At 36.1% G+C, this 70538-nt stretch overlaps 2 protein-coding genes across 5 annotated transcripts; one reads left to right on the top strand and one right to left on the bottom strand.

Moving 5' to 3' along the window:
- Window positions 1-18920: 18920 nt before the first annotated feature.
- LOC149800047 (uncharacterized) lies at window positions 18921-23867 on the bottom strand. Its single transcript, XM_089957176.1, has 2 exons — window positions 23629-23867; window positions 18921-21038 (listed from the first exon to the last, which is right to left on the bottom strand). The coding sequence occupies exon 2, from the start codon at window positions 20994-20996 to the stop codon at window positions 18996-18998; it is 2001 nt and encodes a 666-aa protein (XP_089813302.1). The 5' UTR covers window positions 20997-21038; window positions 23629-23867; the 3' UTR covers window positions 18921-18995.
- Window positions 23868-33314: 9447 nt separating this feature from the next.
- On the top strand, window positions 33315-52672 carry LOC149800046 (beta carbonic anhydrase 1-like). 4 transcript variants are annotated; one of them, XR_016421312.1, is made up of 5 exons: window positions 33315-33462; window positions 35714-35938; window positions 38747-38977; window positions 46741-48137; window positions 48199-52672. XR_016421312.1 is itself a non-coding variant. In XM_089959581.1 (4 exons), exons 1-4 carry the CDS (start codon window positions 33361-33363, stop codon window positions 46996-46998), a joined length of 816 nt encoding a protein of 271 aa, XP_089815707.1. In that variant the 5' UTR covers window positions 33315-33360; the 3' UTR covers window positions 46999-52672. The 4 variants fall into 4 exon arrangements, 3 of the variants coding, with proteins under 3 accessions (XP_089815707.1, XP_089815709.1, XP_089815708.1); XM_089959581.1 differs by having other exon boundaries at window positions 46741-52672; XM_089959583.1 differs by lacking the exon at window positions 33315-33462 and adding an exon at window positions 33541-33839 and having other exon boundaries at window positions 46741-52672.
- The last annotated feature ends 17866 nt before the right edge of the window (window positions 52673-70538 follow it).

Below are 70538 nucleotides of genomic sequence, written 5' to 3'. Positions count from 1 at the left end.
ATAATAAATAAATAAATAAATAAATAAATAAATAAAGAAAGAAAGAAAGGATAGGAGTATATGCTTGCGTACTGTGGGTCAAATTCATTTCTGGCAATATAGCTTCTGGTGAGATAAAGGATGGATAGACAGAAGGGCAGGAATAATGGATAGATGGATAAAGAGGCAAACGAATTAAATTAATACAAATATTGAACTCATGAGTGTGAATAGCAAAAATCACATCAGGATGATTAGTCCAATGAGTGTTAAAACTGCTAAAATATATCTTAAAATGTTTCGGAGCTACGCTCTGGAAGTTAAAGTGTGAATGATGGCTGGATGGTTAGTTGATTGGTTGGTTTTTAGCGGCATTTTCAAAACATTATTGGATATATAATGCTGCATAAATGGAAGTTAGTGTCACTCCCAAGGACGTACCAAAACAGTTGCCCTAGCATGGTCAGTGCATGTATTAAACATGCAAGCCTTCAAATGTAAGTTTGACTATCTACCGTCAGCTATAGCTCTCGGATGGATGCATGGACAGATTGCTGAATAAATAGATGAAAATGATTAAAATATATATTGAAACTACAGGATCATGGATAGCAAAATGATCATATTCACTACTAGTCTCGTGTATATACAAAACCAATAGAGACATCTTAAATCGTTTCGGAGTTTTCTCTAGAAATGAAAGCATTGATAATGGACCAGTGGATGGACAAAGAATTTTTTTCCTCAAAATCTTGGAATATATATTTAATAAATAAATGAGCGTTTGTACCAGATTACATTGAGATATATTAAATAGTGTTGGATCTATACTCTGGAAAGAATAGCGTGATGCAGGGACATAATGACAGACAGATGGAAGGACAAATCCATAGATGATAAAAACGTTTTTTTCGTTTTTTATTTTACCTCGAAAAACGCGTTTTTTACGTTTTTTATTTTTCGCGTTTTTTATATTTGGTACTTCCATTTTTTTTTTTATCATTGGCCATACAGGCGGTCCTCTGTCATACTCTAGATAACAAATATCGATCAATAATGAATCTATGATGTTAGCCTGCGATACTTTACGTAAACATGCTACAACATAGTGCTGATATCTTGTAGTGTAGGCCAGGCGTAGTCAGATCAGTCAGATGGTGATAACGACATTGAGTGAAAAAAAATTCAATGTTATCTGGACTACGGTTTGAAAACTTTTGACATTTTTTCATATTTGTATCACTGAAACTTTAAAACTGGTATATAGCGTGTAAATAAGTAAAATATTGATTTTTGTGTTGCCTAAAACTACTGGAACGTTTTTTTTTTTCGTTTTTTATTTATTGAGAAAAAAATGCGTTTTTTAACGTTTTTTATTTTAATTTTAACGTTTTTAGCATCTATGGACAAATCTAATTGCATTATCTCCTACTAATTCAGACAGTCAGGGGATAAAAAATAAGACCTGCATCAAAATGATGTAAGTAAATGTAATTTCACTATCTTCCTGACGTTTAATTGGGGATTTGACTTTTATAAGGAACTCGGGTTTAGGCTCTTTTATCGCCTTAGCTGCTTCATCATAAACATTAGGGACATCCAACACCTCCTGCAGATTGTTCGTCTGATCATAAAGGTAAATATTGGAATTCTTTATCACCTTGGCACATGACTCTGTCATGCTCTGTACATGGAGGATAAAAAATGAGCATTTATTTATCTCTAAATATAATAAAATCCCATTTGATTATATTGATTGGTTAACTTCATTTTAAATATTGTGAAGCTGCTATATAAAATGGGTACTTACAGTTTACATTTTTATCTTTAAGACTGTCGTTTAAAGATTTGCAAAACTCCATGTGCTAGTTATCATGATTATTCTACATGTAGTATCTACTCATGTCTGCATCAACTCTTATTCTAACGTGGAATAATTTACACAGTGGAAGAAAAGAATTACTCAGTTTAAAGAAATTTATTAAACTATGAAATACTTCCCTAAATAATTTACATGAAAAGACATTATGAGGACTGTACTAGTGTTTTAAAAAATTGCAAATAAGGTTAGGATTTCTATTGAATTTGCAGGATGGCTATAAAGACTAATTGTCTCCTATATGCAAGGTTACAATGTAATGAAATGTCTGCTATAGGCAAGGCTACAATTTAATGAAATATCTGCTATAGGCAAGGTTACAATTTAATGAAATGTCTGCTAGTGACAAGGTTACAATTTAACGAAATGTCTGCTATTGACAAGGTCAGGGTCGTGTTTTGCATTGCATGGCATGAAATACAATTATTCTTGCTGATGTGAAACAAGAAAAACTATGCAAGTGTAAAATTAGGGTTTCGTCATGTGTATTCAGTAGGCGATTAGACAAAACTTATTTCTAGTATTCACTTGTGTATAGTTCACATTGACTGTTGTCTTGAAGTCCTAGGAAATAGAGGATACAATGGACATCAAGCCAGGTTCACGCAGATGTTTGATTTGCTCAGTATGAGACACTTGCTTGTAAGAGTATTTAGACAGTCGTAGAAGAAACTGAAGAAAATTATATAAAAAAACTAACAATAATACTTATAATAAAAGCTACAATATTTTATGACAAGTAAGCAAAGAAAATGATGAAGAAGAAGAATGTATCGATGACAAACAGCAAATGCCTCAATAACAAAAGAAACAACATCAGGGACTTAAGAACTTGCAGACAGATACAGATCAAATACAATAATTTTCATTGTGGTGCCGCAAAGTTTCTAATTTTGAGCGATCGATCGTGAAACCCCTACCACCAGAATCTAACCATGCGTTAGAAGGCGTTAGCCAAGACTCTCTGAATTGTGTTGATGGTGACTTTTTTACAGTGTGGATTCCAACAAAATGACGATTCCGTGGGTGGTAGAATACAGGTATCTAAGTCATCGCATTTGTTTTGGCCCTCGCTATTTAGGTTCCAGTTGCAAGTGCAGATGGTTGTGTGGCCCTAACAGAAGGCTGATGTTGGATTTCTACACCCCACAGGGAGACCCCATCTTGACCATCAAACGGCTCGGCTGTCGGTGTGATTGCTGCTGCTTTTTTGACTGTTGTTTGTATCTGCAGAAGATATACATACAGGACAGGCTCGGTCGGTGTCTCGAGGGTGTCAAGCTAAGGTGCGTACGCACATATAGTCTGATTCACACACGTATGCATGAGCTTAAGTATACTTTCATCCATTCATAGATACTATTGTATCAATAGATTATTCAAAATTTGCGCCGTGATCATGCATCACAGAAGAGACGTTCGATTCATGAAAAATCTCAACCACCATTACATGTAAATAACGTTTGTTTCTTATTTTCGACTTCTAAATTATTGCATTGCAATTACTGAAAAATGGCCGAGTAATGCATAATGATAAGAGCATAATGACATTTTGAAATTCAAAATTACGAATCAAAATCTTCATTAGATATGGAGTTGAGGATGTCCTCGAGTTCCAGGTGATGGTTTCAGACACCTGTGTGTCAATCATGTCGTGTATTTGCCATCTTCCCTCTTTTGGTTTCGGTCTACTTACTAGGTGGAGCTATATCTCTGCTGATGATATCATGAACATAGCTACTGCCTACACAAACTGTTTGGCTTCGCTTTAGCCTTCTTTGAAATGCTATTTATGTTTTGTTTTTGTTTTGGGGTTTGTAAAAAATATTTTTATGTGTTTTTTTTACTGATGCGATATTATCCCATACTTTTGGCAATTTCTTGCGATATGATGACGTGGCAGTATTTAATAGTACATTAACACGGGCAATTAATGCAATTCAAAGATGCAATAATCTACACATAAAACATTTTCTATTCTCTTTGAAGAAAAGAGGGGAGAAAAAATATTTTAGGTATTGGCACCAAAATTAATATACCAGAAGAAAGGCAAAGTAGTTGTTTTATGTTCGGTCTCGCAAACAAATATATACTTCCTCGAATGGAGTTATTGTGCCGATCCCAATATATGTTCAACCATCCATCATTTCCGCAGAAATAATTTCGAAACCATGTTCTAAAACTTTTCTTTTGTAACACAAATTTTGAGGAGGACTAGATCCTGACTAGAGCAAACTGACCGACAATAAGCATTCTTAGACTTCTATCCTAAAATAATGTCTAAATTTGTATTTATTTTGAGTCGATTGCACAATCAGTTCAAACTCTGTAAAGCTGTACATTCATTTCTCTATCGGGTCTGCAGGAAACCGGAGAATCCGAAAGAAACCTTCGACCTTCGATGGGTGACAACATCGTGCTGGACTCGGGATCAACTCAGTACAACAGAGTTGCAAAGAGAGCGAATTACCGCTTCACTAACCGTAACTACTGCATATAGCTAGATATAAAATATCAGGAATCACTGTAAAAACTTTAATTGTTATTTTTACAAATGTAGTATCTTCAGGGGAAAATTCGACATAGTTGACCAAGACAACATCGTTCTTTTCAAGATTTTTGGACCGACGTGTGCTCTTCGGTGCTGCACAGATCTCTCTTAGGGGTGAGAAATCGATATAAATACAACACCAATAAATAAGAGAAAAGCCACGTAAATTCGACCTTGCATGTTTTCAGCCAGAGTAAAATTAATTCCTCGATGTGTTTTGTTTACTAATTGGCCATTTAGATGCCGACCTTATGTCATGAACACAGGATATATTCGACGGAGATTTGGGGGCTTGGAGGGGCGGGTGGTGGCGATGAATGAATAAAAGCAGATAAAGTGAATGATTAAGGAGAAGTCAAATTGTTCTGCAGGCTAACAGTAATAATTGGGTAATATTTTCTTCAAACAGTGTTAATTTTAATTCTAGGATTATCCATCCCAGAATATTTCTTCCTATTTCTTTATATATATTTATTGATGTATGAAAATTATATATATATATATATATATATATATATATATATATATATATATATATATATATATATATTCGTACACCTGTATATCCTTATAAATATTCGTACACATATCTATCTTTATAAATATTCGTACACGTGTCTATCTTTATAAATATTTGTACGCATGTTAATCTTTCTAAATATTCGAACAGGCTTATCTTTCTAAATATTTGTACACATTATTATCATTTCAAATATTCGTACACATGATTGCCTTTCCAAATATTCGCATACATGATTATCTTTCCATATATCTGTATACACGTTTATCTTTCTATTCTTTCATATGATAACATTTCTAAATATTTGTATACATGTTAACCATTTGCAAACATCCGTACACATGTGTAACATTCTAAACATTTGTACATAAATGTACCTTTCTAAACATCCGTACTGATGTTTTACTTTCTAAATATTTCGTACATATTTTTATCTTTCTAAATAGTCGTACACTTGTTTATCTTTCAAAATATATGTGCACATGTTTACCTTTCTAAATATTCTTTCACATGTTTACCTTTCTAAATATTCTTTCACATGTTTACCTTTCTAAATATTCTTTCACATGTTTACCGTTCTAAATATTCGTGTACATGTTTACCTTTTGTCAACAACAGTACACATTTTCATCTTAAATATTTGTGTATGTGTTTATGAATGAAGCTAGCCAGACAAAAAAATGGTCTGAAGTCTGTGTTCGGGCAGTAGTTAGAGCTAACATTATAATGGTAGTCATAATTAAATTAAAGAACAACAGCAATGCACTATACTCCAGTCAAATATCAGTTTGATATGACAGTCCCAATGTAATTCAACATTTTTCAGTACATGCTACATAGCATCGACAGGACTACAAACGCCACAGTATTTCAATACTACACAGTATCGACAGGACAACAAACGCCACAGTATTTCAATACTACACAGTATCGACAGGACGACAAACGCCACAGTATTTCAATACTATACAGTATCGACAGGACAACAAACGCCACAGTATTTCAATACCACACAGTATCGACAGGACAACAAACGCCACAGTATTTCAGTGCTACACAGTATCGACAGGACGACAAACGCCACAGTATTTCAATACTATACAGTATCGACATGACAACAAACGCCACATTATTTCAATACTACATACAATCGAATGGATGACAAACACCACTGTATTTCAATGTATTATAAGTGCTACATACAATCGAATGGATGACAAACACCACTGTATTTCAATGTATTATAAGTGCTACATACAATCGAATGGATGACAAACACCACTGTATTTCAATGTATTATAAGTGCTACATACAATCGAATGGATGACAAACACCACTGTATTTCAATGTATTATAAGCGCTACATACAATCGAATGGTGACAAACACCACTGTATTTCAATGTATTATAAGTGCTACATACAATCGAATGGATGACAAACACCACTGTATTTCAATGTATTATAAGCGCTACATACAATCGAATGGTGACAAACACCACTGTATTTCAGTGTATTATAAGTGCTACATACAATCGAATGGATGACAAACACCACTGTATTTCAATGTATTATAAGTGCTACATACAATCGAATGGATGACAAACACCACTGTATTTCAATGTTTTATAAGTGCTACATACAATCGAATGGATGACAAACACCACTGTATTTCAATGTATTATAAGTGCTACATACAATCGAATGGATGACAAACACCACTGTATTTCAATGTATTATAAGTGCTACATACAATCGAATGGATGACAAACACCACTGTATTTCAATGTTTTATAAGTGCTACATACAATCGAATGGATGACAAACACCACTGTATTTCAATGTATTATAAGTGCTACATACAATCGAACGGATTACAAACGCCGCTACATACAATCGAACTGATGACAAACGCCACTGTATTTCAATGTATTATAAGTGCTACATACAATCGAACGGATGACAAACGCCGTTGTATTTCAATGTATTATAAGTACTAGATGCTATCGAATGAATGACAAACGCCTCTGTATTTCAATGTATTAAAGTACTACATGCAATGGAACGTATGACAAACACCACTGTATTTCAATGTATTATAAGTGCTACATACAATCGAACGGATGACAAACGCCACTGTATTTCAAGATATTATAAGTGCTACATACAGTCGAATGGATGACAAACACCACTGTATTTCAATGTATTATAAGTGCTACATACAATCGAACGGATAACAAACGCCACTGTATTTCAAGATATTATAAGTGCTACATACAATCGAATGGATGACAAACACCACTGTATTTCAATGTATTATAAGTGCTACATACAATCGTATGAATGACAAACACCGCTCCATTTCAATGTTTTCTAATACGTGCCACATTATAACAATATCGACAGGATTTTTTTGGAAAGTCTTTAATGCCAACTTAAATGATCTCTAGCTGAGATTAGGAACAGTATTCTCTTTTCTTTGTCCGTTTCTATGTATGTCGTTTTATCGGAGGATATTCTTTAATGATTTTAAGTTTTTGCATAATTGCTCTGATTTTATTTATCAGAATGATACCTTTGTAACGCAACACTTTAGTAATTTTCAGTTCCCAAAAGGCTCAAACCTGTGGACAAAGCGTGCATTTTCGCGCTGCGTCCCTTCTGGTAAGTGAAGAAAGTATGTAAATAACCAAATAACTAAATAAATATATAAATAAATAAATAAATAAATAAATAAAACTAGAAGTCTCGTAAATATTATTTGAAGTTACGTTGACTTGTTCGCAAACAATTTCTGCATGAGCGCCATCTGAGTCAGTTAATGAAACCAAACTCATCGATGTAATACTGACCGAAAACGGGAGTATATTTCAAAATTAACACACAAATCAGAACGTGCAAATTGTGTTGATCTATATCCCTGCAATTTGTTAAGAGTAAGCAGTAGACAATAAAAATAGATTATGACTTCGTGCAACCTTATGCCACGGCACATCAGGGTCTTTGTTATTTTCGTTGGACTTGTATGTATTTCATTTTTTAATCGTGTCCAAGATTTAGAAGAAAAAAAAAACAGGTGTCAATTTAAGTCATTGTCCTAATGAGAACCCTCTGACCTAGATATGTGTTTTCATTTTGTTTAGATCAAATCATCTGGCAATACAAAACTGTAGCATAACATGGACCTATATATAATTTAAATCGAGGTTTCTTATTGATACTGTGTAATTTTGAAGTTCGGTGTTATTATTTAAGTGAAAGAGTTGACGGAATAGTAGATTATATTATAATTTAAAACACTTGCTTCAGATTAAAGCAAACAAAAACAACTGAATATTTTCTCCTAATATATACTTTATTGCAAGTTCCATTTATTATGCATTAAGGTCCCTACTTAGGATTTTATCTACTGAACTCGTGTACAACACGATTTGCAGTCGGCCTACAGCGTCTTTTAGTGGTGACTGTATTATGGTTTAAACTCGGCCTACCATCACCAGTATTATATTTATACTGGTGATGGTATTATGGCTTAAAGTCGGTCTACATCGTCTTTTAGTGGTGATGGTATTATGGCTTAAAGTCGGTCTACAACGTCTTTTAGTGGTGATGGTATTATGGCTTAAAGTCGGTCTACATCGTCTTTTAGTGGTGATGGTATTAGGGTTTAAAGTCGGCCTACAACGTCTTTTAGTGGTGATGGTATTAGGATTTAAAGTCGGCCTACAACGTCTTTTAGTGGTGATGGTATTATGGCTTAAAGTCGGTCTACAACGTCTTTTAGTGGTGATGGTATTAGGGTTTAAAGTCGGCCTACAACGTCTTTTAGTGGTGATGGTATTAGGATTTAAAGTCGGCCTACAACGTCTTTTAGTGGTGATGGTATTATGGCTTAAAGTCGGTCTACATCGTCTTTTAGTGGTGATGGTATTATGGCTTAAAGTCGGTCTACAACGTCTTTTAGTGGTGATGGTATTAGGGTTTAAAGTCGGCCTACAACGTCTTTTAGTGGTGATGGTATTATGGCTTAAAGTCGGTCTACATCGTCTTTTAGTGGTGATGGTATTATGGCTTAAAGTCGGTCTATAACGTCTTTTAGTGGTGATGGTATTAGGGTTTAAAGTCGGCCTACAACGTCTTTTAGTGGTGATGGTATTATGGCTTAAAGTCGGTCTACAACGTCTTTTAGTGGTGATGGTATTAGGGTTTAAAGTCGGCCTACAACGTCTTTTAGTGGTGATGGTATTAGGATTTAAAGTCGGCCTACAACGTCTTTTAGTGGTGATGGTATTATGGCTTAAAGTCGGTCTACATCGTCTTTTAGTGGTGATGGTATTAGGGTTTAAAGTCGGTCTACAACGTCTTTTAGTGGTGATGGTATTAGGGTTTAAAGTCGGCCTACAACGTCTTTTAGTGGTGATGGTATTATGGCTTAAAGTCGGTCTACATCGTCTTTTAGTGGTGATGGTATTATGGCTTAAAGTCGGTCTATAACGTCTTTTAGTGGTGATGGTATTAGGGTTTAAAGTCGGCCTACAACGTCTTTTAGTGGTAATGTATTTTCGACGTCAAGTTGGTTACTTACTCCTTATTCCCAACTGAATAAGTAATAAGTAACCAGTTATCAATTGAATCAGGAATAAGTAACCAGTTACTTACTCCCGATTCAACTATTTATACAAACTATATTAGGGTTTGCAGCCGGCCTACAGCGTCTTATGGTGGTGAATATATTACGGTTTACATTCGGCATACTGCGTCTTATAGTGGTCAATGTATTACGGTACTGTGGTGAATTTATTAGGTTTTACAGTCGGCCTACAGCGTCGTATATTGGTGAATGTATTAAGGTTTACAGTCGACCTGCAGCGTGTGATGGTGATGAATTTATTAGGGTTTGCAGTCGGCTTACAGCGTGTGATCGTGGTGAATTTTGTAGGGTTTACTGACGTCCTACAGCGTGTGATAGTTGTGAATTTATTAGGGTTTACAGTCGGCTTACAGCGTGTGATCGTGGTGAATTTTGTAGGGTTTACTGACGTCCTACAGCATGTGATAGTTGTGAATTTATTAGGGCTTACAGAGAGCCTACAACGCCTCTTGTGTTGAATGTATTTGGGTTTACAGTCAGCCTACGGCGTTTGATACTGGTGAATGTATAAAGGCAGTGCTGTAAAACATTTTTGACACCATAGGACACTGACAAATATTTTTCTTGAAGCCGAGGGCCGCAGCAGAATACTGAAAAGCAACGACTGCTCGATCTCTGGCGGGTCATTTAAAACCAGCCCGCGGGCCTTATGCGGCCCGTGTGCCGCGGGTTGGACAGTACTGTATTAAGATATAAAGTCGGCTTTCAGTTTGTGATAGTGGTGAATTTATTAAGGTTTACAGTCGTTCTACATCATGTGAAAATGCTGAATTTATTAGAGTTTACAGTCGGCCTACAGCGTGTGATACTGGTGTATTAGGGTTTACAGTCGGCCTACAGTGTGTGATAGTGCTGAATTTATTAGAGTTCACAGAAGGCCTACGCGCACTCTTGGTGTGACTGAATCATATTGTTGATTTGAAACCACAACTAATTTCAATGAATATTTTTATATACAGTTCGATGATGATTTATTAATGCTGGTTAGATATAGATTAAATGACAAAATTAGTGAGTTAGCTTCGTGTTCTAAGAGTTATACTTGTATTCATTAAACATGACCTTTTACTTTACAGCTCTTGATACATAGACTGGTGTTGGTCACACACACACACACACACACACACACACACACGCACGCACACACACACGCACACGTACACACACACTATAAAGAATATGTACAAATATCATATTTACCAAACAAGCACGAACGATTATACCTCACGATGAAGTATTACGACTACCTAACGCACACACACAAACACACACACACACACACACACACACACATTGAAAGGAAGAGAGAGAATGTGAGTGACAGAGAGAATGAATAGAGAAAGAGAGCGTGCAAGTGTGTATATAAAGTACAACTTTCCAGATCTAGTAGTGATGCTATTAACTATTGATTTACATATGAACTTGTATTTTATACGAATCACATGGAGGAATTTATTGAACATGTTCAATGAAAATTAAAGACACGTGTCACATCAGTGTTAGCTTTTGTATGTCTTATAAATCCAAATTTGATAATTTACCTTTGCATTGCGTCTTTTCATTATATTTTCCCCCTCCCCGCTACTGTTTCTTTCTTGCATAGCTCTCCTGTGTTTCATTTAACACGGAAGCTAGGGACATATTGATTTTATTGCAAGCAAGCAGAATCCATGAGATAAATTAGAGTTTTTGCAATTTATTATAATTTGTCAGTTCTAATGAACAAATGGATGGATGAAATGGAGTCGAAATTATAAGGATACGTCAACACTATCTTTTAAACCTCTCAGGAATCCAAATGCAAGATATATTTTTATGTTACCACGACAACCATTTTATTTTAAAAAATCAATATTGGTGTCTGCACATTCGGAGAGTTGTGAGCTGGAATGAAACTATAAACTCAGGAGAACGAGAATAGAAAACAAAAATATTCATAGAAATGTAGTCGGAAACAGGGTGAGATGGAGTAGTTATTATGTATCGGTCCTTCTTCTGTGTGCCTAGACACCGAATCCATTTCGCATTTTTTATGTTATCCTTGTAATTAATATGAATATTTTAATATAACTTGTAATTTAATTGGCAAAAATATCAAAACAATTCGATACTTCAAAAGAATGTCACTCTAAGTTGCTTGGTGGGTAGTCGATCACTTCCCTAGTAAATTCTCTACCTATTATCTCAAGTTCCTGCTGGTTTGTTTTTGAAAGAAAAAATGGTAGAAAAAAAGAAAATGAATAACGAACGGATGAAAGGAAATTAGGAAGAAAGAAACAACAGTAAAACTGAAAATACAAAATAATGTCCGTGCCCCATTCTTGCAAATTACTGCAAATTATATATATTTCACCCGTGAACACAATTTACCGTAAGGATGTACGTAGTGTGGCAATGGACTTTTCAAGACATGAATCGGTTAAAACTAAATGTGACTAGATTAATAGATATTCGATTTTAAAAAAAAAAAAATAATGTGATTTTTGTTGTTGTTGTAGGGTTTAACGCCATTTTTCAGCACAAGATAGGCTATACATGGCGGCCAGTATAATTGGTGGAGGAAGAACCCTGGAAAACCCCGGGAAGAACTTCCGACCCACGAGAAGCTACTGGCAGGCTTTCTCACGTATCAACGTTAGCCGAGCCTGAGACTCGAACTCACGCAGACAGAGGTGAGATGGCAGTGATCCGTAACGGAGAGCGCTTTAGACCACTCGGCCCCCCCCCAAAAAAAAAACAAAAAACAATGTGATAAAAATCTACTCAGATCAACTATTATCCAAATAGTCTGGTTACAACAGTTAAACACTAATCTTCGACAAAATTTGAATGACGAGAGTCGAAAAAAATAAAGTCAAAATTCCTGCAACAGAATTGAATTTTGGGATCGATTTTCTCCTATTTTGAGAAGACGTAAGAATACACAGGAAGGCAAATGTTGAGAAAACAAAACGTAACTAAAGCTTTCTATTTGTTCTTATTTTCCCTCACAGATTCTAAACTCTTATTACATTTGCTACTGAAAAAAATCGTCTTTATTATGAAAGGTCACGGGCATCCCCTGTGCCTCGGAAAGAAAGTTCTTGAGCAAGGTTATTGAGAATTACCTTTGTATCTTTGACCAATTTGACTGATATATATTTAAGCAAAATTTCATCATTTAAAAATTTTGTTCAAATTCAAGTTAGTAACAGTCAGTTATTAACATTTAATAACTTTATTGATATTCAGCTTTACTTTTAGTGATATTCAGTTAGTAACATTTAATAAGATTACTGATACACAATTACTTACTTTAGTCATATTCAGTTAGTAATATTTAATAAGATTACTGATACACAACTACTTATTTTAGTGATATTCAATTAACAACATTTAATAAGATTACTGATATACAACAACTGATACACAACTACTTACTTTAGTGATATTCAGTTAGTAACATTTAATAAGATTACTGATACACAACTACTTACTTTAGTGAAATTCAGTTAGTAATATTTAATAAGAATACTGATACACAACTACTTACTTTAGTGACATTCAGTTAGTAATATTTAATAAGATTACTGATACACAACTACTTACTTTAGTGATATTCAGTTAGTAATATTTAATAAGATTACTGATACACAACTACTTATTTTAGTGATATTCAATTAACAACATTTAATAAGATTACTGATATACAACTACTTATTTTAGTGATATTCAATTAACAACATTTAATAAGATTACTGATATACAACTACTTATTTTAGTGATATTCAATTAACAACATTTAATAAGATTACTGATACACAACTACTTATTTTAGTGATATTCAATTAACAACATTTAATAAGATTACTGATATACAACAACTGATGTACAACTACTTACTTTAGTGATATTCAGTTAGTAACATTTAATAAGATTACTGATACACAACTACTTATTTTAGTGATATTCAATTAACAACATTTAATAAGATTACTGATATACAACAACTGATGTACAACTACTTACTTTAGTGATATTCAGTTAGTAACATTTAATAAGATTACTGATACACAACTACTTATTTTAGTGATATTCAATTAACAACATTTAATAAGATTACTGATATGCAACAACTGATGTACAACTACTTACTTTAGTGATATTCAGTCAGTAACATTTAATAAGATTACTGATACACAACTACTTATTTTAGTGATATTCAATTAACAACATTTAATAAGATTACTGATACACAACTACTTACTTTAGTGATATTCAATTAACAACATTTAATAAGATTACTGATACACAACTACTTACTTTAGTGAAATTCAGTTAGTAATATTTAATAAGATTACTGATACACAACTACTTATTTTAGTGATATTCAATTAACAACATTTAATAAGATTACTGATATACAACAACTGATACACAACTACTTACTTTAGTGATATTCAATTAACAACATTTAATAAGATTACTGATACACAACTACTTACTTTAGTGAAATTCAGTTAGTAATATTTAATAAGATTACTGATACACAACTACTTATTTTAGTGATATTCAATTAACAACATTTAATAAGATTACTGATACACAACTACTTATTTTAGTGATATTCAATTAACAACATTTAATAAGATTACTGATATACAACAACTGATACACAACTACTTACTTTAGTGATATTCAATTAACAACATTTAATAAGATTACTGATACACAACTACTTACTTTAGTGAAATTCAGTTAGTAATATTTAATAAGATTACTGATACACAACTACTTATTTTAGTGATATTCAATTAACAACATTTAATAAGATTACTGATATGCAACAACTGATGTACAACTACTTACTTTAGTGATATTCAGTTAGTAACATTTAATAAGATTACTGATACACAACTACTTATTTTAGTGATATTCAATTAACAACATTTAATAAGATTACTGATACACAACTACTTACTTTAGTGATATTCAATTAACAACATTTAATAAGATTACTGATACACAACTACTTACTTTAGTGAAATTCAGTTAGTAACATTTAATAAGATTACTGATACACAACTACTTATTTTAGTGATATTCAATTAACAACATTTAATAAGATTACTGATATACAACAACTGATACACAACTACTTACTTTAGTGATATTCAATTAACAACATTTAATAAGATTACTGATACACAACTACTTACTTTAGTGAAATTCAGTTAGTAATATTTAATAAGATTACTGATACACAACTACTTATTTTAGTGATATTCAATTAACAACATTTAATAAGATTACTGATACACAACTACTTATTTTAGTGATATTCAATTAACAACATTTAATAAGATTACTGATATACAACAACTGATACACAACTACTTACTTTAGTGATATTCAATTAACAACATTTAATAAGATTACTGATACACAACTACTTACTTTAGTGAAATTCAGTTAGTAATATTTAATAAGATTACTGATACACAACTACTTACTTTAGTGAAATTCAGTTAGTAATATTTAACAAGATTACTGATATACAACTACTTACTTTAGTGATATTCAATTAACAACATTTAATAAGATTACTGATACACAACTACTTACTTTAGTGAAATTCAGTTAGTAATATTTAATAAGATTACTGATACACAACTACTTATTTTAGTGATATTCAATTAACAACATTTAATAAGATTACTGATACACAACTACTTATTTTAGTGATATTCAATTAACAACATTTAATAAGATTACTGATATACAACAACTGATACACAACTACTTACTTTAGTGATATTCAATTAACAACATTTAATAAGATTACTGATACACAACTACTTACTTTAGTGAAATTCAGTTAGTAATATTTAATAAGATTACTGATACACAACTACTTACTTTAGTGAAATTCAGTTAGTAATATTTAACAAGATTACTGATACACAACTACTTACTTTAGTGAAATTCAGTTAGTAATATTTAACAAGATTACTGATATACAACTACTTACTTTAGTGATATTCAATTAACAACATTTAATAAGATTACTGATATACAGCTACGTACTTTAGTGATATTCAATTAACAACATTTAATAAGATTACTGATATACAACAACTGATACACAACTACTTACTTTAGTGATATTCAATTAACAACATTTAATAAGATTACTGATACACAACTACTTACTTTAGTGATATTCAGTTAGTAATATTTAATAAGATTACTGATACACAACTACTTACTTTAGTGATATTCACTTAGCAATATTTAATAAGATTACTGATACACAACTACTTACTCTAGTGATATTCAATTAGTAACATTTAATAAGATTACTGATGCACAACTACTTACTTTAGTGATATTCAGTTAACAACATTTAATAAGATTACTGATATACAACTATGTACTTTAGCGATATTTAATTAACAACATTTAATAAGATTACTGATATACAACAACTGATGTACAACTACTTACTTTAGTGATATTTAGTTAGTAACATTTAAAAAGATTACTGATACACAGCTACTTACTTCAGTGATATTCACTTAGCAATATTTAATAAGATTACTGATACACAACTACTTACTTTAGTGACATTAAGTTACTAATATTTAATAAGATTACTGATACACAATTACTTACTTTAGTGATATTCAATTAGTAACATTTAATAAGATTACTGATGCACAACTACTTACTTTAGTGATATTCACTTAGCAATATTTAATAAGATTACTGATACACAACTACTTACTTTAGTGATATTCAATTAGTAACATTTAATAAGATTACTGATGCACAACTACTTACTTTAGTGAAATTCAATTAGTAACATTTAATAAGATTACTGATACACAACTACTTACTTTAGTGATATTCACTTAGCAATATTTAATAAGATTACTGATATACAACTACTTACTTTAGTGATATTCAATTAACAACATTTAATAAGATTACTGATATACAACTATGTACTTTAGCGATATTTAATTAACAACATTTAATAAGATTACTGATATACAACAACTGATGTACAACTACTTACTTTAGTGATATTTAGTTAGTAACATTTAAAAAGATTACTGATACACAGCTACTTACTTCAGTGATATTCACTTAGCAATATTTAATAAGATTACTGATACACAACTACTTACTTTAGTGACATTAAGTTACTAATATTTAATAAGATTACTGATACACAATTACTTACTTTAGTGATATTCAATTAGTAACATTTAATAAGATTACTGATACACAACTACTTACTTTAGTGATATTCACTTAGCAATATTTAATAAGATTACTGATACACAACTACTTACTTTAGTGATATTCAATTAGTAACATTTAATAAGATTACTGATACACAACTACTTACTTTAGTGATATTCAATTAGTAACATTTAATAAGATTACTGATACACAACTACTTACTTTAGTGATATTCACTTAGCAATATTTAATAAGATTACTGATATACAACTACTTACTTTAGTGATATTCAATTAACAACATTTAATAAGATTACTGATATACAACTATGTACTTTAGCGATATTCAATTAACAACATTTAATAAGATTACTGATATACAACAACTGATGTACAACTACTTACTTTAGTGATATTCAGTTAGTAACATTTAAAAAGATTACTGATACACAGCTACTTACTTCAGTGATATTCACTTAGCACTATTTAATAAGATTACTGATACACAACTACTTACTTTAGTGATATTCAATTAGTAACATTTAATAAGATTACTGATACACAGCTACTTACTTCGGTGATATTCACTTAGCAATATTTAATAAGATTACTGATATACAACTACTTACTTTAGTGATATTCAATTAACAACATTTAATAAGATTACTGATATACAACAACTGATGTACAACTACTTACTTTAGTGATATTCAGTTAGTAACATTTAAAAAGATTACTGATACACAGCTACTTACTTCGGTGATATTCACTTAGCAATATTTAATAAGATTACTGATATACAACTACTTACTTTAGTGACATTAAGTTACTAATATTTAATAAGATTACTGATACACAATTACTTACTTTAGTGAAATTCAGTTGCTAATATTTAATAAAATTACTGATATACAACTACTTACTTTAGTGAAATTCAGTTACTAATATTTAACAACTTTATTGATAGTAAGATACTTTGACATTCAGTTACTTACTTTTAATAAATTTGTTGATAGTAAGATACTTACTTTTAGAGACATTCAGTTAGTAACATTTAATAACATTATTGATATACAATAAATTACCTTTATTGACAGTTATTTACTTTAAGCGGCATTAACGTAGGTAACCTTTTTTCCTATCTAAAATTATCAGTTTTTGTGCAGAATGTGTGCTTTTATTGCCGTCATTCAGCAAGGAACTTGTGATATCTCAAACAAAATCATAAAATCAGACACATAAGAAATATATATTTATCACATTCAGCTCAGTTACCACCATGCAAATAATAGATTGTTGTTGCTGTTGTTGTGAGCTTAGCGTCACATGATAGGGTATACATGGCGACCAGTATATCTAATGGGGAAGAACCCGGGAAAATAAACGCTAAGAACCACCGACCGACGGGAAGCTACTGACAGGCTTTCTCAGATACTCACTCTCGAACCCACGCGGACAGGTGGGAAAGAATACAGATACACAAGAAGAGGAAAGACAAAGAGAATATCCACCAGCTTGAAATTAAAATCATGTTTATGAAATTTTTAAAAAGCAGATTAAACCAATAATAATAATAATAATAATAATAATAATAATAATAATAATTATTATTATTATTATTATTATTATTATTATTATTTCTCTGGCCGCAATACGTTCTATGGGCCAGATATAATCTTCAGTGGTCAAATTGATATGCCGATACAAAAATTCTGAAGTAGGCTGTATCACTGGAACGAGAAAGTTCAATCGATGCAGAAATGTATAGTCAATATTAGTCAGTTTTAAAGTTACTGACTTCCATCATCCATACTGAAATCCTAAAATTAGCATTTACAATACTGCTACTTCTACAACTACTACCAGGGTCGTCGCACGTTTGCCCCCTCGGCCATCCCCCACCCACCAGCAAACCTTGTGGGAGGGGGGTGCCTGATGCCCAGGGCAGTTGCCCGTTTCGCTCTCTCATTACGGCGGTTCTGACCACCACCACCACTACAAGGATCAAATCATAATGACGTTTTATAAAGTGGGACAGTAAATGGAAGTTCAATTATCATTAGAAGCATCTTACTGAGGCTAAATTTTATTACATAATAACATACCAGCTATTTACGAGCAAGTAAACCAACAATAATAGAATAGATAATCGACGTTGAAGGTGCGTGTGAAGATTAATATCTATAATTTAGTAATAATACATATTCCTGCAAACACAATACTGTCTTAAATGCGGGGCTTGCATGAAAATACATTTGGGAGCATCGCCATATTTATTGATTCGGCTTACTTCGCTTTCACTGACATGATATGTTAGAGTTTCAGTGTTATACCGTACAGTCGCCTCAAATAGACCATTTCCTGGAGTAGTGTAAAAAGTCACCTGGTACAACATTTGCTGCGCACGCATCGTGTCGTTCAAATCAGGCTCGCGACCATCCAAATCAAGACTTTTACGGAATCGGAGAACTTCGGCACTTGTCGTGACCTTTGCTGCTTTAACGACTTTGTGTAATTGTAACTCGTAACAGGCGGACCTGAATCTTTTTGTTAGTTCATTGAAAAAATTAACTGCACTTTTTACAGCATACAAAACATGCGTATCGTTGACGTTTACTGTCACCCAGGGCATGCATGCACACCAGTGAGGTTCCACGTGCGCATCTTTACACGTTCTTGTGACTGGAATGCGCCTCAACAAAGAAATTCCTCTCTTAGATGTGTCACCATTTCCACTCCCATTTAATATATCCGTAAATGTTTCATGAATGTCAAATGGTGTGACTAACAGTTTTGTATTATGATGAAAATTATTCATTAACGTTGGATATTTTTTGTAAAATAATGGCGGAAATCGGAAGCCGAAATATGGAAGACGCTCCTCCAGTTTGCCCTGTTCTGTATTTCTGAAGGAGTGAAAACGGGAGCCATGATCGCTCATCATCACTAGAACTGTGTTTTTCAAATGTCCATTTTTATTGAGATATTTTAAGAAGTCGAGGATATCATCATCGAGTAGTCTTACACGGTTGTTATCTTCATGGGAGAGCTCGGAATTGAATACAAAGGAAAACTTAGGATAATGTTCATATATGGAAACAAACTCTTTAATCCAGTTCAACATCACCACGTGCCTTGGCTTGGATCCTAAACAGTATGGCTTAAAATGACCATAGTTTGGAATGGCGGCCAGAAAGAATGGTCGTAAGTAGTGTTGAACAGGCTGCTTTTTGAATCCCATTAATCGCAGATTAAATGTACCTATGTGAGCCATATCTTCACCCCACTGTGTAACATAACCATGTTCTTTGAATGCCTTAAATATGAATGGGAAATTATCTAACGAAACAGCATTTAATTTTCCTCTCCTGGCTTCTGGCAGTTCTATCTCTGTTCTTCCAGTGAGAATTGGGAATAAAGCTTGCGTAGTTCCATCTCCAACAATATTGTACCCTTCCAATATCCTGCCTCCTAGAACTGACGTAAAATATTTGTGTGTTTTTGGAAGCATTCGAAGCCACATATGTCTGGAAACGGAATCAAGCCCGAACATTAGAACGTTTATTTTCCCGCCTTCAATAGTGAACGTTCGCATCTTTCCGATCTGATCTTCTACTTCCGGAGTGATGGATATGGCGGCATGGATGTTGGCATACTTCTTCCCGTCGGTTGCCTTACATACGACCTTGAATGCGTCCGTCATTAAAAGAGATCCATTCAACATTGGAAAAATCTTTTTGCTTGTATAAATGGCATCGTCACTATCGTCTGCTCGAATAACAGGCATGTAAACGCACAATATACGGCCATGTCTCTTTTCTGCTTCACTAGAAATGAAAAACTTGCCACCACCTGTACTAATCCAGTCACCTTCGTTTTCTTCGTTGCAGACGATTGGTGAGACATTGTAAATATGTGGATTAATATCTGAACTGTTCAAGGAAATTATGGGATTTACACAACCTTTTCCTGTCCGAGGATTTGCAACGTAATGCAGTCCTGCAGAAGTCCCCCTTTTGCCTGATTTCCCTGTAGACTTATTCAAAATGATTACGCCATCTTCTGCACGGAAGTACAAAGACCAGTATAAAACTAAGAAAGCACAGACAAACAAAAGTAGTATTAGGCACCGTCGTTTACCAAGAGGTCTTCGACAGCAAAATCGTTGGTAAAAGGGGTATAGACACATTCTACAACAGTAGGTAAAAGGTCTGTTCGTGTAGAGAGATACCTGAAAAATAATCATGTATAAAATAGTAAGAAGGTTACATTTACTGACACCAAAAATAATAAAATTGATACATCAAGATTAATCAAGCATGACATCCACATTTTATTGAATTCTCTATTCTCTCATTTTCCTGTTTCTGTTACCTCTTACACCCTCTTGCTTCTACTTTTGAAACTGTCTGTTCTCTCTCTCTCTCTCTCTCTCTCTCTCTCTCTCTCTCTCTCTCTCTCTCTCTATATATATATATATATATATATATATATATATATATATATATATATATATGAAGAAACGAAGGTGTTGAAGTTTAAGGAACACGAACAGAGTTTGATATCTTCCCGACTGCCTTAACTGTAGCACAGAGCAATACAGATCTGGATACTTTATTCGATAATTATTTCTGTGTATAATGAACACCAACCTGAATTTGAACTACATTTTAATCAAAACCATTCATATATGCAGACAGCAGTATTAAGGATCTGAGATATTTTCTTGAATGCAAGTGTATTTAGTATTGGACTATTACTGTGCGAAACCAACCATGGAGTGATGCATATGACTTACGTGAGGAAACGTTTAACATTTTCTCAGCGTTTTATTATGTCAGGAATTTAGAAATACTTATGCCATTTATCTACACAGTATGCAAAGCCTAATATGGATAGAACATTACCAATGGGATGCATGGCTAATGATAGATACCAAACGTTCTATGAAACTCGGTGATTATCATGCCATATTTGCGACTAAACAGTCTGCCCATATGATTCCAATTCGAACGCCATGTTTCATCACTGTGCAAGACACGTTTTTCCCGCGATATAACCTTATATGTGTCGATCTGCTGTTAGAAACTACACCCACAAAAAATCCAAGCTAAACAAGCGTGTATTATGGACTAAATTTATATCTTCGATCACGTTACTAAATTTAGATAATATATCTTAGACACTAAGGGATATTTCGAAAAGATCAATCTGATATGGAAGTGAAGATCAATGACAAATGTAACTTTGGATATAATATTTCGCTTCCTTGATGGAGGCCAGCTTTCAAAACTGCTGCCATAAAAAAACCTCCGACACATGGCTAACGATTTCCACGCGATTTAAAAGCACAATCATTTGTATTTCGCAAAGTGGTTGCAAAATAATAATAAGCGTAATATAAGATTGAATAAATCAGACAAAAACATGTGCGTTTGTGTGTACGTATGCATGTGTGCGTATGTATGTATGTATGTATGTATGATGTTATTTTATCTTCAGCAGAAATTACATCAGGTTAATGAAATTCAGGATAATACAAGATCATGAAACACAACAAAGAATCAAAATGACGAAATTAAATAGTAGTAAGTCAGCTAATATATTGACAAAACGTAATATCTAATTAGATGCAATCATACAAATATGTAGTCAGAGCAAACTAAAATTTGGCTTAGAAAGACACTAATCTTATTTGAACATTAGCTTGATGATGGTAATGATACAACGAATGTCCGTACTTCTGCATAGTTACCTGGTTATCATTAACTTTGAAATATTAAAGACAAAGAAATGAAAAATGTACACAAGTGGTAACAATATGCGTATTTCTTACTATATGATAAATGCATGCATGGATATATGCTTGTTTGCGCATGTGTATATAAGTGTGACTAACTGACTTACAGACTGTATTACCTCTACATCATGTTAATCGAAATACAGATAATACAAGATAATGAAACACGACAAAAAACCGAGAAGAAATACCATAGACATACTCTGTCAACTAAGATAATAATACATACAATCATATTTTTATATCTATGAAATTTTGAAGGAAAATATTTTTTGGTTTAATATGGCCCCAACCTGCTTTACTTTACACATTTGCCTGGAAATATTAATGATACAGCGCATGTCAGGACATCAGTTATATACTGTTACTTTATTAACAAAAAATGTGGAATGGGGACGACACAACTTTGTTTGTGTGTTTGTAATATACTGGGAATTATGCTATATTTAGCTCTAAAGCTGGTGACTGATAAGTTAAATCAAATATACACATCTTGTCCGACAAAATAGAAAGAGAAACTCATATTCAAAAATATTAACCTCTTAATGCTGAGCGTCAAGCGCGGCAGCTTTTAGTACCAATGTTGTAAGTCTTAGGTATGACTAAGCCGGGGATCGAACCCAAGACCTCCCTCGCTCTAACCACTAGGCCACCGGAGCGATACGGCGTGTGTGCGTGCATGCATATATGTGTGAGTTCTGGGACAATCCGCTAATAGAGCTTTCAGAATAGTTTATCATTGATAGTGTATGATTCTGACCAACGTTTTTGCACAGCACTATAGTCCTTATTCCTACATTGAATGTTCTCCTCTTCTTTGATGGCTCTTTGAGGCTAGAAATAATACTGCAGAACACTAAAGACGTGTGGTGAGGTATTATTGATTTTGTCAAAATGCGAGCACTGTAATCAATAATGGTGTTGGCAATATGCGGATCATATTACTGTATTGAAATAATAACGATATCTGGAAAAAGTACAGTGTATAACAAATTAGACATCAAAGTAAATTAGTGCTTACCGATAAACGAGGTTGTATAACAGGCAGTCTGATTTTCAAGCTGTACAGGCAGTTTTCTCCCGAAGTGGAAAATGTCCGCACAGCAAAATTCACAGATGGCAATATTTTGCTAGCTGGTATTGATGTATGAAGAAAAGGAGATTCTGTGGGGACTACATGTGTAATTTAGGCTACTGATATTTGGCCAATTCCATTACGTTGATAGCTTCAAGACTGGCAAAGTCTCTGCGACACGTAAAGCGTTACTGTATTACACATACAAAAATGCAATGAATATTACTTTATTGATTTCGCAAATGTCTTGGCTCTAACATTAAGCTAATACAATCAGCCTTGCAATTTTAAACGCACAAGTCTAGGAGATAAATAGAACCGTATTACCCTCATAAATTATTGCAAGTACGGGATTACTCGTTGTTAGAACTTAACAACTTAGCAAATTGTCATAATCGATGATCCGATTACTTGATCCGATCTATAATCGATTAATAACTGATTAATTTGTCCACAATATATCTTGCTAAATCCTGAGATATTTTGTTTTCTCAAAGCATTATTTCCAAAACAGTGAACAAAGTACATAATTCAATTTCTCCATATTGCAAATATGTAAATTGTATTCAGATAATTGGATATTATAAGGAAGTGACCAGGACTAGACAAAATACCTTGATCGGATTAGCACTATTAGGAATACTATCAAAATAACGGTCAGAAGGAAAGTTTTTTTTGTTGTTGTTGCAATCAGCTCAATACAAAAACAACGAGTGGAGGTCCTAATTTTGTAAAGAAATTGAACACAGAAGGTTCATCAGAGGTATGTCTAAAATCGCAACCATATGTTAACCCTGCATAGGACGGTAATGTGTTTCCTACGTTCAAAAAATTGCTGCAAAGCGGATCGACAAAACCGAGTTAAGACATCTAGCAGAAAGGCAGCATAAATATCCACTGTTGTACAAAAAACAGTACGTTCGTGATACTATATACAGGTAAACAATATCCATAATTAAATCATTTGATCAATTAAGAAGCAGCAATTGGTATATAAGTTTCAAATTGGGATGAAACAGTTGCAGACAGAAGAATGTGACTGAGGTGTGGCGGGGAAACAATTGGCAGTGGTGAAAATTCCGACTGTGAAATAGGCAGGAAATTCATTTTGTATTCAAAGTCAATTAACGGCATAAGAAACGTTGCCTAATGCTTGTTTGAAGTACTACAAAGCAACAACAGTAGGGTTACCTAGAATTTGTTGGCATTATAATAAGTGGTTTCTGAAAATAGCTCGGTAGGTGGTTTCTTTCACAGAAGATTATGTCATTTTTTTAATCCTAGCATTATCTGACCCGTTATTTGCATTTTTGATATAAGGGTATAAACTAAGTAAAGAGCTGGATTATACATGTTAAGCTATTTCAATCACCAAATTAAAGCAGCTCAGAAACCGTCAATCCAGCTCCCCAAGCCCAAGGGGCTGACGATAATTTTCTGGCCAGTCTACATGGTCAGTATTATCTCGGCTATTGGTCCATGGGTTCTGATGCAAGAGACGCGAAATGATTTCTAATTTAGGTTATGATTGGTTTAATTAAGCTGACTAACAATTCATGAATTCACTGATATGTGCTGCTACCGGTTCCTTCATATGGGGGGAGGGGTCTCATTTTTGCAGAGCGTTTCGGCGCTAACCCACAACGCTCTGCAAGGAAGCGTTGATTGAGGCTATCAAAATAAATTCCCTTGTCTGCGCTCTGTAAGCCATATGAATCCCAAGGTGCGTCAAAAGGTCTGTGCTGCAAAACCACGGCATCCTATTTCTAACGACAGATTCTAGGCCTTCCATCCACTCTGCTGGCACTCACAAATGAATGGCTGATACTTGTTAAATTTTCTCTCATGGGCCTCCTCCATTTTGAGCTTCCCATGGCACTGCCAGTTCCAACAAAATTATCTGCTTGGTATCTCTTGACCACAGTATAATATCAAATAGGATGCTTGTTTTACAGAAGTTCTTTGGGAATTACGATCATCCTCTTACACTTGCATACATTTCTCAGTCATGCGCTGTTGTCAAGATGCCTCTTGTTTAAGTCTTGTGCCTTTGTATATCTCCTCTTCTAACAAAGCTAACAAAGTTCGGACCGTGTTTCGTTTGATGTTTATTTCTCCTAGATATATCCATACTGGACGCAACCTGAGCAAACACCTGGTCATGGTGCAAGATAACGACCGCCTATCAGAGCTACATTGCAGTATGACAGCACATGCAATAAATAAGTCTGCAAAGTTTACAGTTTTGGTCATCGGTTAGTCCCCGTGCATTGAACTTGGTTGGTGTATGGAGAATATCATACACTTAGCGTAAGAGAACAAGTGGATTTTTGAGCATGAACTCTCCAAATGTCGCTCTATGACAGTCGTTGGGACCTTGCACCCTCATAGCGTAGTCAATCCAAATGCTTTCCCGCGCCAACAGCGTTAACTTGCCTGTCGTCCTCTTCTGGAAGAGATACTTTGTTTCTGAACCAGGATATGCGTCCATCTCTTTGTGTTTGGTGCTTGCCTTGTAGGTCTTTTCAGATTTAACAGCATCAATTTTCGTGTTGCTACTGTACCCTTCTCATGAGTGCCTCAATATGTATTCTACCTCTTGTACTGAAGTGGTCAACTGATATGTGGTAGAATACCACGCTGTTAAGATCGGGTATTTTATTTCTCAGGTAGCCCACTCTTGTCTGCTGAATCCATCACGTATCTGGCTTATCGCTTCATGTATTCCACACTCTCACTGTAAATTCAAAGAGTTCTTAAACCCTTTGCCTAGGCCTTTAACTGGTTGCTCACTCAGTATCTATCATGGTCCTCCCTTTCTTCAGGACCAGACTCCTTGGACGTAATGACTTCTACTTCATTCTATCTCAGTCAATCAGGTCAACTTCTACATTCTGGGTTTGATTTTGATTTAATTGTCATATCATTCATGAAGGCCATGGTAGGAGGCTGCCGAATTACAGATGACATAATTTGTCCTTGGCTCATCTTCTCTGCTCATTTCACAAAGAGATTCGTTGAAGATTAACGTGCACTAGCGAAATGGTACAGCAAGTTATGATGCTAGCTTCTTATCTCTGCTACGTTGTTGTGCATTCTGAAGCGGTTCAACGAATATTGAAGTTATCTGTGTAGTGTTGAAGCATGCCCTTGAACTTCTCTGTTATATGATACTCTCGATTCAGATTGTATAATACTGCAATATGCTTTGGCGCCGTCTAACCACAACACTGTCAGATCGCCTTTTTTGTTTTTGGCATATTAGATTCCTGATGAATTATCCCCCTTCGGAATAAAGCAGCAAATGGTCTGCCTCTTATCCGTATGAACTTTATTATATTCCAAAATTTACTGGTTAGCCTTTGACAGTATTTGTAAATCTTGTAAGAAACACCTTTTGGTCCAGGAGCTGATGTTACCATTTCTCCTTGCAATCTTGGTTATGAACTCTCAGTTTGAAATGTTGTACTTCTGGATTTGTAAGTTGGGTCTAATCTCCAAGTGTCTTTCTCTCTGTTTGGATCACTGTGGGTGTCTCTCTGACCTTTTAGCTCCTAGCAGCTTTCTGATGAAGCCAAACGGACTGGTAGTGATGTGTGCTCTCTTAAGCATACACTCCATTCCGTTCTTTCTGATGTTATCTATTTACTCACTGTCTTCAACATTTTACATGGGTTATCTCCGAGGTCACTTGGCCCCTTTATCACTTCATTCACTGTATCGCGATACCTTCTTATCAGCCGCAGTTGCTCTACTCTCATGTTTGCAATCTCCCGAAGACTACTAGTTTAATTTGGCAATGTATGTATCTCCTTCTTTCTCTTATATCTCAAACCGATAGTTTTCTATAATGTACACAATGGCTATGGCTTTCACCTTTCTGTTATCACATCGTGCCCATGTTACTTCCAATACAAAAAAAAAAATACAAAAGAAAATCTAAAACAAAACTTACAGTATTGTGAATGAAATCCCCCATAACCGTAAATTTTCTATCACAAGTAAAAAACGCATAAATTATTCGGAATGAATTCCAGTAGTGTTCCGAATGAATTCCAGCCTGGAATGTGCCTGTGTCGAATAGTGCTGATGTGTGACAGTCTTCTTGTATCACAGAGATATAATCCAAAATGCCTTTGAATGAATACACAATAATTCTAAAATACGTATTTAGTCCGAAAGTATTACTGGGCACTTTTTAATTCCAGTGAATAATTTAAATAAATTCTCTCACATTCAATCATATCCAAAGACTAATCCAACTACAAAAAAAGCTAAAGTAGAAATAAGGAATTGTAGCTTTCCTCTCTTTAATACAGAAAAATAAGACTCAATAAAAGAGTCAGTATGATGGTTATTTCATTTCCAGAACATTGCAAGCTGTAAACAATGACAGGTCTCTTAGAATTTTCTTTAGTAAAGAACATGAGAAACAGCAGGTACACCAGGGATTCCCAGGGGGCATAACAATTTCTTGAACTGAAACTCAAGTAAACATGTTTACCTACAAATAATAATAATAATAATAATAATAATAATAAATATGCAATCTATATTCATAGACACATATTAGTCAGGCAATATGTCACTTCTAAAAAGGTCAGACATCAGTCAGGTTGACCCAACTCCTACCATCAGTTATTGAGAGAGGTCAATTACACAATACAAATTAAAATCATATAGCATATATCATGGACAAAGGCCACCAGACAATACAAATTAAATATTCATAACATTGGTCTATATCCTCATCAAATTGTCTCCATGCAGTTTTGTTTGAACTTAAAGCCAATTTCACTCTTATTTACTTACAGCCCTTCCCTGAGTATCCAACTCCGATTTCCCTCTCAAATTCACCGAAGCATCTCTATTCTCAACCTCCCTGCTCAACTCGTTTCATCATCATCTAGCCCTTAGAGGTGCTGGACACAATGGTGTGTATCATAGCCCATCTCCTCCTCTGGCTCGCCAGGTAGCCCTGTGCATTATACTAGTTTCTGGATTGGAGAGAGCGCATCTTGGGATTGAGAAGTTTAATGCCCTCTCATTTGTATCCATGACCTGACCGTTTGTCGCTTACATTTTCGCCCTCTAGCACGACCTCTGGGGTGTCTAATTTAACAATCTAATATATATATATATATATATATATATATATATATATATATATATATATATATATATATATATATATATATATATCGCAATAGCTCCAAGTAGATCCTCTCGGCTAGCGTGGGTACGTGGGAAAGCCTGCCAGTAGCTTCTCGTGGGTCGGTGGTTCTTCCCTGGGTTTTCCAGGGTTCTTCCTCCACCAGTTATACTGGCCGCCATGTATAGCATATCTTGTTCTGAAATATGGCGTTAAACCCTAGAACAACAACAACAACAACAACAACCATGTAGATCCTCTAAACTAAGCTGACAGAATCAACAAAATTATGCAGGTCCGCTAACGTCTTTCGAATCCACGTGGATACCTTTTTTCAGTCCGTTTTGTAGTATCATTTCACGAAGTGTGTATCGCACAATGACAATATAAGTAATATATTCCACACCAGTATAAAACTGATTGCAGCCCTCCTTCATTTCCCTTTGTCGTTGTTGGACAATGTTGACAATAGTTAAAAAAAATTCAACTACTTCAAGACATGTTGGAAGTGGCAAGGATGGGTTAAATTCAATACTTTGAAAATCCATCGTGTTAAACACAACCACTTTCATCTTAAGTCTGTAAGTCTTGCATATGGTTGTCATTATATAGATTGGGATTCATATCAATAATTGAAAACTTAATTATGTTCAGAGCCAAGAACAGCAGCAGCAATAGTCATCCTTGAATTCAATATACAGACGGGATCCAGATTACCTGTCTATTGCTCCATTTACACCACTGAATTCTGGGCTTTACTTGAATCACTACAATGGATCAAAGACAACCAAATACCTAAAGCAGTCATTATAAGCGATTCCCTAAGCGTTATCAAATCGATTCAAAATCGCAATACACACTCTAGGGAACAATTTCTCGACAGAGCATGCCAATTAATCGACGATATCACCACAGCACATAAATTAGTCGAGCTCATGTGGATACCGTCGCACATTGGAATCTCTGGCAACGAAACAGCAGACAAAGTTGCAAAAACCAAACTAGGCGATCAAAACTCTATCAATCTTAACTATAGCTCTACAGAAGCAATAGGCTTCGCACAAACATATTTAGACCAAACACGGCAAGATTTTTGGAACTCCTCCACAAAAGGTAAAAAGCACCATGAAACCCAGAAAGACGTAGATAGCAACATACAGCTACCTAAGGGTACCTATTTAGAACAGAAAACCATAAACAGGATAATAACTGGAAAAACTAAACTAGCAAGCAGTTTTGGAAGGTTTATAGGACCCAAACCAGCAACCATTAACTGCTTTAACTGCCACACCACCGAAGATCTACACCACGTATTCAATATATGCCCAAAATATCAACCCGCTCGGAAAATATTTATCAAAAACCAAAAAGAGATTGGATCACCACACACATACCCAGAGTTACTTATGGACTCTAATAAAAATAAACAATCAGCATATAAAAATATAAATCAATTCATAGACTCAGCAGGACTTAGGAACAAAATATAATTACTATCCCCACAAAACCAAAAGAACCAGTAACTAGCTAAATAAATTTAGAAGCCGCCACATAAAAACCCATATCATTCAATTTTATAAAAGTATTAATAAATAATTCACTTACGAAGCGCCTATAACAAACTAAGGAAACCGCAAAATCGGATGTCCTAACGAACCGAGTAGTCAGCTAGGATTCCGGTCCTAGATGTCCTTAACGAACCGTGTAATCAGCTAGGACTCCGGTCTCTTGCTAAATAAAGTATAAATAACATTCAGTCTCTAAAAACATTAATTAATAAATAACTTAAGTAGGCAATATCTAAAAACTGAAAAATAACATAACGTAGGAGGCACACACTAAACACCTCGACTAGTAATACCATAATAACCTTGAAAATCTCTCTTCAAACATGATTTCTACTAAGAACCTCTATAAACAGCATAGAACATCCCCCCCCCCCTTTTAGAACATTTTGAAGAAGAAAAAAAAATCGAAAAAAAAAAAAATCGCAAGAAACACCAGGCAAATGCAACAAGAAACCAGCGATGTAAAGCAAGCAGGACCGTTCCCGAGCTCTCCTTCCCACTAATGACAGCCAACCATTCAACTGTAAGGGACCTTTATGGACCCACAGATTGAGGCCAAACTATCAGGATTCCTTGAATCCATAAAAGTCTGGGGGAGGTGGCACCATTCCCTTCCCCAGGAACAACTAGCAGGCTGCGGTGCAGTCAGAAAAAAATGGCACATGCACAATTGTGCGCACGCCACTATAATTAAACTCAACAACAACAATGTTCAAAGCAATGCAAGTTAAGTTTGGTGGATTCGTACGAGTTTCCATCGCAGTTAGCGAACTCAGTACGATTTGCACAATCATATTATTCCGCTCACACCCTTATGAAATGATGAGCATATATCCATCAATATTTATGTACACATTGCCACCCTCATCACATTATTTTCCCGAAAAGTCAAGCTTATTTTCGTCCTACACAATATTCATTTTTATTCACATGTGTAATTTCCGCTAGTGACCTCCAATCTCGCGTGAATACTTCCACAAATGGCAGATAAAACCCGCAGAATATCTCTATACACGCTCGTTCAAAGGCTGTTAGTTGCCCAAACTAAAGCTTGCATACTGAGGGGTTGTATGGCTGCATCGCCCCCACCCGCATGTACGGGTGGAAAGTGGTGGGGTCAACTGTGGTGTTGTTCCAATTAGTCTTTCCAAGTAGTCACTGGTGTCTCCAGATATGGCAATATATAAATACGGTTGTGTACTGCCACCGGTTCATCAGATGGGGATGCCCTTTCCTAGAACGTTTTTGGCTGACCCACAACGCTCTAAATGGGCGCCCCGACTGAGTTGATCACAGTCAGCCCGCAACCGAGTAGTTTTACCATCGCTTTGTATCTTGACAAAGAGAATGTAAGTGCATACAATTTGTAAAAAATAATGTACATGTGTTGAGACTTTCATAAAAAGTGGGTTATTTTCACTATCATCTAATATAAATCAAAATTGAATTAAATCCCTACTCTCCATTCTGATATTTTATTTTATAATTTTAAGATGGAAATTGATAGAAACGTTTTCACTCTGTAAACCACTATGTCTACTCATATTTGGATCGTGAGTGCCAAGTGCAAATTTTCAGTTAAATGCTTTTCTAATGTGAATCACATTCTCTCCCCTTCACGACAAGCATAATTTAGAGATACAAATGATTACGTGACAGAAGTCTATTTTGCGTATCAATCAGTATTTTTCTATTTGGATGGTTGATTATTGCATATAGGTTGGTTGCATCTCGACATAGGTTACATGGATGAACTGAGACCTAGATTCGTACTAGAGTCCTGGAGATATAGATAGAAGAGAATCAACATTTATTATTATTATTCCTATTGTTTTTGTTTAATATCAGTCTCCAGATCCAATGTATTTTGATTTAATTTGAGAGGAAGAGTTTATTGAAATTATTTATTGAATGAGACAGTGCTAATATGACTGTTCGGACACAATATATTTTTGGATTATTGTGAATTCATTCAAAGGAGTTCTGGACAGTGTCATTGTGATACATTAAGACTGTTGGCACTTAAACCTGGAATTCACTCAGAACATTATTCTTTTGGACCTGTTATGGAACTATTAGGATTATCTTGGATTCAGTTTATAATATTTTATGTCCTCTTAAATGTTCATTTTAGCATTGATATAATTAGATTATTTGTTAAGGTTTTACAAAAATATTGGCTTTACATTTTATGTTGATTAGTTTAAAACCATGAAGTCGTAGCAGGTGCCTGCGAGGAAATTTAACAGTGCAGGTTATAATTTTGAAAGTTTAGATTGACAAATAACGCTATCAACGATATTGATATTGTCCATCAGTATCTACACAGAGCTGGAGAGTTGATTTATCAGACTAAGTATGATACACAATGTCCTATGTCAGAAATGATCATGGGAGTGATCTGAGGTAATTTTTTTACTCGTGATATTTTTCCTTTAGGTTATTGTTTTTTATTTAACACCTGTAATGTAGATAAGCCAACTGATTACAATGTCTGGTTTAGTTACACTACTTGCTTAATTTTTTGACACGCGCGCGCGCGCGCACGCACACACGCACACACTGCAACGTTCAAAATACCAACTAAGGCCGGTGCTTTTAAATAGAAATCATCCGAGCAATGCAAGGGAAATAACTCCAAGGTAAGAAGGAAAACAAAAGAAAAAGAATGGAACATTCCTCATACGGTTGAAAACATCTGTACGTTATCCTTGACATTTGCTGCCTTACCCTATATTACAGATTTATGAGATGACCCCCAGAATTTGCGAATGACTTTTTGCATACCTCTCAATAAAGATACGTACTTTATTTATTGTATAATAAAAGATATGTCGGGTTCTGTAGGCACAATTATAGGAACGGAAATATCTGGCAATATTATTAACTTAATGCACTGATTGGTGATGGTTACGGTTTGAAACTGAAATAGTGAATGTCAAGGCCATATAAACAATCATGCCTGGTATAGCAAAGATACTCCAAGGAATTTTAAGATACCGGTTGATTGACCGTGTACATATGGTTGAAAAGTTTCAGAGAATACGGGAAAATCCACAGGTAAATCTGTATATATGTAAGTTACATGTGTTGCGTCGCTGTAAGCCATGTGTAAAATGGATTTTAATGCACGTGTACAGTTATATGGGACCGATCATTTAATGTATAAGGGAGAAAGATGTACCTTGATCTAAAAAAGCTTGGCCTTAAAATAGCATGAAAATTATACTTCCTCTGACTTTAAGAATAGACAACTACATATATTCGTCACATTAGTCGAAAATAATACAAAATGTAATAAAATATACTAGTTAGCTTCTAACAAATGATCGGTCCCTGCAAGCAAAATAACATAATATGGTTCAAATAGATAGAGAAATGTGTTCCGTCTTCAACAGTGATTATACTTTTATCTATATTACATAATATATACAGTGGTAATTTTTAATGGATACTTTGTCTTTGCATGATGGCAAAATAATATAGAAACAGTGAGGAACAGATACATGTATCTCATTTTTTTTATATATATATTGCAACTAGTTAAGTCAGCAAATTCTGTAATCATGGAAATGATGCTCAAGTCTTCGTATTTGTTATTGTAATTATAAAGGTTTAAGATTTTATTGTTTTGAAAATTATTTTGATTTCTCACTGCCAATGACAATTGTCAACCCTTTGCCATCTCATCATGCAATATTCAAAAAGAGTGCATATGCTTTCTACATTATTCAATATATTTGTTAAGAATTTATGCGTGTGTGTGATTTGGATTTTTAACGTATCTTTAACAATTTTTCAGTCATACCACTACAATGTCTGTAGTGTGGCAGTTTATAGTGATGTCTAGCACTGGGGCATCATGCCGCAGACATGTGTCATATTATCCTGACACCAGGCCGAACAGTCCTTAGTAACACTAACCTTTTAATACTGAGTGCCAAGCAAGGCAGCAGTTAGTATCATTTTTTTAAGTTTTTGGTATGACTTGGTCGGGGATCGAACCCACGACCTCCCACATCCAAGGTAGACGCTCTAACCACTAGGCCACTGGAGCAGTTTTAAGAATTTATAACAGAGATTGAAGAAAATGTTTTCATTCTTTGATCTCTTTGTCTTCTTTTAAATTAGTAACCATCTGATCCAGGGGTCTCAATCTCAAACCACCCTGCGAACTGTGCAATTTCATTGGCCCAAGGGCTGTGCCACCTTTGTTAACTGTAATGACACTTTATCAAAGGTCAAAGGTTACAGCTTGGCAGGCTGCATGTAGCCCATGGGCTGTGTGTATGAGACACCTGCTCTGATCAATAGATGGTCCCAAATACTTGCATATGATTGTAGATACACATGCTGGTGTGATTGCTCAGTATCTAGCTACAACTTTCTCATCCTTCACATCTACCAGTATCCATCCATGACTCCTTGCAGGGGTCAGCAGCCTATTTTACATAGCGTGCCCCTTTTTTCCAGATTATTTACAAAATGAACAAGCACATGCCACCAGTAAGAGAGTAACACTGTTAAAATTGAGACTGTTGTCTAACCTTCACATGCCACACAAAACCTCTTGACATGCCACCATGTTGCACACATGCCATAGGTTGCCAACCCCTGGTATAATGCATTCATGGATTTAGTATCTTGAGGACAATATTTTGCATGCTGAAATTTCAATGTTTGTCAGGGTCATTCGTAAGGACTAAATTTTGAGAATTTGTAAAACTCATTGTAATTAATCATTTTTTTAAATACAGAATTTAGGTTTGATGTTTCTAATTGTTTATGTTCATAGAATTACAAAAATATTTTTCATTATCTATGACCTTCTTTTGTCTGTTTATCTGATTTTCATCTTTCTTGCAAGGATATGTGTCACTTTCTAACACTGTTGTTGCTGCTGGCAATGGCTTTTACATTTAACTCATTTTCTCTTACACTGTTTTATGTACAGTGATGAGACTCAGGGATACATTCATTGTGGAGGGTACTGTTTATCACAGGTAATAGAGGGTCACAATGACCTACTTTTTATATTTCCTTGTAATTCTGTTAAGATTTTGCTTAATTATTTTCATTTGTCTGACACAGTCACATGTACTGTGATGAAATTTGATGGGTATAGTTATTTTGATAGACACTTATCACCATTTTGAAAATTAAATCACAATGGTTTATTTTCATATTCTAATGTTTCTGCGAAATTTGTGGATCATGCCTTAATGGCGCAGGTATTATAAAGTAAATGTGCTGAAGTCCTGTCTTTTTTGTTTCTGTATAGTTTGTTTTGCTTACTTCATTAATTTTTCAGCCTACTTCTGTCTTCTTCACATGTATGGACAGTCGTGTACTTGCATCCCGTTTCATGTACAGCAGTGTGGGTGATAATATAATTGTCCGGAATGCAGGGAATCTCATACCAAGAGCAGAAAACTTCAGCTATGATACTGTTACAACAGAGGCAGGAGCGCTTGAGCTTGGCTGTATCAGAAATAATATTCGACATGTTGTAGTATGTGGTCATTCTGATTGCAAGGTGGGTACTGTGCTCGATCTTTATAGCACCAGCATTGTAAGTGAGTGAGATCCTCATCCTTAACAATGTTTTAACCACAAAAATAGAATCTTTAATGATTTCAAATCACAACATGAATGGGTTCCTGTTTTTTTAATGGCTCTTCTTTGCTAAGATCTAGACTGCATCAAGAATTCTATTAGTCTTGCCATTTTTGGCGGGAGGGGTGCACAGACAAGGGATTCATAGACAAGTGAGTAAGGTTATTGAGGGATGGATCCTTGGTGGGGTACCAGGGGGTTAAATCACCAGGAGTTCTTGCATTTGAAACATTTAGTTGGCATAATTTCAACCAACAAACAGTGAAGAAAAAATTACACAAGGAACTGTACTGTTGTTCAAATTAATTTGCAGGGGGATTGTATTTTGACGTTGGTAGTCTCCTCCCCAATCCGCCCAATGAAGAACTAAACTGAAATTAAAATATTAAGTAGCAATGATAAAACAAAATTTGACCACTGAAGTGGGATCTGCTGTGCAAGTAGGGATGTGCAAGTTTGATCTGTTGTACATGTAGGGATGTGCAAATTTGATCTGTTGTACCAGTAGGGATGTGCAAGTTTGATCTGTTGTACAAGTAGGGATGTGTAAGTTTGATCTGTTGTACAAGTAGGGATGTGCAAGTTTGATCTGTTGTACAAGTAGGGATGTGTAAGTTTATGAATGTTGTGAATAGAAATGGTTTATATTTCATATAATAAGGAAATTGTGGGGTAAAATTAACAATTTGGCATAAATATTTTTGCATGAAAAGATTTTGAGAGGATGAAGTTCCACAAAAAACATCAGTCCAACTCATCTCTTGCATAAGTTGCTGGCAGATCAGGGTCTATGCTGTTTACATGAAGTAAAAAATGGACTGAATATTATAGACTCTGAGCTGTCGGTGCTTCGGGTGACAACAGAGCCAATGGACTCTGATCTATCTGTGCTTCTGGTGACAACAGATCCTAGTGTGGTGCTAAACATTTCCAAGTAGTTACTAAAGTTTACAGGGAAAAATACTTCTTTAATTATCAGGTGTACTAGAAAAATGCAGCAATAAGGAAATATACCACTTCAATTTGGTTTGTTTGCTGGTGGATATCAGCACTTTTATCACATTACTGGCTACATCATGCTGAGGAAAGGGGAGCTAAATGTCTTTTCCAAGGGAGCAAACTCAGGCTGGCATGGGTGGGTATTAAAACCATGACTCTTTGATTACATGTTTGTTGCTTTATAGATTATTCAGTTCTGGATCTGTGTCCAATTCAGCTTTTGTCGTTACATATTACATATTGACTATTATTTTCATGCAAAATTGCCCTCTTTCCTTGGGATCTGTTGAATCATATCTGTTATTAAATTTTAGTATATTCTCAGAGTGATGGATGTCTATTGAATCAGATCTGTTGATCAAATACAATGTATGGCAGAAGTGATTTAGTGGAGGTCTGTTGAATCACATCTGTTTATCAAATACAGTGGATCGAACCCATGACCTCCCACATCCAAAGCAGACGTACTAACCACTAGGCCACCGAAGCAATCGCAAACATGATGGTGTTCTAACAGAAACATCATGATGTTCCAGCAGTATTATTATTTCAGTATGGCTTCCTGGCATCAAGACACTGGATATTTCCAAGGGAGCTTTAAGTAATGGAATGGTGTGCATTTAGTACAGTATGTCATTGTTGAATACGGTAATAAGAATATTACTGTCAATAATAACAAATCTGCTTGTAATATTGACATTGGAGATTGAATTATTCAAAATTGCATGTCAAATTATATACCGTCTTCCTAATATAGCATGTTTTGATATCCGAGAAACAATCGTTTCCTTAATTCATCTTTTGTTTCTGACATGACATGAATTACTAAGTGAAATTCGGTTCCATGTATTAAATGGTAAAAAAATAAATGTGAATTGTCTTTTTTGTATTGAAACACTTGGCATGAATTCCCTTTTCTGAGTGGCATCACTTTTCATGAATTTCTTTTTTTGTTTGGTAATGATTTTCATGAATTCCTTTTTTTTTTACCATAAATTTACAGACCCATTGAAGAAGTATGCATCTCTGGAAACCAAATGCTCAGGAATTTGCTCACTAAAGTGTCATTCATTTTTAGAAAAAAGCACAAAAGTTCATAATGCCCCCAAAAATGAATTTACTATGCTGTGAAAAATAACTATCTTTGGAACTGAGAACTCCAATATTGTCACAAATTATATTTGAATTGGATTATATTTATATGATACTGCATATTTATGTATATTATAATTAATAAGATATAATATTTCTTCTTATTATTAAACAATATTTATTATCATATACTCATTATTGTTCCCTTCAATCAAGCATTGTTGGAACTGTGCAGGATTCATACTTAAAGGATAAATGTATACTTGCAGCTTGTTTTGGCCCTGCTAACTCTTGGAAACTATTGAGACACCTACCAAATAACAATGTTAATACCTAAGAGGCATGAAAAACAAATGCACATTCCCATCTGACATTTGCCCTTGGGTCATTTCTTACCCTTTGGAACCTTCACAAGTGGCTAAAACACTTGGGGGCAAGTTCAAATTGTGGAATGGCATGTCTTTTTACAAACAAAGAATTATAATTTAAACATGGTTGCACAGCTCCTATAGCCTGGTCAACATTGGGAATGGAACACAAGATTTGTTGGACCCCGTTAGTCAGATTTACTTTTAATGGCACTAGTTCACCTTATTCTGTAAATTAAATAAATAATTATTCTTTATTTATTGTTTAGGCGATGAATTTACTGTTTACTTGTCGACATGAATGTCATAAACCTGAAGGAACACCTCTTCAGTTATGGGTAAAGAAACATGGCCAGAGATCGGTGGAAAAATTCAGTATGCTATCTCCAGGAAATAAGTACTTGGGGCCTGTGGTTTTTCAGGCAGAGACAACACAGAGGACATTTGAGGCATTCATTGATCCAGAAGATAAATTCAGGATTGAGGATAAATTTTCTCAGGTAATGCCAATAACAAAATAAAATATTGAATCATGTCTTTATTACCATATTATTTGCTTATAAGTTGAGTCCAACTGCAAACTGCAGAGATCTGCCATAGCATGATGTACCAGCAGATCTGGGTTGGTGCAGTTTGTTAGGAGTAATCATTAGAACAAGCAACATATACCCTGGTCTGTAGGTGCATTATACTATGGCAGATTAGGATCTTTGTTGTTTGCAGTTTGACTGGACTTATAAGTGAGTATATATGGTATTCCCAGCATTTGAAGGAAAAGTGGCAGTGTTTCTGCCCCTCCGGATGTACATGCATACGTATATAATGTCATGTAAATTATTCATATGCCATTTGCAATTTTGAGGTCAGTTCCACAGATCATACCTTGAAAATATGCCAGTACTTGTCATTTGGGCTACCTCAGCTATTTACCAAATGATTGACAGAGAATGTTAATGCATGAAACTTTTGTTTCTTGGTCGGTTTTTCAGTCAATTGAATTTTAGGAATCTCCAGGGTAGTCTGAATAATATTTTGGAAAAAAATGTGACCAGGGTACAAGTCTAATAAATTGGTTATGAAATGTGCCCAGGGTACATGTGTAATAATATAACCAATTTAAATTTTCATATATAATTTTCTTTTATAAAATGTACAGTTTTATTAAATTTGTTAGTATAAAATATTGGTATTTCTTCAATTTTAATATCTGAACCCAATGATCATTTAAAAAGAACTTCATTTGTCTGGTTGAAACATTTTTGAATATTTCATCTTTGCCTAAGATTCATCCACCAAAAGTAGTTTACAAGTTTTAGTTTCTTTCAAAAATATTAGGTCCAAATAAATATGATTTGTAACGGTACTGGTCATCGGTCTGGAGAGCATATGGGATAGTCTTTTGTCCATTGTCCATCTGTCATCTGTCTTCCATTGTTCATTGTCCATCATCTGTCTTTTAGTATTTAGTACAAGTTTATTGTTGTCACTCCCAAAACTAATTTTAGGACTAATATAAAACTTAAGAGACACCTTCCTGTGGACTAGTTGGTTCTAAATGAAAATGCTGCTGCTTGGACCACCACCACAATGATTATTTTGAAACTCTTGATATTGCTACTTCTCCTGATTAAACATGGGATTTTCACTAAAGAACTTCATGTGATGGTCCTAATGAAAATGGTTTGAATCTGAAATCCAAAATGCTGCCACAGTTTTTATCTTAAAAGTCTTATTGTTGCCACACCTACTGAGTGGATGGTCATGTCAATTTGGGGTTTTAAGTAAAAGACTTCTTATGATGTCCAGTTGGTCCGAAATGAAAATGTTGCCTCTCTAATATCCATTGTTGCCACAGCAGCCATCTTGAAGAAAATCTTGTTTTTGTTAGCCCTCCTACTGAAATGATTTACACCAAATGGCTTCTTATTATGGTAGTTGCTCCTAAATGAAATGGGTGCCACTTGCACATCTGTTGTGGCACCTACAGTGGCCATATTGAAAATCTTGCTATCAATACTGAATTGTATCAATATATTTTTTTTTTTTACTGAGAGATGTCATATGATGTCTAGTTGGTCTTATTTGAAAATGGTACTGCTTGGACATCCAGTATTATAGCTGACACAGTTGCCATTTTGAAGATCTTGTTACACAGTTGCCATCTTGAAAATCTTGTTTTCCTTACTTATTAATGAATGGTCATATCAAATTGTGTTTTTGCAAAAAGACTTCTTTTGGTGTTCAGTTGGTTGTAAATAGATATGGTCCTTATCTGCCTTCCAGGAACATAGCTGCCAACCCTCACGAATTTGGTGTGAATTTCACGACTTTTTCAGCGATTCACGGATTCACGCCACAAGCCAAAAATTCACGAATTCTCCAATCCTCAATTATTTTAAATCTTTAATAAAATAACCGATTTCCCGTTAAGCGCTAGTCGTGATATTCGCAGTTGCCGAAACGGTCCGGTACTGCTGGTCGCGATATTAGTAGATCTACAGCCGATTAGTACAGTTGGCCCGGTAGCAAGCATTTTAGCCTATTTTAATCTGTATGTATAAGAGTAGTTTTACAAATGCTTTTGAGAGAAACTGGGGCCTAACCGGAATTTTGCTCCTCGCATGCGTCACCAACACTGATTTGAGTTACGGCTCAGCATCGCATGTACGATTTTGAAAACGTCTTCACCACTTAGAGAAAAAAACTCTATTACTCAAAAAGTGAAGTTTAATTTGGAATATATAAAAAATTGGCCGTGCATTCTGACATTAAACATTGATATTCATCATGCTTTTTGCACTCAGTGCGCCATCGCAGAGACGATGGGAGGAAGCACGTCGGTTGCAGAAAACACGTAGAAGTCGGGAAAACTAAGAATTCGCAGATTTCAGCTCCGGAATATTTTAAACAATTGGCGGAAGAAATGCAGGCTACCAACGCTGAAGCATTATTTGTGAGTTTTCTTGTCGAACACAATCTACCTTTATCAGCTGGAGACCATGCTAAACATTTGTTCTGACAAATGTTGCCGGACTCGAAAGTCGATTCCAAATTTTCCTGTGGAAGGACCAAAAGTGCTTCAGCTCCTGTGCATTCCTCACAGCAACAGTGCAAGCGAAAGTGTATTTTCTCTTGTGAGGAAGAATAAGACTTTAGGGCCTCTTCAGCTGCAGAAAATTTGTCAGTAATTTTAGTCGCCAAGATCAACCAGCCGGCAAGAAGTCTGAACTGTTTAGAAAACAAATTTACGATCAAGCAGTTGAGGAAGTTCAAGTCTGCCACAGTATCATGTCTTGATAAATAAATATTTCTGCATATATGAATTTTTTTTAGTTTTATATTGCGAATTTGATATAGTGTAGTATTTACGGTCAGAGTGGATGGAGTTATTGTCATGGTATTTTTCACGAATTTTTGTCCAAATTCACGACTTTTTATCCCTATTTTCACTAATTGTGAGCCTGGAAGGTTGGCAGCTATGCAGGAAGGCCAACAACAGTGCCCATCTTGAAAATCTTTTTTATCTATTTCTTCTTGATGATTAGTCATATTTATACTGTGCTTTCACCTTTTGACTTCTTATCATGTCTATTTGGTTCCAAAAAATGGTGCCATACTGATATCCAACATAAACACCATGGCAGGCATCTCAAATATCATGTCATTGTTATTCTTCCAAAACAGAAAGTGACCCTTCAGTTGCCTTGTGGTTATAGTGTCTGCTTTGGATGCTGGAGGTTGTGGTTTTGAACCCCAGCCAAGTCATACCAAAGACTTTTTAAAATGGTACTAACAGCTGCCTCGCTAGGTGCTCAGCATTACAAGGTCAGTGTTAGGACTTGCTGGCATGGTGTCAGGATAATGTGACTTGGTGGAACATCATGCTGTATATCTGCAGCAAGATGCCTCAGTGCTAGACATCACTATAAACTGCCGCACTTCAGACATTATAGCAATATGACTGAAAAATTGTTAAAGCTACATTAAGAATCCAAATCACATACACACACCCAAAACAGAAAGTCATATCAGTATGGGGTTTTCCCCAGAAGAATTCTTTTAATGTCTTATTGGTCCTAATCTTAATTGGTGGCAATCAATTGTCCAGGATTTACACTATATTGGCCATCTTGAAAATCTTGCTATCACTCTCCTCTTAAAGGAAAGTCATTTTGACATGGAGTTTTTATCAGAAGAGTTCTTTTGTGTCTTGTTTATTGGTCCTAAATAAAATAATAATGCAATTGAACTTTAATATGCCCACCATGGTGGCCATCTTAAAAATATTGTTATCTTTAATACATCCAAATGGATGGCCTTATCAAGATGGGGTTTTCACAGATAGACTTCATATAATATCCAGTCAGTTGTACATTCAATATGTCTGCCACAATGGTCATCTTGAAAATCTTGTTGTCACTATTCCCCTTGATTTATGGTTACCAAACAAATTCTAATGATTTATAGTTGGTCCTAGTTGAAAGTGTAAGTTATCTATCATCCGTATATTGAGATATCAGATATGGTCTGTTGGCTATTATTTGGTTAATCATATGAGATGACATTTATGAGATAATGTGTAGAAGCTAATATTTGAGAGCTAATATTTAAATCTTACATAGAATGCTTACTACCAATGCATTTTTAAAGAGAATAAGCTTACTGTATATATAAGCATATAAGTCAGGTCCTTTTGCAAACAACGTAGAACCTGATCTTCCATTGCAAAATGCACCAGCAGATTGGGGTCTGTGTTGTTTGTTTTACTGATTACTCCTAGCAAACTGCACAGACCCAGATCTATCAGTGCATTATGAAATGGCAGATCTGGGTCTATGCAGTTTGCAGTTGGACTTGACTTATAAGCAGGTATATTTGGTAATAAGCACGAGAGGCTTACCATTTGTACTTGCATACAGGTGGAGGCCATGTGCAGGCAAAATTGCATAAAGTACTGGCAGATGAGGGTCTTTGTTATGTATTCTGCTGATTACTCTTGGAAACTCCATAAGACCCAGATCTGCTAGTGCATTATGTAATGGCTTATCTGGGTCTGTGCTGTTTGTAGTTGGACTCAACTTATAAATGAGTATATATGGTAATTAAAAAAATTGTTTTCTGTGCTGAGTTTCCTGAAACAATTTCGCACCTTGTGTGGAAATTTGGTTTCATTAAAACATTTTGGAATGATTTTATATTCGTTATATATAATAAAGATTTACATGTACATAGGTTTTTGATATAATTGATGATGAACAAGCAGGTGATGTCTGAAATCTTTTACTTGATGCAGAATATTTAATATACGAGTTGAAATTTGATCATTCAGTACCAAATATTGTTCACTTTAGAAAGTCATTTTATACTATAGAGAATAGAACAATGCTGGCTACTTTCAACCATTAAGCCATCATTGTTTTGCGTGGTCAGATGCAACTACTATCTGGAAGTGGTGTTAACTGAATAATGGGCTGAGTGATGTACATGGAATGTACATTTGATTCACAATCATACACTTAATTCAGGCCTATTCACTCAAACACAGCATTTTATCACATGACTTTACAAACTTTGAGGTAGGTTATCTAATCCTGAGCTGGGTGTGTCTGCTAAATGCAGCCAAAGGCAAGTTCTAAACTGCAGGTTATTTTAAAAAATTAATATTCCAAAACTAATAATACAGGAAATTAATGTAATAATGCCCCAAAATTAATAAGATGGGAATTGAATTGAATAATTACTTAATTGTTTTTCATGTATAATTGCTTCTTGGCAACTCTTCGATAATAATTAAATGAATATTTGTGAAATATACATTTTAAAGATATGTTCTTCACATTATTATAATTATTGTTGTGAACAAAATCTTTTCGGTAAACGTACATTGTACATTTATTGTTGATTATTTGTGTCTACATGTTTTCTCATTTTCAAAAATGTTAAGTACATTGGTAAGGTTTTTCAATGAGAAATACCTGCTTAACATTAGGTTAAAAATGCCTGGACTCCCACGTGAACAGAGATGTTAATCCCAACCAGCTGTTCTGGTTGAATCACTTGTTCAACTTATTACTTCATCTTGTCAATGAGATTTTGTTATGTACCTCTTGTCGCCGGTGCAGCCAGTATTGCTATAAGTTAGGTCATATGACAATGTCATGACCTATTATTGTATCACCTGGGTTTTGAACTAAACCATTATCTTTTAGCCAGGTTTCGGCTTAATGGCAGATAAAACAGAAACAAGTGATTCAGTTGAACAAGGGATTAAACCAGAATAAATTCCCTCTGATAAGTTACAATAGTAACAAAACTGGTCATTGACAAAGGCGACTTGAGCACCCAAGCAGATGGGAGGGAATGCCTCCATGTCCATTCAGTCATTGTCTATCCTCTTAGTTTTGTTCACAGAGTTTACTGCCAAACATGATAGAGTGTACACGGTGTATTCCAAACATGATGGAGTGTACACAGTGTATTGCCAAACATGAAAGAGTGTACACAGTGTATTCCAAACATGATAGAGTGTACATAGTGTATTGCCAAACATGATAGAGTGTACACAGTGTATTCCAAATATGAAGTGTACACACAATATTGCCAAACATGATAGAGTGTACACAGTGTATTCCAAACATGATAGAGTGTACACAGTGTATTACCAAACATGATAGAGTGTACACAGTGTATTCCAAACATGATGGAGTGTACACAGTGTATTGCCAAACATGATGGAGTGTACACAGTGTATTCCAAACATGATGGAGTGTGCATAGTGTATTGCCAAACATGATAGAGTGTACACAGTGTATTGCCAAACATGATAGAGTGTACACAGTGTATTGCCAAACATGATAGAGCGTGCACAGTGTATTGCCAAACATGATAGAGTGTACACAGTGTATTCCAAACATGATGGAGTGTACACAGTGTATTACCAAACATGATAGAATGTACATAGTATATTCCAAACATGATGGAGTGTACACGGTGTATTGTCAAACATGATAGAGTGTACACAGTGTATTCCAAACATGACAGAGTGTACACGGTGTATTGCCAAACATGTTGGAGTGTAGACATTGTATTGCCAAACATGAAATAGAGTTTACACAGTGTATTCGAAACATGATAGAGTGTAAACAGATTGTATTTCCAAACATGATAGAGTGTACACAGAGTGTATTTCCAAACATGCATAGTATAAGGTAAAAATTATGCAATGAGAGACATTGTTTATTGTAGCAAAGATGTTTGGAGAGTCACCTCTTCCACCTTTGCGTTGGTTTAGCTTGGGATGTTGTAGGACTTAATGACATGTGTGGCACCATGTGTTTTGGTATACAATCATCAGAACACTAATTTATGGCGCTAAAGCATATTTACCAAATAACAGACAATGCATCCAAACCAATCCTGAATCTTCATTCTTCAAACCAGATGTATAAAATTGTAAAATTTTCAGACCAAGGAAATGCAACATGGATTGGTTGATTTTGTTCACCATCTACTGCTGTTGTCTCTCTGTTTGATGGCAGCTCATGTATTGTGTTCTGCATTTTCAGTTTTTATCTATATAAAATAAATGTCTATAATTTTTTATTGTTTATTTTCCAAGCAATAAAATGGAGATGAAATCGGTTCTAAACATAAAAAGTAACAATCTGCAAAATGGTATTTAAAAAAAATAATAAAAATTATACACATTTTACTTATGTTATTCACTGCCTTTAAAAACATTTTTAGTGAAAATCTGAAGTTTTTCTTTTTTGTTTTTTGTTTCCCATTTTGTTTGTAGAAATGACAAAATTGGTAGAAAACATCATTGTTTGATTTGCCAACATGTACCCTGTGCTTGTTCTGTGTTTGTCTGACAGAGCTGCCCCATTCTCACAGTTGCGGAAAGCAACAACTTCATGAGGAGTCAAGAGTTCAAAAAAATAAGTACCTGGATAAAATATTGGGGGTGTTAATAGAAAGGTGTAAATCAGTCAAAACTAAATTCATTTATTTAAAAATTCAAGTAGTTTAACAGAAATTGGAAGAAAAACTGAATGTCTGGAAAACCTGAATATAAGATACTTAAGATGTGGGTCACTTTTGTGGTTCCTTCAAACAGTCTTAGAGAGGGATTACAGTGTTGTGAAACAATTAAACAGTATGGTACTCTCTTAGTTCTAATTTATGGTAAAGCACAAAAAAGATGACAAAATGATTAGTTTCAATGAGTTTTTCTTATGTAATTTCCTTTTTCTTTCTTCAGGTAAATTGTCTCACTCAGCTGCAGAATATTGCTGGTTATCCAATGCTCAAAGACAAGCTGGCTAACGATGAAGTCCGTTTGCATGCAATGTGGTTTGACATTTACACCGGGAATGTTTATATGTTCAGCCGAGAAAAGAAAAGGTTTATTGAGATCAATGAGGAAAATCTATACCATCTCATAACGGATGCCGAGAGCAAGGCTTCCGCGGATTTTATAGTTCATGGAGATCATGGAGTGTACTCAGAGATCAAATAATGAGTTCTATTGATTAGCTATGTATTCCACTGTGTTGTTATTCTACAGCATAGATGAAAGTTTCCTGCGATCTTTCCTAGTAACTCACAGATATAGTGCTGAGTGGTGGTACTCAAGAAGTTACTTGATATTCTATTCATAATTGTATGCTATTTAAATAAAATTAAAACCAATGAAAAATAAAATTAAATTTTCATTTCTTACTTGGAAATGATCATTATATGGTGATTTTGTGAATATGATGATTGGATTGAATAGCTTCCCTCAAAACACTACACTTTTTTAATGTTTCATGTATAGGGACAATTCATTGTTCTTTTTCTGTTTTATTTTTTAACGTAAAGAGTGTATCAATGATGTTTAAAAATTCATGCAGTTTCATAGAAGAACTGATCATGGAATGACATTTTTTTTGGACACTTTTTGTTGAAAAACAGAAACAGCATCCCAGTAGAACTCTGCAAAACATGCACTTGTTTTTCTTCTGTCCTGAATCAGATTTCAGATGGAGAAATACATCCTTTTTCATGATATTTAGAATGTGGATTCATACCAGCTTCTAACATGAGAGTCCTATAATTAAATCCATTATGCTTTAGTACTCAAGCTAATTGTCCAATCTGATGGTAAATTTTAGTTGACTTAATTGATTGACAACACAGGTATGTGTCAAGGTATTTCTCTCTCAGCTTTGGGAAGTGAGTGGGTATGTAAAACTTGCTATTTCCATCCATTCATTATTTCTCTGTCCAGACAGTAACTCAAATATTACTATGCATTGTTGAATGAAGATATGTCACATACCAATACTGGTTATTATGAATTGCTTAAAAATGGACTCATATTTCAGTACCTTTCCACCTAAGATATTAAACTTAAACTGTATCTTGGGATGTAGATGTGTAACACCAAAATGGTCAATGTGACCTATATTATAGGGTTTAAAAGTACAGTGCACAAATACTTTTACACCTATTATCACCATGCTTGTACTGAGGGAGCACATTAGATGAAGGTGATGGTCATAAAAATGGGTCATTGTGACCTTTCTCCATGGTTTATCCAACATTTTAAAAATAGCATCATGCGTCTGGCTCTGATACCACCAAAATTCTATGAAATGAGCGTCTTGTTTAAAGGTAATGATTTATACCACAGAAAGGGATGTCTTGTGATGCAAATATATAATTGTATTTAAAGGTAATGATTTATACCACAGAAAGGGACATCTTGTTTAAAGGTGATGATTTATACCACAGAAAGGGACGTCTTGTGATGCAAATATATAATTGTGTTTAAAGGTGATGATTTATACCACAGAAAGGGACCTCTTGGAATGAAAATATATAACCGTGTTTAAAGGTAATGATTTATACCACCAAAATGGGCATCATGGGACGAAAATATCTTTTAAAGGTAATGATTTATACCACCAAAATGGGCATTTTGGGATGAAAATATCTTACGTAATTAAAGGTAATGATTTATACCACCAAAATGGGCATCCTGCAATGAAAATATTCGTGTTTCAAATTACTGATTTTCATGACAGAAAGGGGAATCTTTCTGGATCCTGCTCACTTCCAGCTATAATTGTTGCTGAATTTATCTTTCTAACAACCATATCTAGTCCAAAATAAATTTGTTTTTGATGCTTTATTGTATTGATGTCAATATATTATGATTATTGATACTGTTATGGAATTAATATATCTGTTAGAAGTAGGTAATCATCAAATGAAACTAGAAATACATATGTCAGAAGAGTTGCAAATCAAATGCATTGAATTGTCTCATGCTTGATAAGTCATCCTAAATAGAAAAAACAATCACGTTTATAGCTTACACACATGTTTATAGGTTGTACACATGTTTATACCTAATACACATATTTATACCTAATACACATTTATACCTAATACACGGTGGCACATGCATAATGTGCATATATTTTTTGTTCCAGTTTTTGCATTGTTTTTGAAATTTTTATTGTGTACAATCAATATAAAGTCCATTTTGACCAAGTTATTGGTTCAGATGTAAAAGCAAATTCAAATGTTTGCATTCTGAGAAATCATTGTAAATTGTTGTTGTTGTTGTTGTTGTTGTAGTGTTTAACGCCATTTTTCAGCACACGATAGGCTATACATGGCGGCCAGTATTAATGGTGGAGGAAGAACCCTGAAAAACCCAGGGAAGAACCACCGACCCACGAGAAGCTACTGGCAGGCTTTCCCACGTACGAAATCATTGTAAAAGGAAAGCCCTAAAATACAAAGAATTTCCTAATTTAAAAGTCCATATTTAGCATTGTTTCCAGTTTCAGCATTTCAAAGACATTAATATTGTGTACAATTATTTTTCAAAGTCAGTTTGTCACCTCATTAGTTCAGATTGAAACATTCTTACAGAGAAATACAAACAACAAAGGAAAACCTTTTTATATGAAAAAGGTTCATGTTAGAAAAGTCTGTACTCGTCAGAACGTTGAGTGTTGAAAAATACATGGCATTGAATGAGAGAGTACCTCTTGTTTCCTATACAGTTAAAAAGTAACATAGTTCTATTACTATTCTCAGCATCATGAACTTACTGTACAACTACTCATTATTGTTACTTATTTGATTTTAGCTAATAGTTTATAGCTAGTTCTTAAGGAATTGTTATATTTGAACTTTGGCACATGATAATCAATCAATAGCAATCCAGGAAAGTAAAATGTTAATTATGTAGATTTGGTATGAGACACATTTATGCTGACAGATCTGGGTTTGTTAGGAGTGATCAGTAGAATAAGCAACATAGACCCTGATCTGCAGGCACAGTATGCAATGGTATATCAGAGTCTATGTTATTTGCTGTTGTATGTAACTTATAAGACTGTATACACATTACCAGAGGAGCTTTTATTTAGTCAGAGACAAAAATAGTTTTGGATATTATCTGTTAATATCATAAAAACAGAGTATAGGCTAACAGAAAATTCCATATATCCAATTAATAATTTTAAACTTTTGTTGGATTTAAATCCAGTCAGTTACATTATACTGTAAGATTTGTGATGCTTTTATGTATCTCATAGAAACAATTTTGTATCATTACAAACAGAGGAGGACTTCAGTTTAGGTTAAAAAATCTGTGTGTATCTGGTCATCTGACCATCCCTGTTTCTCATTGCTGACCCTAGTTCTCTCCCCACCACCCCCAGTGGTAAAAAATAAATTATTAAAAAAAATGAAATTATGTATAATGTTCACAAAAAAGACCTGCCTACCCAAATTTTAATACCAGTGCAATAAGAAACACATTTTTATTGTTGGCCTTTACAGGTTTATTGCGTTGGAAAATGTTCACTTCCAATTGCTGACAATCTTCTGAAACATTTCTGATGTTACAAAATAATGACTTGAAGATAGGTGTCTTTTTCAATGGATAAATACCTCTTTTGAGTGTTGCAGCTTTAAATAATCTTTGAGCACATTAGTGCATGGTGATTATAAGAAAGTCGCAACATTGAAAAGAGGTATTTCTTGCTGATTCAATATTTCTTGGAAACAAGACTGTGGTAATTGTTCTAGCAGTGGCCTCAAGGGTGTCACAGTCTTCATCAACAGCTTGTTATAGTTTTGGTTAAGTTTTCATTTACTTATATTTCTTAAACCTCTTGACAGATCCTCATCATACATGAATTATTATAAAGCTAAGACAATCATTCAGTGACATGCTGGTTCATCTCTTTTATGTTGGGGTCAAGGTCACTGTTATTGAAAGTTTTGGTTAAAGTCTTTTTATTTACCAGTATTTCTCAAACCTATAGATAGATTCTAATTATACTTGGCACAAATCATTTTGAAGCTAAGACATCATGTATTGACATGTTTGCTTGCCTTTTTGACCTTGGGGTCAAAGTCAGTTATAGAAATTTGTGTTAGGGTTTTGCTTGGTTTTTTTTTCTCCATTTGCTTCCATTTCCTAAACCCCATGATGGATGTTTCTACTTGGGTTAAATCAATATGAGTTTTAGACTGTTCATTCTGTGATATGCTTCTTAGCCCCATTGACCTTGACCTTAGGGTGAAAGTCATAACCTTCAAAATTTTTAGTTAAAGCTTGGTTGAAGTATTGTCATTTGCTTGTATGTTTTAAACCCCTTGATGGATTTCTGCAATATATTGGATGAGTTGATACGAAGGTAAGACAATTTATTCTGTGATACTTTGTCAAGGTTACATATTTTACAGCAGTGCTTGGGTCATTGGTTTTACATGCAGGCTCTGACCTTCTGAAGTCTTTATTTCAATTCTAAAATGAAAAATGAACAAAAGTGAGCCAGTTACACCAATACACTCTGACCTAGTATTGTAGCATAGAATAATTTTCAACCATTGGCGTCAAAATGTTATGTCATATTGAGTGTGAATATTTGTGACAATTTGCAAGATAATAAATTCCTCTTTTCCAAATGACTGTTCTAGTGGTCTAAGTGGTTAGAGCATCTGCCTCTTATGTGGGAGGTCATGGGCTCAAACCCTGGCTGAGGTTTACCAAAGACTTATAAAACGGTGCTAGCAGCTGCCTCACTTGGCGCTGAGCGTTAAGAGCTTAGTGTGAGGCCTGGTTGGCCTGGTGTCAGGATAATGAGACTGGGTGGGACATGACGCTACATGTCTATGGCATGGTGCACCAGTGCAAGACATCACTACGTACTGTAACAATATAACTAAAATTCATAAAGGAACACTTTAATTACCACTTATTTCTTAATTTATGTGGACTCCTTTTTTTGGAAACCTTTTCAGAGGTTACAAAATGTAGAATATGATATTCCTGTTATATCAGATATTCTGTATGTTTTCCGGCTAACAAAATTATTGTCCTCTTACCATGCATTAATGTGTGTGTGACATGCCTTGCTTTGTTAACATCACCAGGGAAGTCTAAAAACCTAGCACTTGCTTCAGATTTACAATTTCAGACTACATTTGAGATATTCTTTAGTGCAAAATAATTCATATCCTATTACGTTGCAATTCAGAATCATATTTTAATAAATGATTTCAGATTTCTCACTGACGTGGCAATCACTTACGATTTGGAACTATACATTGACATTATGTGAAAATTTGTTTGTTTCCCTAATTTGCTGAAATTTTTAAAGACTAAAATTTGGTGATGGCAGAATATAAGTAAATTATGGTTGTTTATGTATTTGTGAGGTTTTTATAATTAGAGTTGCTATTCAAGAAAATGTTTATTTTATTGTATTTAATGTGTTTAGGAATTTTTGTCATGACAGATTTGAGGATACTTAGATGCTGAGCATTACAGAAGTTGCATACATTTTTAATAAATTATTTTTATCAAAAATGTTTGTAACTCAGAGTAAAACATGTATACATGTATTACCATATATACTCACTTTTAAGTCGATTCTAACTTCAAACAATATAGACCCTGATCTGACATTGCATAACGCACTGGCAGATCAGAATCTATGTTGTTTATTCTTTTGATTACTCTGACAAACTGCATTGACCCAGATCTACCAGGTTTGAGGCAATGGTAATCTGAGTCCTTGCAGTTTGCATTTGGACTACTTATATGTCAGTATATAGAGTGTGTAGTATAACTTTATATCGATAAAGAATATTAAATCATGTTTTTGTGACTTGTTGATTGTTATTCAGTATTTCTTATACAATATTTACCAAAGAGTCCTGGTATATATTCACGATAATTTTTTTGTTTTGAGCAATCTGTAACTATTGATTTTTGAAAATATTAAAATTTTGTAAAATACACTCTTTAAGTGATGTTATATTTAGTGTTAGAGAAAGCACATCCTTTCTTTCTTTTTTATTTCATTATAATCATAAACTAGTGCCATATCTTGAAATTCATTTGTTTTGGGACTATGGCATCTATTACAGCTTTGTTCGAGGCCTATGCTAGTTTTATTGCTGTAATACATAGGGTGACTGTGTCAGGCATATTTTGTCTGGCCCAGTGGTGTGGCAATACTAGTGATAAAACCATCATGTTTGCTTTACTAACAATAAACTGATCTATCAATGGCAGTGACAATGTGCTCATACACTATCATAGTCTTGATCAGAAACTACCATATATACTCATGTATAAGCCCTTTCGCGTATAAGCCGACCCCCAAACTGAACAGGTATAAACACTAAAAAAAAGTGCATGACCCACATATAAGCCGACCTACAACTCCGAGACATCTCATGATGTATTAGGTAAGTTATAAATGCATTTATTTAGACAAACTTATATTTTAAAAAATTACCTCAATTTGTAGGATCGCTTATATCATTGAAAATGAGTAAATCGTCAGTGCTTGATTCAACATAAATGAAACAGCTATTAAGGACTAATGAAATGTTATCTGAAAGAATGCAGTTTGATTGAAACATTGAATAACGCAAAAACTACATCTATGTTTGGGAATAAGTAAGGATTTTAGTGACGCTATGCACATTTTGCACTGTGTAAATACTGTACATTATAGTTCAGCATTGTCTCCTTGGTAAACTCAGCTGGCCCACAAATTATGAAGTCTGTATTTAGCATTATTTAACTTTGTGTTGGAGAAATCAGAAAATATGCACCTGCAAAATAATACCAAAATCAATGATAGTACTTTATAACAGTTTAATAATTGTTGGGTCACTGAAAGTTCCTTTTATTTTTCACATGCCTATGCCTTAGGACACGGAAAAAATTATTGTTTCGTGTCCCAATATTTACAGCCAATAAAGTAGTCAACAAAAAGACCTAAAAACTGCCAAGGTTAGACATTGACCTGCATATAAGCTGACACTCCCCCCCTTCTTCCAGGCCTTTATTTTTTCCTAAATTATTTGGCTTATATGCGAGTATATAATAATAATAATAATAATAATAATAATAATGAGGACTTTGTATAACGCCTAATCTTTAGAAGCACTAAGCACTTTACAACATTAGACAACACCTATAACATAAAAAAACATAATAATATTATTACAGAAACAAACATCATGAAATTAGAAAAACATTTTAAAAAAATAAAAAACATGCTGAGAATATTTCAGGTAGGAAACATTATTAGGTCTTTAAGTTTGTTCTTGCAGTCGAAATAAGTGAGTTTTGAGAGCCCTCTTGAATGTGATCACTTTGTCTTTGTGTCTTAGGTCAGTGGGCATTTCATTCCACATTGCTGGGCCCTGGTATGCAAAAGAACGCTGTCCATATGACTTTGTTTTCATACTTGGAATAATGAGTATACGATTGTCAGAAGAGGAGCGTAAGTATCTTGCTGGTGTATACACATGGGTGACATCGGATAGGTATGTTGGACTAGAGTCTGACAGTGAAACGTAGCACAGAGAACAAATTTTGTGTTTGATTCTGGATCGAATGGATAGCCTGTTTAGGGTACAGAGCAGCAGGGAGGTGTGCTCTGATTGTGGTACTCTAAGTATGATCCGAGCAGCTGTGAACTTTTTGAAGTTTCTGGAGTAGATATTGAGATGAACCAGACATAACTGAGTTACAATAGTCCAGTTTTGAAAGTACTAATGAACACACAAACGTTTTAGTGGCATCAGCTGAAAGATATATGCGAATTGAGCTGATGCGTCTCAGCTCAAGGTATGCAGCCTTGCATATGTTCATGACATAATGGTGCAATGTGAGAGTACTGTCCAGAGTAACACCTAGGTTTCGTACTGATTGTGTGAATTTAATGTTGGCATTGCTGATATTTATTGTTTGAGGTAAAGGATGTGAATGAGAAGGTCTTTTTGTTGCGGTCAGAATGGCCTCAGTTTTATCATCATTCATCTGCAGCTTGTTACATGTCATCCATGATTTCACATCAGAAATGCACCTCTCTACAACTTGGATGGTAGCATCAACTTCAGTTGGGTGGCTAGATTTGTATATTTGGGTGTCATCAGCGTACAATTGGTGAGACACTGGATAATGATCTATGACACTTGAGAGCGACTGAGTGTACAGAATGAAGAGAACAGGTCCAAGAACACACCCTGTGGAACACCACAACATAGATCAACTGGGTTGGAGTGCATTCCATTTGGAGATACAATTTGTGTCCTGTTAACCAAGTAGGACTTGAACCACAGTAAGGCTGTATCATGAATGCCAAATACATGCTGGAGATGGTGAAGTAATATATCATGGTCTATTTTGTCAAATGCTGCAGACAAATCAAGGAGGGGGAGGACTGTAATCTTTCCGCTATCCAAAACAGAGAGAATGTCATTAACTACTTATAGAAGAGTAGTTTCAGTACTGTGGCAAGGGCGATATGCAGATTGTACATTGCTAAAATGACTGTTTGAATTTAGATGAGATACAAGCTGGGATAGAACAACCTTTTCTAAGATTTTTTATATGAATGGGAGATCAGAAACTGGGCCGTAGTTCTTTAAATCATTATGGTCTATAGTTGGTTTCTTCAGCAGAGGCTTTACAATGGCAGTTTTGAAAAATGATGGGAATTCCCTGGATGAGAGAGAGGTATTAATAACATCAGTTAGTGAAGGCAATACTGGATCTATGCACTCGAGTAGCAGTGATGTTGGAATTGCATCAAGTTCACATGACGCTGGTGCATTCTTCATCAGGATTGTACGTACAAAATCCAAAGAGACAGGTTCAAATGCTGCTAATGGTTGCCGCTCAAATTCTGTATCCCAACTGTATGGTGACGACGAGTCAATTGAAATTGTGGTGTCAAACTTATCTCTAATGGTTTGTACTTTGTCACGGAAGAAATTTGCAAACATGTCCGGAAGGTCGACTGGAGAGAAGGTAGTTGGAAGTGGTGTGGATTTGTTCCTTGACATTAGCTTGTTAGTAATCTTGAAGAGCTCTTTGCAGCTGGAACTTTCTCTTTTAGCAGTGCGAAGCTGGTCCCTAACACTGCTATACCACGGAGAACACTTTTGAATTGATACTCTGCACTTGGTAGCTGGGGCATATTTGTCAAGCAATGAACGTAGACAGTTATCGAGTTGTTCTGCGGTAGGAGGTAAGCAAGTTGTTAGGTTAGCTTGGATGTCGTGCATTAGTTTGGTTCTATTTATCATACGGAGGTTTCTCTTAGTAGCAGATAAAGGTGGAGGGTTATGGACTGATACGTCAAGATGGCATATAATGCAGAGGTGATCTGATGCAAGGTCATGGGATACCAGGGAGGACCGTAGAATGTTATCATCAGGTCTATGAAGAATCCAGTCTAAAATATGACCATGTTTATGGGTAGATTGGTTAACCGACTGTTTGAGGTTGAAAATATTAATGGAATCTATGAGTTTTGATGTATTTGAGTTTCGGGGACAGTCAAAGTGAAAATTGAAATCTCCAAGAATAATCACGTTGCCACCTATCGAATTTCCATACTCCAGGAGATTCGGAAACTGCTCCAAAAAGAGAGAGTCAGCCAGCTTGTTTTTTCTACTAGGAGGATGGCGGTATAGGCAGAAAAAATAGACTGACCTTTGCTCCAGTGTGAGTATGGTTTGGACTAGTTCAAACGATGTGTGGTCGAAGTCGAATGTTGTGGTGTGGTTAAGACGTTTTATCATGGAGTTCTTTGTAATGACAGCAATTCCACCGCCGATAGAATTACGGGGGAATGACTTGATGGAGTAACCAGTGGGTGTTGGATCCGCACACTTGGGTTCATCGCCAGATGTTTTTAGCCATGTTTCTGTGAGGAAAAATATGTCAACATTTTGGTCGTTGATAAAATTAACTATTTCTGTGCGCTTTTCCGGTGGTCCTAGTGACTGGGCGTTGAATAATGCAATATCCAAGAGGTATTTCTTGGATAGTTGACACAAAGGTTGACGAATTAATAAGGATTTGAATTAGGTTATCTAAATTAACGGTCGAATTTAGTTTAAATGGTTGTGCCGAAATAAGGGAAATAACTTGGATTCTTCTTCCTGTTCTGCGCCGGTCAGCTTTGAAACAACGTTTCTTTTTTTAGCTTCTGTTTACATTTAGGTAATGATGAATGTAGTCCTAGTTCGTTTAGTCTAGAGCACAATGTAGTGTGGAGAGCCAAGGAGTGATCATTTAAAGCAATTAATGAGGGTCCATTGTAGCATAAACGGGTCGACTGGCGAGTATCATGTGATGGTGGTTTGTTAAAAAATGCGACCGCCCTGTAATCATATTCTCAACCATAAAACTCCAAGTGACTTCGTTGCTTCATTTGTGCACTGTGGCACATGTGTTCTCGTCAAGAGTTGTGCTGTGTAGTCTGCAGGTCCGTTTACTTTTGGGTACAAAGCGTTGATGTGACAGTTCAGAGCATCACTTGCAGCCTGGATGGTCCACACAATAGAATATGCACCAATCTTAGCACAGTTCTTGAGAGCCTCTACAAACAAAGTTGAACACAACAGAAAATCTTTTGAATAATTCTGCGTTATGCAAAACCAGTCATTACAGGCCATTTTTATACAAGTGAGGCCTTAATTTCACAACACATAGACTCTGCACCACACAATGCGATTAAAAGGACATTAAAAAGACAGTTCCCATCTCCTGTTGTCAGTAAAGGCCGATACGTTTGGGAGTCCTTGTTGTTATTTAGTTCCAAGTAGCCAAGTGCTGCGAAGTCGACGCAGTCTTGTGCTGGTTCTGATTGATGATGATCCAGTCGTAATGGCGGCAGAAGTTGTTTCTCTCCTTTGGCCAAGACACGCACGTGATCAATGCTGAATGAAGCCGCATGCAACGAGAAAAGTCCCCGATGAGTTATGTGCACACATGTTTTTATGGTCTATAGTTATTGTTTCGCTTATTTATTCATTTATACAACAGTGCATTGTGTATGAATTACGTTTCACGATGACTACGCGCTTTTATTGGGGGGGGGGGGGCATACATCAAACCGATGAAATTATGTTCTGTTAAGCCATGTTATGCCATGTAAAATTAGTTGGGTATGTAACAAAATTATATTTGTAGTATAGGGTGATTTTACAACAACTCGTCGCTATTAATAATAATAATAATAATAATGGCAACATAGTTCATCAGTCCAATTTGCACGCGTTTATGAAAAATAAAGGTACAAAAATAACATTTCTAGGATTAATTAATGTACACAACATAGCACAATTGATTCTAATAAGAACTTAAAGCACGAATAACAGAATTTCGGGAGGACAACAAAATCAACAACAAAAATCAGTTATATGGCAAAGTAAAACGCAAAACAAAACCCCGATGAGGATCAAGAGTTAATTGTTCTAAAAGGATTTGGAATTTTTTTAGCATGAAGTGTGTGACGGAATTACGTCAACAAAGACACGAACCTGGCTGAACCAAATATACAAAAGCCGATATAGCAAGTTTTGTTTTTATAAATAAATTGAGATCATTAAGCCAATTTTCCATTATTATAAAAAAAACCACATGCATTCAATCTTCACATACCAGTATATATTTATTAACACAACATTACAAAACAACAGAAAGTATCACATACTTTCTTTATAATCGATTTCAGATTTCCATCAAATATGGCATGTCTCACCGCTACCTAAAAATGTATAAATATGTACAAAGATTATTGTTCAAAGTATTGTTAAGCACAGTTGGAAAACCTGAAATAAAGTGTATAAACATTAAAGGAGACCAGAAACCAATGGAAATACAGAATAATAATAAAAGCACTATAGAAGAAAACCTGATTCTGAAGTATCATCTGCGACCGTAATGCCAATATTTAAATATTCTTTTCCAAAGATAAAGGCAAATGCTAGGCATATACTAGGCTAGGCAATATTTAAATATTGGCATATCTTCTAGGAGCTGAATTTCCGTGACCTCGTATGTAAAATTTCCGCGCCTATTCGGTTACTTTCGGGGTGTGACGTCATAGTAGCGACTCCATCATCCCAACTGGGAGTTGCCAGAGTAAAAGACAATGCCGTTTTGCGTTGCTTACGGGTGTAATAGCACATTAAGAAAAGGCTGTGGACAACATTTTTTTCTTTTCCAAAGATAAAGGCATAAAGAAAGTATGGATACATTATTACAAGCGAGTCGATTTCAAAGCAACACCATACAGCACTCTGTGATCATTACATTTCTAAAGGGATGTTTACGAGAACGATCCTGAAAAAAAATGACAGCTCTAAGATACGCAAATGCTAGGCATATACTAAAAGTTTTCGTTGTTCCAGACATACCGTTGGATATTTTAAATCCTGGGAAAAGTGTTAAACGTGTGAGTTACGAAAATAGGCAGAAAACCGAGTAAGTTACCACAAAATGCAACAATCAATTCACAGATATGTTATCTACACCAGCAGTGCTAAAAATGTAATAGCCCGACACCCGGGGCCCCTCTAATTTTAGTTCGGGCCCATCCTGTATTCAAAGTTAGGTGCCCGTCGGGTTTGTCGGAAAAAATTGTTTTCCTGAGGAAACTTTGATCGCGCTGATGAAATGAGTAAATGTCTTTTCAAGATGTTGACATACATACCTTAACACGGCACAATCGAAATCAAATTACATCTGTCCTATGTGAAATTGAGATCTGATTTTAATCAAATGGAAGCTTTACTAAAAATAAGATTCTAAACCCCTGCCACGGTCATGTTTCGAGAAATCACAATTTTCAGTAATCTTGAACAAAAATTAAAAATTAAAAAAAAAAAAACGTTCAGTCTGTGTCTGTTACACGTAGTATGTATAAACGGTAATCTGTAATGATTGGAACTGATATAAAACTATCGCTTGGGATTCTTTAAATAGCAGCGACTAAAAGAAAAGTGGTCAGTTATAAAATCAAAGTTTCAATTTAACTGGCTGCCAATATAAATTGTGGGGAGGCTACTATTGACCCCACCCCTTGTCCCAATGTGCGAGCGCCCATGGGACGCGCCATTTCTCCCTGTGATACGCCTTATTATACCCCAGGACAAGACCCTTGTATTTTATTGTGGTCAGCTGTGGCTAAACTGCATAATAGCTAAAGGTTAGACTTGAGTACACAAGCATAAGGCCAGTGTGACTAATTAACAGTTAATCTTTATCAATTTATTTATCTAGTGAAAAGGACTGCCCTTCGGACATACTTCAAAGAAACCATGTTCTGCAATATGCATATGTAAACATCAGCATTGATTAGCAAATAAACGATGCCCTACTTTATTGTAACTTTCGATGTTTATGACTTCATTTTAACAGTTAAAATCTGTTTTTCCCACATTTAAATCCCACTTTATTTCCTTAGGTTTAAGTCTTAAAGCGTATAACACTGTTTACTGAATAAAATATTTATTTTGAACTAGTTCTTTGGGGGCACATACACTGCGTGGCATATTTTCTTTTATTCCTTCTTTTAATTTAAGCATGGTAATTAAACTTTACATGTACAGTAGAGGAATGTCAGGTGTTAACTGGCCGAGTTTCTTTGGTAGAAATGGAGATTGATTTTGTTTGCAGAGAAAAGTAGGCAACATTCAAGTGATCATTAATGGGATTTAAGCGAATTGGTGACAATTTTTTATATATAATGTTTTTATTACTACAATTCTGTTGTAGCGTTTTCAAAAATCTGAAATTTAGGTGAATAATGTTTAATCTTAACATTCTGTTTCCTGAAGAAAAAGACTCGTGTGATATTTATTATTTCGTTACTACATCATTCACAAGTGATAAAATAGAATATGGCACCTGTGGATTGTATACGTTTTATCTATTTATGTATGTTTTTGTTTTTCTTTGTCTGAGAAATGACAAATGGCAGACATAATGTAATAATAGTGAGTTTTCTGCGAAACTCGGGAGATAGTACGAGATCGGGAGGTAGGTGTAGAAATACCCCCAAAATCGGGAGGTTTTTCTCTCAGCTTGATAGTTGACAGGTATGAACTGTCCGGGCTTGTGGAATTTCAGTCAGGGCTAGTGAGTTTATTTAGGTCACCAGTCCCGGGCCTGGGCCTAAAATATTTCTTTCAGCACCGACCAGTACAGTACATAAACTATTTATACCAGACATGTATATACTATCAGATTTGTCAATACGCTATACGTAGCCTGCATGTAAAATACACTGTGACTGAATCATAAGAAGGAAGCTTCTTAATGTTTAAATTAATTACTTATGATTTCTGCTTTGCAGATTTATGTGATGGTTTTTTGTTTTGTGTGTGAAAAATTAATGCTTAAGTTTCGACCGATGAAAACCATTCTCAGTGCCTTTTACACCTCTAAAGCAGTGGCGTCGCTAGGGGGGTGCGGACCGCACCGGGAGACACCATCTCAGAGGGGTGACACCAAAATGAAAAATTGCAAATTTTACAGAGCACACACTGCTCGGTCTAGTCGGATTTCATAAGAGGATAACCGATCATAGTTAAATACATGACTAGCAGGCACAGCAGTGGCGTCGCTAGGGGGATGCGGGTGGGGGTGGGGGGGGTGGGGGGGGTGCGGACTGCACCGGGTGACACCATCAGAGGGGGTGACACCAAAATGACATTACTAAGGATTCTGTATGGTCTGTTACGGAAGGAGGACCGTGGGGGTGACACCATGAGCTACCGCACTGGGTGACACCAACCCGAGTGACGCCACTGCTCCAAAGTAATGGATATTGTTTCACAAACAAGTCTGTCCCCGTCTTAGTCTCTTCGCCCAGAATTCAGTATTATCTCTCAGCGTTTCAGTGTTGGATGTATATTTTCAACATATCATACCTTCGTTGGTGGTGGTGGTGGTGGTGTGTGTGTGTGTAATAAATATGTCATTTACATATAATACGATTGAACCTCATCTTTCTTAAATGAATTTATTGCATTGTGGTAAAAATTTTATTTTTTACATTGGGCACCATCACTTAATCCTTATCACATTTGTGCACAGCACACGATGTATAAGTATTTATTTAAAAATTACATTGCATTTTTTAAATTCCAAGATATGAAATATGAGCACCTTCTTACTGTTGTACTTTTCTGCTGTCAGGTCTTAAACACACTAACACACAATTCAACGATATTGTTATGAGTATAACTCGGAAGCATATTCAACTTTTGAATGTGCAACCTAAATCTGGTCTCCTCCCGTCTGTCTCGCTCGAGATGTATATGTTTGTATTTGTGGACTGGTTAGTATGGCGTCACGGGACCACGTGATCTGTCGTCTTATCAAAGCTCGGAAAAACTCGGCAATTTACGGAATCGTAACTGTCTACGATATTTAATTTATAAACATCACAGTCCAATTAAAATGTGTAGAGAATTACATACATCAAAGGAAATTTTTTGTTTCTGGTCTCCTTTAAACTAATGAAGTTCAACTCAATTTTATTTTTGCATATTATAACATTTATTAGAAAATTGAATTTTCTTTCCATAATCAGTCGAAATAACAATTTATAAAATCATAACAAACATTTCCAACATGATTTGGTCATATTGTATCAATACTTTATGATTGTTTGAAATTCGAACTTTGTCGCCCAATTTTCTGTCATTTAAATCTGCAATACTATGTTGAAAAGTAGTCTTTCGGCTAAGTTAATAGTTTCATCAAGATAATTTACAATATATACACTCTTTTTTATCTCACTTTGTGGCTTTGTTGGGCTTTGTCGGGCTTTGTCAGGCTTTGTTAGGCATTGTCTGGCTTTGTCAGGCTTTTGTCTGGCTTTGTCAGGATTAGCAGTATTTAGTAGGACCGCATTCACCGGGAGCTGTTCGCTAGCCGACATCATTCAGACTGTGGGATAGAGATCGGATTCCACATTCTCTTGCTTTTATCTATGAGATCTGTCATCCCAAAGGGCCCAATTCGATCTGGTAGGATCTATATCCGTAGCGCAACAGGTCACTCTGTTTGTTAAGACGCAACTTCACGACTTCCGCTGGAACTGCGGGGGGAGGGGGGGATGCGGAGATATTTTCTATTTGATGATTCGCCCCGACATATGGAGTCTCCTCCAGTCGGGTTATCTAGATGTCTCACCTGACTTAGGAGACTGGATATGGTATCTCCGGGTTGTGTGTATATACCTTTCTCCACGTCTTACCTATCATAATTGGGTAACGTATTTAAAGAAGAAACCAAGTTTTCCTAGTAAAATATGTTTCCTCGAGAATACTTACCCAACCATAATACACATACACCCTACCAGCCTCACCGCAGTTAGATCTATTGAGTGCGTGCCTTCCGCTCCAGTATTAACCGAGAGGTTCACAGACTTTGCCGCCAGGTCTTATACATAAAGGGAGATCAGTCTGTTCGACCGCCACATAGATCGGCTGACAACTCTTAGCTCCCTTTAGTTAAACGTAGTATCCGGGAGGGCTGGATTTGCGAGGTATTAGTATTTCTCCTAAGGTATTATGACTGGGTAAGTATTCTGGAAGAGACATAGTTTATCAGCAAAACTTGTTATCTACTTTTATATTGACAAAGTTAACAGAATCATGGTTTCTGAAATGAGGTGTATAAAGTACAAGATTTTTCGGGGAGGGGGTCAAAAGAGTAGGTATGTAAGCTGCATGAGATTAAAATTTACAATGGAGCACAGTACTGATCTAATCAGTTCTCTTATAACAGAAATACAAATCAAATGCAATTCCAAACTACATAAGCTGATCCAAGCCTGTTTAATATAAGAATTTACCACTCCATTCCCGGTTTACTAAGTAGTGATTGCTGAATCAGGAGTTGAAGATAGTGATCCCACAAAATTTCTGCAAAATATGTTATGTATAATCTGAGATTATTTGTCTTTCAGACTGTCGATGTGATTTCCAAAAGCAACACTGTGTAAGGCAAAACATTACATTTATCAAGGTTTTCAGCTCTCACTAGGTCAAGGTCATCATATAGTGTGTATTTTTTCAGATCTTACTAGGACAGGATCCTTAGATGGTACATGATTTTTTTATATCTTACTGTGACAGGATCCTTAGATGGTGCATGATTTTTTATATCATACTAGGACAGGATCCTTATATGGTACATGATTTTTTCAGATCATACTAGTACAGGATCCTTAGATGGTACATGATTTGTTATATCTTACTAGGACAGGGTCATAAGATGCTACATGATTTTTTATATCATACTAGGACAGGGTCATAAGATGCTACATGATTTTTCAAATCTTACTAGGACAGGATCCTTAGACGGTACATAATTTTTCAAATCTTACTAGGACAGGGTCCTCCGATGGTATGTGATTTTTCAACTCTATCAACTTAAGCAAGCTTTCATATATGGTTTGCATATAGCGATACTGTGGTTTTTTCATAGTGATCAGAAAAATATTTGTTTTCTCTCACTCAGACAGAGGTGAGATATCATTGATTTGTAAAGGCGAGTGTTTTTTAGTCAACTTTTCCACCCAGAGCCCCACAACGGGCGTTAATATTCCAGTAACTTTTCATGTGTTTGGTTCAATGCTATTTAATATTAATCCAGTTAACATAAAGGAAAAGGCTAGAATAATGTACAATTTTAAAACATGACGAGATTGAAACTTCTACGATAAGTACTAATAATGATATGTTGGGTAAAGTAATAAGCAGTAATTAAATACGACATGATAAATGTTAATATGATTGTTACTGTGGACAATATGTACAAGGATATAAAGAATGCAATCAGGAAGAAAACTGCAAGACAACCTATTGGAGAGTTTAAAACGTTTTTTTTTTTTCTAAATGTGTTAACTGCTTAAATTTATTCAGCCCAAAATGGAACATGATACGACCAAATTTACAAATCCAACTGATACCAGAGATTTCAGATAATCTATTTTTTGTGGAACGAATACATTATGTGGCCATTATTACAAAAGTCGCAGTCATTAGGAAAATGTAATATTCTGTTACAGCAAAAATGCAAATGAAAATAAACTTTGCTGCCAGCTGCATTATATAAACGTATAACATGCACTAAGAAATCCAAATATGTAATGACTGTCAAGAGCAAAAGTAAATAAAATATTGATCTTGAGTGTTTTAAACACAGTTCAAAAGTTGTAATACCTCAGAGTATTGTATTTACACAGTGCATATAAGTAACTACAACTATAAATTGCTGGATTTAAATCGATCTATACAGAAATCTACTGAATCAGACGAACCATTGGGGTTTTTGAAACCTAAATATGTAAATACTTTCCTCTATCAGATCACTAGTAACATATATTATTCCAATAGATATACAAGTTTATTGGAATCTCTGCTTGTTAGAAAGGATTGCTCAAGTGGCTTTGTCTTGTACGATGTGAATGGAAAAAGCAAGCAACAACAGAGTTACCCAAAGAAAACTGAACATCAGCATTAAAGATGAAAATAGAAAAGTCATACCTGACATATTTCGCGACAGTGTTAGAGTGTCTGGAGGATTCTAAAAGTGTATTTTGAGTTCACAGAGGGGGTGAGTGCATGACCTAAAAAAACCCACAAATTATTATTTGTTGAAACGTTTCCTATGCTTACAAAGCAAAACATTTTTTAAAGACTTGACAATGCGTCATTCTAACTATTCAAAGCTAGTTAGGTAATCAGAGAAATGGTGTTTCTTTATCTCTGACCGCCTAACCTTTTAATTGACTCGAAGTTAATTAGCTGTATAAACTGCCCGAAGTTAGATTTATATGAGATCTAAGCTGGGCCGTTTGTCTTATCTTGTCTTGGCATCCGTCCGTCTACGGGAGACGATGGCGTAGCTCCAAAGTAAGCTTTTGTCTATCCTTCTTTCTAGCTCTCTTTTCAGCTTGTTTTATTCTTCTCTCTTCCTCTGCATTTTGAACTCCCTGCCTGACAGCTAGGCGCCAGCTGGAACGGTTGTTTGCACAGCTCTCCCAGTCGTTGACCTTGATGTTTGCCGTCTTCATATCCTTCTTGCAAACATCTTTGTAGCGCAGATGTGGTCGTCCAGTTGCTCGTGCACCTTCTGCTAACTCCCCATATAACAGGTCCTTGGGAATGCGACCTGGGTCCATTCTCTTGACATGGCCAAGCCAGCGAAGGCGCCTCTCGCTGAGAATGGAGAACATGCTGTTCATGTTGACGCGTTCTAGAACCTCTGTGTTGGGTACTGTGTCCTGCCACTGGATGTGCAGAATTCGCCGCAGACATCTCAGGTGGAAGCTGTTGAGTTTCCTCTCGTGTCTTGCATAGGTGGTCCATGTTTCGCTGCTGTAGAGATGTGAGCTGAGTACGCAGGCTTGGTAGACACGCATTTTGGTCTTCTCTGTGAGGATGGGGTTATTCCAGACTCTCTCGTTAAGTCTGGCCATCACTGCTGCTGCCTTGGCAATCCTGCCGTTCACCTCAGAATCAATGGAGAGTGAGCTGGAGATATTAGACCCGAGGTATGTGAAGTTCTCGACAACTTCCAAGTTGTACCCATCGATGGTGACATAGGGAGGAGAGTCTGCGTCCTGCGCCATGACTTTCGTTTTCTTCAAACTGATGGTCAGTCCAAATTCCTTACAGGCATGGGAGAGGCGGCATACCAGCTGCTGCAGTCCATCTTCCGTGTGTGATGTCAAGGCTGCATCGTCGGCGAAGAGCAATTCACGGATGAGTACCTCTGTGACTTTAGTCTTAGCACGGAGACGGGCGATGTTGAACAGCTTGCCGTCAGCCCTGGTATGGATGTACACTCCCTCGCTGCAGTCCTTGAATGCATACTGGAGAAGCATGGAGAAGAAGATGGCAAAGAGCGTCGGCGCAAGGACACAGCCTTGTTTGACTCCGCTGATGACTGGGAATGCTTCAGATGTTGCGCCATTGAAGCACACTGTGCTGTGCATGTTCTCGTGGAACGAATTGATGACAGCAAGCAGACGTGGGGGGGGGGGCAACCGATCTTCTGCAGGAGTCTAAAGAGTCCACTCCGACTAACCAGGTCAAACGCCTTCGACAGGTCTATGAAGGCAATGTAGAGGGGCATCTGCTGCTCGCGATACTTCTCCTGCAGCTGACGTAGTGAGAAAATCATGTCTACAGTTGACCTGCCGGCTCGAAATCCACACTGGGACTCTGGGTAGATGCGGGAGGCTAGGATCTGCAAGCGCGCCAAGACAACACGGGCGAAAGCCTTTCCAACGATGCTGAGGAGGGAGATGCCCCGATAGTTGTTGCAGTCGCTACGGTCTCCTTTGTTTTTGTACAAAGTGACGATGTTGGCGTCACGTATGTCCTTTGGGATGTATCCCTGTTCCCAGCAAAGGCAGAGGAGTGTGTGTAGGGGCTGGAGCAGTGCTGGTTTTCCGCTCTTGAGGACTTCAGGCGGAATGGCGTCGCTTCCAGAAGCCTTCCCACAGGCAAGGCAATCGATGACTTTTCCGAGCTCTTCCAGGGTGGGCTGTGTGTCTAGCTCCTCCATGACAGGCAGGTCTGGAATGGTGTCCAGGGCAGTTCCAGTGACATTGTTTTGGGTTGCATATAGCTCGAGATAGTGCTCAACCCATCGCTGCAGTTGTTTCCCCTGGTCTGTGATGACTTCGCCCGTCTTGGACTTGAGGGGGGCGGTCTTGTAGGTGGGGGGGGGGCCTGTCGCCTTTTTGATACCCGCATACATTCCTCTTGTATCCCCGGTGTCAGCAGCTGTCTGTATACTGTTGCAAAGGTTCAGCCAGTAGGTGTTGGCACAGCGGCGGGCAGTCTTTTGGGCATTGTTCCTTGCAATCCTGAGGGCTTGTAGTGTTCTGGGGCTAAGTGCAGCCTTGTATGCCAGGAGGGCTTTCCTCTTTGCCTCAGTCACGGGCTCCATCTCCTCCCAGTTTTCCTCATACCAGTCGACATTCTTTCGCTCCCTCTTCCCGTAAACTGTGATGGCTGAATTGTACACAGAGTCACGGATATGGGAACACTTGGAGTCAATGGTGTCATCAGGTGTCACTTTGGTGAGGGCTTCCTTCAGTTTGCTGATGAACTGCTGTGTTTTCTCTGGGTTGCTTGCACAGCAGGTGTTGATGCGTGGGTGACCCTTCTTCTTGGCGTGGTGCAGCTTCTTGGGTAATATTCGCACCTTGCTGACCACGAGGGGATGGTCCGTGTCACAATCGGCACTGTGGTAGCTGCGGGTGAGGAGGACACTGGCCAGTTCTGCACACCAGGTGATGACGAGGTCTAGCTGGTGCCAGTGGCGTGAACGTGGGTGTCTCCACGACACCGGGTGGATCTCCTTGCATTTGAAGAAAGTGTTGGTCACACATAGGCTGTGGGAGTAGCACATCTCCAGCAGTCGCTGACCATTCTCGTTAATCTTGCCCCTTCCGTAAAAGCCGAGACAGGTGGACCAGGCCTCATGGTCAGCTCCCACTCTAGCATTGAAGTCTCCTAGTAAGTAAAGGCTTTCTTTGTTGGAGATACTGGATATTGCTTGATCCAGAGCCTCATAAAACTTGTCTTTCTCTTCGTAGGTGGAGCAGAGGGTTGGGGCGTACACGCTGAAGATGTTGACCGGGCCTAAGGATGTTGACAGCCGGAGGGCAAGGATTCTCTCAGTACCTGATGATGGAGGTTCAATGAAGGCGATTAGCGCGTTCTTTACGGCAAAACCTACACCATGCTGCCTAGGTTCATCTGAGGGCTTCCCCTGCCAAAAGAACGTGTAAATGGCTTCCCTGATGGTGCCGCTGTCAGCCAATCGGGTCTCCTGGAGGCAGGCAATGTCAGTGTTCAGTCGGGAGAGTTCTCTGTCAATGACGGCAGTCTTCCGTGCATCGTCGATCTGCTGTAGGTCAGCGGTCAATCCAGGACACATGGTCCTGATGTTCCAGGTTGCAAAACGAAGAGTTGGAATCTTCTTATATCTTCTTTTAGTCTTTCCTGGTGCGGAGTTTTGTGGCCCACTTGTCGAGATGGTTCTCTAAGCTCCACGCACCCAGTGAAGCAGGCAGGCCATGGCGGCCAGCACCTTACCGACTGGGGGCTGCCTAGCTTGAGGCGGGCGGTAGCTGTCCAGTGAGACCTGGTGATCTCTCCCACCGTCAGAAGTAACCCCTGGCGCCAAGCTCTACGCCAATCGAGCTTTGACTTAGAACCGGTAAACTGCTACTTCTCGTGTTGTGCCGACGCCGTACGACGACACAGTAGTGTCCTCTCCAGTGGAGCTATGAAGACTGGGCAGGGTGGTATGGAGAATCAGCTGTTGTCCATGCAGCAGATCCCCCCTCTCCACGCAGCTGGTGTGCCCAAGGGAACGACGAATGCCGATACAGCTTGGCACCAACGGCGTCGCAGGAGTTGCCGGAATGACGTTGAAGTCAATGTCAGACCGCCTTAGGGACTCCATCTCCGGATTTTCTGTCGGGGTTTACTCCCTTAGCCTTTCCCATGAGTGGGTATAGCCACAAGCCAGCAGAGGTTTGGAATCGGAGTTTTCCTTCTCCTAGATGAGCTACCATCCAAGGTTTACCAGTCCCATCTACCCGAAGCAACTGGTTTTAAGGCGCCAGTGGGCCGCCTTCACCCCTTCTCCTATTAGTAGAAAACATGGTCTGCCGGGCTTCAAATCTAAGCCACTCGCGAAGGCCAGTAGCTGGATTTCAGTTGACAGAGGCAGTCAGAGACGCAAGCCGTATGGGGCATTTTTTGGAGGATTGGGGCGCTTGTCTCCCACTCCCACCCCGGGCAATGTCAACCTTAGACCACAAGCTGGACCGTTTACTCTTGATATAATCTACCTGCTTCGGGCATGTTGTCTATATCACTGTGGTGGTCAGAGCATCTCCTGTTTTTTCTTCCAAAGATTATGGTAAATCGTGTTTTTCGAAACGCGACCCTAGGGACGTGGAGGTGTCACAAATAGTATTTTCTGCGTGACACGTCATGTTATGGCAGGTATTAAAAGTAATATATTTTCAAGGTATGACGATAATGTGTTGTTTTTGCTGTTCCTGTACACAGATTACCAATTTCACTTTTAATAAATAACATGACAGGAACAATATGTTATTGTATCTTTAAGATTTTATTTTTAAATACCCATATGAAAATGATTCTGTCTTCTTATAATTACACGCGACATCGACCGCAGTCAGCGACATTATCCGTGGTTCGTCCAACCTTCTTGTGCGGCGGAAACAAGAGGTCTGCCCAGTAAACCTCGTTAGGGGCTGTAACATCACATTTGGCTCGGCTCGGGTAGGTAAATCGATTATATGGCCTGCTTCTTGAACCGTTCCTGTAAACATCTTTTAAGACTCTGGCGGCTTATGTTTGCATTTGATGGGTGCCATGATCATCCATTAACCTCGCGAACTGTGATATAGTTTGGAGAAGATTGTATCCATCGCGTTTTCACTGCTATTTTGCCAGGTAGCGATCGACTTTTTCAGCGTAAAAAGCCTGTACTGACCAGGTTAGAAATATTTATAAGCCAGTGGCCAACTACGATAAGCCCTCAAACAACAAATAAAATCTAGCATCGTTGCTCTTCAGGGGAGGCCTTGAAGAAGTCAGAAAACTCGTGCTCTTCACCGGGCTGCGCACAGTTCGCGGCAATGA

Source organism: Sinohyriopsis cumingii, chromosome 5 (assembly GCF_028554795.1).
Source record: "Sinohyriopsis cumingii isolate HCF-2022 chromosome 5, ASM2855479v2, whole genome shotgun sequence".
NCBI lineage: Eukaryota > Metazoa > Mollusca > Bivalvia > Unionida > Unionidae > Sinohyriopsis > Sinohyriopsis cumingii.
Note: the sequence above shows the minus strand (reverse complement) of the source record. Positions and strands in the feature narration are given on the sequence as shown.

Bases quoted from the DNA above. Each gene is read 5' to 3' on its own strand.
- LOC149800047 (XM_089957176.1), bottom strand. From the start codon at position 20,996: ATGTGTCTATACCCCTTTTACCAACGATTTTGCTGTCGAAGACCTCTT.
- LOC149800046 (XM_089959581.1), top strand. From the start codon at position 33,361: ATGCCTGGTATAGCAAAGATACTCCAAGGAATTTTAAGATACCGGTTG. The intron at 33,463-35,713 runs GTAAATCTGTAT...TTAATTTTTCAG, and splicing joins GAATACGGGAAAATCCACAG to CCTACTTCTGTCTTCTTCAC. The intron at 38,978-46,740 runs GTAATGCCAATA...TTCTTTCTTCAG, and splicing joins TTGAGGATAAATTTTCTCAG to GTAAATTGTCTCACTCAGCT.